Source organism: Odocoileus virginianus, chromosome X, assembly GCF_023699985.2.
Source record: "Odocoileus virginianus isolate 20LAN1187 ecotype Illinois chromosome X, Ovbor_1.2, whole genome shotgun sequence".
In the NCBI taxonomy this organism is placed as follows: Eukaryota; Metazoa; Chordata; class Mammalia; order Artiodactyla; family Cervidae; genus Odocoileus; species Odocoileus virginianus.
The window spans coordinates 32,571,499-32,643,587 of record NC_069708.1 but is presented as its reverse complement, the minus strand read 5'-3'; the positions used below and the strand labels follow the sequence as shown (position 1 = coordinate 32,643,587).

The 72,089-nt window shown below is 38.2% G+C and overlaps 1 protein-coding gene across 3 annotated transcripts; it reads right to left on the bottom strand.

Annotated features, from left to right (window-relative positions):
• Window positions 1–43,459: 43,459 nt before the first annotated feature.
• On the bottom strand, window positions 43,460–64,837 carry LOC110148011 (putative P2Y purinoceptor 10). Of its 3 annotated transcripts, XM_070461993.1 has the most exons (4): window positions 64,774–64,836; window positions 63,117–63,273; window positions 62,686–62,833; window positions 43,460–44,506 (listed from the first exon to the last, which is right to left on the bottom strand). In XM_070461993.1, the coding sequence occupies exon 4, from the start codon at window positions 44,491–44,493 to the stop codon at window positions 43,483–43,485; it is 1,011 nt and encodes a 336-aa protein (XP_070318094.1). In that variant the 5' UTR covers window positions 44,494–44,506; window positions 62,686–62,833; window positions 63,117–63,273; window positions 64,774–64,836; the 3' UTR covers window positions 43,460–43,482. The 3 variants fall into 3 exon arrangements, with proteins under 3 accessions (XP_070318094.1, XP_070318095.1, XP_020765501.1); XM_070461994.1 differs by lacking the exon at window positions 62,686–62,833 and having other exon boundaries at window positions 64,774–64,837; XM_020909842.2 differs by lacking the exon at window positions 64,774–64,836 and having other exon boundaries at window positions 63,117–63,294.
• Between the last annotated feature and the right edge of the window lie 7,252 nt (window positions 64,838–72,089).

Sequence of the window (72,089 nt, the reverse complement as noted above, 5' to 3'; positions counted from 1 at the left end):
TTATTAAAGAAATGCCGATCAAAACTACAATGAGATATCATCTCACATTAGTCACAATGGTCATCATCAAAAAAATTGACAAACAATAAATGCTGGAGGGGGTGTGGATAAAAGGAAGCCTCTTACACTGTTGGTGGGAATGTAAATTGGTATAGCCACTAATGGAGAACAGTATGGAGGTTCCTCAAAGAAACTAAAAACAGAATTACCATGTGGCCCAGCAATCTAACTCCTGAGCATGTACTTGAAGAAAACCATAATTCAAAAAGACATATATACCCCAATGTTCATTGCAACAATATTTACAATAGCTAGGACATGGAAGCAACCTAAATGTCCATTGACAGAGGATTGAATAAACAAGATGTGGTATCTATATACAATGCAATATTCAGGTACTAAAAAGAATGAAGTATCTATTTGCAGAGCCATAAATAGAGCTAGAGACTGCCATAGAGAGTGAAGTAAGAGAAAAACAGAAAAGAGAAAAATATTTTATATGGACACATATGTGGAATCTAGAAAAAATGGCATAGATGAACTTATTTGCAAAGCAGAAATAGAATCACAGATGTAGAGAACAAACTTATGGATACCAAGGGGGAGTGTTAAGCAGGAGTGGGATTAATTGGGAGATTGTGATTGACATATATACACTACTATGTATAAAATAGATAACTAATGAGAACCTACTGTATAGCACAGGGAACTACTCAATGCTCTGTGGTGACCTAAATGGGAAGGAAATCTAAAACAGAAGGGATATATGTATACATACAACTGACTCACTTTGCTGTGCAGCAGAAACTAATGCAACATTGTGAAGCAACTATACTCCAATAAAAAAATTTTAAATGCAGTGTCAATAAATAGACATCTAAATGGCCATTTAATGGTATATTGCTCTTCATTACACTGACTTCACCAATTTTATAGCTGATCCTGTTCCTGATGCCAATTGTCTCACTGTTCACACTGTGCATACATACTCTTCGTTGAACCCAGGGTAGGTAAGGTGCAAGATAAGAGGCTGGAAGGAGACATGAGGAGACAGAGGAACTACAGGTATGTTTGTTTTCTCCTGACTGAGGCAGCAGCCATAGCCGCAGCTATAGCATAACCTAACACAACATAACCTCTCTCCTGGCTGCTCGGTGGCCATAATATCATTCTCTCCTGGCTGATGCAGAAGCTGTAGCAATAGACATGCTATATTCTCTCCTGCTGTGGGTGACCCAACAGACACAGCCATGATGCAGCAATAATGCCACTGCTTTCTAGGTGGAGTTCATCTATACCTACTGCACAAAATAGCCTGTGACCAAAGGAGTACCTAGTGATATGCATACACAGTGGTATAAGTGATCTCAGCTGGTACATAATCATTATTTGCAAAACATAGGGGAAGAGAGCTTGAACACATCATCTTGACTAATTTGCTCTCTCTGCACAAATGGTTACTTAGAATCGCATCAGATATATGTGTTATAATTTATTTAGTAGCATTGAGGCAGATTACCATTTTTCCACTATTAGAAACAACACCTGGCAAACATTCCTGTATCCTCACCTTTGTACATTTGAGTAACTATTTCCTTTGAATAAAGTCTTGAAAGTGGAATTTCTAGGTTTTTAATATGTAATGCCAAATCATTCTTCACAAAGGTAAACTACATGAAACTACAAAGCTAATGTTATTTCCTATATCACAATAACAAATTTGTTAGCTTTAAAAATGTATCAAATTATTTTTAGCTAGAGGAAGAAATATGGTATACAGAATTCTGACTCATTCTTTAAGGCCTAACTCAAAGTAACTACCTCTACCTAAGCACAAATCAACCAGACAGAATTTGTGATTCCTACCTTGACACAGCTGTTTGCAAACTTGGCCATGCCTCAGAATCATCTGAAAAGCTGTACCACCCACAAAGTTTCTGTTTTAGTAGATCTGATGTAGGGCCCCAAAATATATATCTCTAATAAGTTCCCATGTGATCCATGGACCACACACTAAAAACCACTGCCCTAAAACACTGTGTGTTAACCAAAAAAAAAAAAATAATATATGGTATCCTCACCAATATTGTGAATCATCTAGTTAATGCTATAGACTGAATGTTTAAGTGTTTATGTAACTTCCAAATTTATCTGTTGAAACCTAATCCACAACGAGATGGTATTTGAAGATGGGGCCTTTGGGAGGTGATTAAGTCATTAGAGGATTAATGCCCTTGTAAAAGAGACCCAAAGAATTCCCTGGCCCCTTCTATAAGTGATAAGATAGCCATCTATGAGCCAGGAAGTAGGCTCTCACCAGACACCAAAACTGATGGCATCTTGATCTTAGAAGTCTTGGCCTCCAGAACTCTGAGAAATAAATGCATAAGCCACCCAATCTATGGAATTCTGTTTTAGCAGCCCAAACAGAGTAAGTCAATTAGTCATATAGTTTTTTCATCCTAGATGAGGAAACTCACAGACAAGTTTGTGACCTAGCTTTCATAACTGTGCAATGTAATCTGTTCTATTTATCTACCTTCTATTATTTCTCCTATCTTGACCACATAGAAGAAAATGATAGTAAAATAAAACAAAAAAGAATGAGAAAAATATTGCATTAGGTTTATTTTTTAGAAAACAATCAGGATTCCTATGTATACAAGTCTGCATTTCTCTTAATACTATAACAAAAAAGTTAAGTTTAAAAAAGCTTTTTATCCACCACAATGGATTTTTGAGAAAAATCTAACAAATTTGGGGCTTTTCAGGTGGCACTAATAGTAAAGATATTGCCTGTCAATGCAGGAGACATAAAAGACATGGGTTCAATCCATGAGTATGGATCCCTTCACAAACATCTTCTTTAAACTTCACTGAAAAAGAGATGACACCAGTAGTGGGCAGAGAGTCTTACTCTTGAAATCCCACTGCAAGCACCCATGGCTTGTTCACTGGCCTCTTGAGAATTTCCCCAGTTTCCCTTCATAGGCCTATAGTTAGACTATATTGTCTAGGGATTATGACTCTTAAAATTGCTTTATGAGTATCAAGCACCATTTATTTCATTTAAACTTTTTAGCCCTTCTTGAAATACTAGCTCTGCAAATAGCTTTTAGGTAAATGGTAGTCCTTCTAGACTGAAGACCACATCCTCTTTTTTCCAACTACAGGACCATGAATGCTTTCCACCTCTGTTTGTCTGTGCTTGCTAGACACAGCTTCTGGCTTTAGATAACAAAGGCTTGGATAGAGAATAATCTCAACACTATTTTGTTCCATTGATTTTGCCTGAATTTCATGTTTCTTTTTAGAAACTGAGCCAGCAGAGATGGTTGCAAAGCATTACCTTTCCAGAAAGATTAGCAATAAGAAATTACCTGCTTCTTCATGGCCCAACACATTTGCCAGTGATGGAGGATTTTACTCATAGAAAACTTTTAAAATAATTTGAATTTTCATATTCATAATTTCATTTAGTAAGGCACAGGCACAAAGTGGTAAAGTTACTTGCCTGAGGACAAAGAACACCATAGTTGACTTCGAAATGTAGCTAGAAATCACCTTCTCAATCTAATAATCTTTCTACTTGACCTGGCTGCCTCCATGATGAGAAAAGAAAGTTCTATGTGGACCTACCCAAAGACATATACACTTAATGGTAGGAAAAAGCACAGGACAGTTGAGTCATGGGTTCAGGGGAAAGACAGATGGGCATCCATAAGAAATTTTTTTGTCTTACTTCAATTATTTTATTTTATTTTTTTAATTTTTTTACATTTATTTTTATTAGTTGGAGGCTAATTACTTTACATCACTGCAGTGGTTTTGTCATACATTTATTTTTTAATTGAAGGATAACTACATAACAATATTGTGTTAGTTTCTGCCATACATCAGCATGAATTAGCCAAAAGTATACATGTGTCCCCTCCCTCTTGAACCTCTTTCCCAACTCCCACCCCATCCCTTCCCTGTAGATTGTCACAGAGGAAATGTTTTATTACACTAATTTAGCCTTTCCTATTCTCCTCCACCCATAACAGTCATTCTTTGAAGTATGCACAGGACTTGGGGCCTTTATCTTGGTTAGCTTACTTTGTATAATTCAAGTGCAAAATGTCTGGGCCTTAGAATGCAACTTTCTATCTAAATATAATAAATACTATTTAATTAATGTAACATTTTAACATGGTTTTAATATGTTAGACATTGTTTTAGGTAATGATGATAAAGTGATATAGAGACAGGCATAGTTTCTGCCCTCATGAATCTTTTAATCTCTCTGTACTATATCTACCCCATTCTCTCTGCCCCCCAAAATAATACTCACCAAGAAAAGTTATATTTAAGTTGTATATTCTTTTTTTCATTTATTTTTATAAGTTAGAGGCTAATTAGTTTACAATATTGTAGTGGTTTTTGCCATATATTGACATGAATCAGCCATGGATTTACATGTGTTCCCCAACCCGATCCTCCCTCCTGCCTCCCTCCCCATCCTATCCCTCTGGGTTTTCCCAGGGCACCAGCCCTGAGAACTTGTCTCATGCATCAACCTGGGCTGATGGTCTGTTTCACCCTTGATAGTATACTTGTTTCAATGCTATTCTCTCAGAACATCCCACCCGTGTCTTCTCCCACAGAGTCCCAAAGTCTGTTCTGAACATCTGTGTCTCTTTTTCTGTTTTCCCTATTGGGTTATCATTAATATCATTTTAAATTCCATATATATGAGTTAGTATAATGTATTGGTCTTTATCTTTCTGGCTTACTTCACTCTGTATAATGGGCTCCAGTTTCATCCATCTCATTAGAACTGATTCAAATGAATTCTTTTTAATGGCTGAGTAATATTCCATTGTGTATATGTACCATGGCTTCCTTATCCATTCGTCTGCTGATGGGCATCTAGGTTGCTTCCATGTCGTGGCAATTATAAAGAGTGCTGCAATGAATATTGGGGTGCACATGTCTCTTTCAGATCTGGTTTCCTCGGTGTGTGTGCCCAGGAGTGGGATTGCTGGGTCATATGGCAGTTCTATTTCCAGTTTTTTAAGGAATCTCCACACTGTTCTCCATAATGGCTCTACTAGTTTGCATTCACACCAAAAGTGTAAGAGAGTTCCCTTTTCTCCACACCCTCTCCAGCATTTCTTACTTGTAGACTTTTTAATAGCAGCCATCTTGACTGGCATGTAACGGTACCTCATTGTGGTTTGATTTGCATTTCTCTGGTAATGTTTGATGTTGAGCACCTTTTCATGTGTTTGTTAGCCATCTGTATGTCTTCCTTGGAGAAATGTCTGTTTAGTTCTTTGGCCCATTTTTTGATTGGGTCATTTATTTTTCTGGAATTGAGCTGCAGGAGTTGCTTGTATATTTTTGAGATTAATTCTTTGTCAGTTCCTTCATTTGCTACTATTTCTCTCATTCTTAAGGCTGTCATTTCACCTTGCTTATAGTTTCCTTTGTTGTGCAAAAGCTTTTAAGTTTAATTAAGTCCCATATGTTTATTTTTGCGTTTATCTCCAATACTCTGGGAGATGTGTCATAGAGGATCCTGCTGTGATTTATGTCGGAGAGTGTTTAGCCTATGTTTTCCTCTAGGAGTTTTATAGTTTCTGGTCTTACATTTAGATCTTTAATCCATTTTGACTTTATTTTTGTGTATCGTGTTAGAAAGTGTTCTAGTTTCATTCTTTTACAAGTGGTTGACCAGTTTTCCCAGCACCTCTTGTTAAAGAGATCATCTTTTCTCCATTGTATATTCTTGTTTCCTTTGTTGAAGATAAGGTGTCCATAGGTGCATGGATTTATCTCTGGGCTTTCTATTTTGTTCCATCAACCTATATTTTTGTCTTTGTTCAAATACCATACTGTCTTGATGACTGTGGCTTTGTAGTAGAGCCTGAAGTCAGACAGGTCGATTCCTCCACTTCCATTCTTCTTTCTCAAGGTTGCTTTGACTATTCGAGGTTTTGTTTATTTCCATACAAATTGTAAAATTATTTGTTCTAGTTCTGTGAAAAATACTGTTGGTAGCTCAATAGGGATTGCATTGAATCTATAGATTGCTTTGGGTAGTATTTTCACTCATTTTCACTATATTGATTCTTCCAATCCTTGAGCATGGTATACTTCTCCATCTATTTGTGTCCTCTTTGATTTCTTTCATCAATGTTTTATGGTTTTCTATATATAGGTCTTTTGTTTCTTTAGGTAGATATATTCCTAAGTATTTTATTCTTTTCATTTCAATGGTGAGTGGGATTGTTTCCTTAATTTCTCTTTTTGTTTTGTCATTGTTAGTGTATAGGAATGCAAGGGATTGTGTGTTAATTCTATATCCTGCAACTTTACTATATTCACTGATTAGTAATTTTTTGGTGGAGTTTTTAGGGTTTTCTATGTAGGGGATCATGTCATCTGCAAACAGTGAGAGTTTTATTTCTTTTCCAATCTGGATTCCTTTTATTTCTTTTTCTGCTCTGATTGCTGTAGCCAAAACTTCCAAAACTATGTTGAATAGTAGTGATGAGATTATTTTATTTTAAAAGAAGAATTGATACCAATTGTACACAAACTCTTCTGAAATTAGAAAACACTCCCCACTTCATTTGACATGCAGGCAAGTATCACAGTGACACTAAACCCCATTAAAGGTATCAAAAGAAAAATAAAAAGAAGACAAACCAATAATTCTATGAATACACATGCCAAAATCCTCATTGAAATACTAGCTAACTGAATTCAGCAATATATAAAAGGAACTATACACCATGACCAAGGTTCATTTAACATCTGAAAATCAATCAGTATAGCACATTATCAGAAGAAAAAGTAAAAGTCACATGAGCATCTCAATAGGGGCGAAAAAAATCTTTTGATAAAATCTAATGCTTATTCATGATGAAAAGTATTCAAAAACCTGCAATTAAAATTGGACTTCCTCAATCCTGGGTAGCTCAAATGGTGAAGAATCTGCCTGCATTGTAGGAGACTTGGGTTCGAATCCTGGTTTGGGAATATCCCCTGGAGAAGGGCATGGCTACCCAATCCCATATTCTCACATGGAGAATTCCATGGACAGAGGAGCCTGGCGGGCTACAGTCCATGGGGTCGCAAAGAGTCAGTCACAAGTGAGTGACTAACACTTTCACTTTCACCCAGAAAAAGTACATCTCTGAGAAATTCACAGCTGGTACTATATTTAATGATTAAAGACATGTTTTCCTACTAAGATTAGGAAGAAGAAAATATCCACTCTCACCACTTTTTAAAAATATACTACTGCAAACTATAGACAGTGAAATTAAGTAAATAAAGAAAGGAAGAAGTACAGCCATGTTTATTTGTAAATACTATAATCTTGGATATATAAAATCCTAAGTAATCCACTAAAAATATTTTTGAAGTAATGAAAAATTTTAGCAAGATTGCAGTTTATGGTTGAACATTTTAAAATCTATCATATTTCTATACACTAACAATAGTTGAAGAATTAAGTTTAAAAAATAAATACCATTTACAACAGTTCCAGAAAGAATAAAATACTTTGAATGAACTTAATAAAAGATTTGCAAAACCTGTACAAGGGAAAGACTAAACGTTGTTGAAAGAAATTAAAGAAAATGAAAATACCTGAAATATACACCATGACTGTAAATTGGAACACTTAATTGTTGCTAAAATGGTAGTTTTATCCATCTGTAGATTAAATACATTGTCTAGACAAATATCAACTGTCTTACTCGTAGAACTTGAACCAGAGATCAAATTGCCAACATCCACTGGGTCAACGAAAAAGCAAGAGATTTCCAGAAAAACATCTACTTCTGCTTTATTGACTATGCCAAAGCTTTTGACTGTGTGAATCACAAGAAACTGTGGAAAATTCTTAAAGAGATGGGAATACCAGACCACCTGAACAGCCTCTTGAGAAATCTGTATGCAGGTCAGGAAGCAACAGTTAGAACTGGACATGGAACAACAGACTGGTTCCAAATCGGGAAAGGAGTGCATCAAGGCTTATATTGTTACCCTGCTTATTTAACTTATATGCAGAATACATCATGAGACACATTGGGCTGGATGAAGCACAAGCTGGAATCAAGATTGCTGGGAGAAATATCAATAACCTCAGATATGCAGATGACACTACCCTTATGGCAGAAAGCAAAGAAATAAAGAGCTGCTTGATGAAAGTGAAAGAGGAGAGTGGAAAAGTTGGCTTAAAACTCAACATTCAGAAAACTAAGATCATGGCATCTGGTCCCATCACTTCATGGCAAATAGTTGGGGAAACAGGGGAAAGTGACAGACTTTATTTTTCTGGGCTCCAAAATCACTGCAGATGGTGACTGAAGCCATGAAATTAAGACACTTACTCTTTAGAAGAAAAGTTATGACCAACCTAGATAGCATATTAAAAAGCAGAGACATTACTTTGCCATCAAAGGTCCATCTAGTCAAAGCTATGATATTTCCAGGAGTCATGTATGGATGTGAGAGTTGGACCATAAAGAAAGCCGAGCACCAAAGAACTGATGCCTTTGAACTGTGATGTTAGAGAAGACTCCTGAGAGTCCCTTGGACTGCAGGGAGATCCAACCAGCCAATCTCAAGGGAAATCAGTCCTGAATATTCAGTAGGACTGATGCTAAAACTGAAACTCCAGTACTTTGGCCACTTGATGTGAAGAATTGACTCATTTGAAAAGACCCTGATGCTGGGAAAGGTTGAAGGCGGGAGAAGGGGACTACAGAGGATGAGATGGTTGGATGGCATCACCTACTCAGTGGACATGAGTCTGTGTAAACTCTGGGAGTTGGTGATGAACAGGGATGCCTGGTGTGCTGCAGTCCATGGGGTCTGAAAAAGTCAGACACGACTGAGTGACTGAAATGAACTGAACCGAACCGACAAGCTTATCCTAAATGTAAATGGAAATGCAAAGAATGCACAATATCAAGCCAAACTTGGAGTAGAATAAAATTGGAGGATTTCTACTTCCTGATTTCAAATTTTACTACATGGAATCCAAAGGAATATAGTTGGTTTTGTTCAGTCACTAAGTCATGTTTGACTCTTTGCAACCTCATGGAGTGTAGTACTACAGACTCCTCTGTCCTCCACTGTCTCCCGGAGTTTGCTGAATTTCCTGTCCATTGAGTGGTGATGCTATCTAGCTATCTAATCCTCTGCCACCCACCCCCTTCTCCTCCTGCCCTCAATCTTTCCCAGCATCAGGGTCTTTTCCAATGAGTGGGCCCTTCACATCAGGTGATCAAATTAAAAAAAAAAATCCAGAAATAAGCCCTTACATTTATGGTCAGTTGGCTTGCAACATATGTCTCAAGAAAGGATAAGGGAAATGAACAGTCTTTTCAGGCAGTGGTGCTAGGACAATCAAACATTGCCATGGAAAAGAATGAAATTGGTAGCTGTGATAGTCTTTTTTTATGTATTATCCTAGCTAGGTCAAGGGCCCAGTTATTCAATCACATATTAATTTAAGTGTTGCTGTGAAGTTATTCTGTAGACATGATAAAAATCCAGAATTTTAATTAAGAGATATAATTTTAAGTAATCTGGGTTTGCCCAATTTAATCAATTAAATAATCTTAATAGCAGAATTGAGGGCTCCTTGAAGAAATTCTGGCTGTGGACAGCAGCTTCAGCTTGTGTTCAAGGTTACCCTTTCTGACACCCTGATCTATTGCCTAGCCAGTCGCCCAAATTAGACAAATGATTTATTACAATGTATGTCTTCATTTGTATCTGGTTCTATTTCACTGTTAAACCTTGTCTGATAATAGAAGTGTTTCTAGAGGAACAATATCTTAAGAATATATTTCTGAATTACTTCTGGGTTTTATGAAACTTAAGTTCCCAGTCCACTTAGAATTAAATGTTTTAATAATTTTTTTCAGTAGTAAAGAGGCAGTGGCATAATGTGGCAATGGAGAAACACAAAATATTATCATTGGATCCTCCTAAACAAATTATTATATAAGTTGAGTTTCTGGGTGGCCATGTATTTATTCCCTTAGAATATTTTGGTTGAGCTAAGGAGTATAACAATTGACTGGTTAATTCTAACTGTGCTAGAAGAATTGAAAAAGAAAAAAGTTCCCTGCTCCCAGTTTGCAGCTCAAGTTTTATATTAATGACCCCATAGGCTTCATTATCTGACCAGAAAGAAATCTCCATCTTCTGTAGCCACAAAGCTGAGACTTCCATTTTCTGTAGCTGCAAAGCTGAGACTTTTAAGCCAAAGCAGAGTTCCAATCTGCAATTTGCTAAATTACAACACAAATTAAGCCCCCAGCATTACAGAGTATCTTCTATTAAAGTAAATCAATGACCAGAAAGGAATGGAAACATATGGACAGAACTGAGTGAAGCTGGTAATATCAAACCCCTAAATTCTACTGAATCTTCTTTAGAGTAAAAGCAGGCACCCTATCCTTCCCTGATGATGCTATTTCCCGTTTGGCTGAAGAATCTGTAATGGCTTCTTTTAGAGTAGTTGTCTTGCAAGGCACTGCTTATTCTCTTCAGTATCTACCAGTCAATCTTCTTTGCTTTCATATCTACAGCTAAACTCAAGTCTTAAAAGTCAAAGTGAAAATGTTAGTTGCTCAGTCGTGTCTGACTCTTTGCAATCCCATGGGCTGTAACCTGCCAGGCTCCCCCATCCATGAAATTCTCCAGGCAATAATATTGGAGTGGGTTGCCATTTCCTTCCACAGGAGATCTTCCCAACTCAGGGATCAAACCAGCATCTCCTGCATCACAGACAGATTCTTTGCCATCTTAGCCACCAATTCAAATTGAAAGTGTGACCCCTGAGAAGATACAATACACATCAAAATAATTTAATAGTGTTGCCAAGCGATGCAGACAGAAATCTGGGGAATATGTGTAAATGGATCTTAAGTGTGTAGAATAATCATTGAAGAAATATAAAGTTGCATCAGGCTGAATGTATTGATAGACGTCCACTAAGTAGAGATTCTAGATTAGATTTGTGAAATAAAAATATCTCCTACCATATTAATAAACAATTTCTGGCCTCCAAATGTTAATGAGAACTCACCAAACTGCAATTCATTTGATGCTGCCACCCTCTCATGGGTGAGTGCTGAGGAGTTGGGGGAATGCAAGAAGCAAGGTGAACAAGGCAACAGAATTGGCACCAGATAGCTGAGGCCATATGAAAGGAATGAATTCAGTGGCCCCAGATAAATGAGGATCATATTGAAAAGAATGAATTCAGTGAGCCCAGAGGCTTGCATCTTCCCATACATAGAATGTTAAATTCCTTAACTTGATACCTGATTTTTGATGTCAGACTGCACGCTCCCTTTGTTGCAAACTTGTATATAGCCTGACTTGCCCTCCTGCCTCCTTGAAGCAGTTTTTTCAGAGCTACTGAGATGCTGTCTCCCAGGTTCAAAGTCCTAAACATTCCCGCTAAATAAAATAACTCTCCACTTTCAGATTGTGACTATATTTTTTAGTCGACAGATTCAGAGTTTTAGCTTAAGAATTTAGAAATAACACTAAGAATTTGGTTGGTTGGTCAGTTATTTTGTTGGCTGGCATTAATCCAACAGTGAACTACTAAATTAAGGTGAAATGATAAACTGCCCTGGTATACTATAGAGGACAGAATCCAAAGACTTAATGAGATTAGAATGTCATCATGGATTTATCATATAAAATTTGTTCACCTAAAGGAGAGTACAGAGAACTAACCTTTCAACATACTTATGAGAAATACATATATAAAGGAAGCCCATGCATTCTTGAAGAGCTCTGTGGTTGCTCTTTGTGTCAGGGACCAAGAAGGTGGGCATGGAGAATAGAGGCTAAAAAGTAAACAGAATAGTTTGACTCACAGGAAAATGTGGTGTTGGAGAGCTGATTGTGGTGTCTCCAGAAAAGAAATAGTTGGACAGTCTATAAAATTCTTGCTTAATTTGTATAAGCCAAGAAATAAAAAAGTTCCAGGACTAGTGAACAGAAATCTAACTTATGCCACCAAAACAGAGTTTCAGGGCCCCACAATGAATTCCCAGACTTTAACCTATTTATAAGCCCAGAATTCTTTGAATGAAAGAGAAGCTTGGTCCCCTTGAGGGATAATCTTTCTGTTAGCTAGTTAGAATAGGGAAAAGGAGTCCAGAATGGCGGTGGCTAAAAGACCTGGAAGGGAAAAGCCCACGAAAATAGAAAAAAGGAAGGTCTGAGGACTGGAGTGAGAACTTCAGGTAAAACAAACAGCACTCCTGTCTGGCCCAATTTACGTAGGACAGGCCCAGGGAGAGAAAAACATATAAAAAGAGGGCCAAAGCTAACTCTCTCTCTCTCTCTCTCTCTCTCTCTCTCTCTCTGTCTGTCTGTCTCTCCCTCCCCCCAGCATGCTGGTGCGCTCTTCTCTTCGCGTCTTTGGATCTATATGCCCTCACGCCTTGAAGATGGATTTTCCTGTTATCTTCTAAATAAAACAGAGCTGTAACATTGAGCTGTAACACTGATTTGTCTAAGAGCTATAACACGGTCCGTTCGAGACCTGAGAGCTATAACACGGTCTGTCCAAGACCTGAGAGCTGTGACACGCTGAGGGGGCTTTAATGTCTGTCACTCCAAATCTTTGTTGTGACAAGACAAAAACTGAGGAGCATACACTTGCCTGACATTTCTAAACTGTCCAAAAGTTATCTTGCTAGTCTTTCTCCAAGCCTTCCTCAGAGGGACATATGGCCATTTTAAAAAGTGACTGTGAATTGGTGAAAATAAAATGCAGTCTTATCTTTCAGGAATTTTTAGACACTGATGCTGAAATTGTTAACAGCAAGCAGGTAGCTAAGTATGAGCAGATAAATAGGGGCAGGAAATCCCACATCTTATAAACATCAGAGATTCATAGGTAGACAAAAGAAAGCAGGAGCCTTCAGACTGAAATGAAACTGGGTAATAAGGGTCCAAATAGCTTCACTCACTTCATACTTTATCAATGGAGAAAGAAATGGCAACCCACTCCAGTATTCTTGCCTGGAGAAGCCGATGGACAGGGGATCCTGGCGGGCCGTGGTCCATGGGGTCGCAGAGAGTCGGACATGATGGAAGTGACTGAGCAAGAAAGCAAGCAGACAAAGAAAGCTGGGGAAAAGGAGGAATCTCCTGCAGTCAAATGTATGTCATCTTTTGCTCTTTGTGCTCTCATTATGATAAGATTAGCCTTAGCGATAATAAGTACTCATCTGAACCAAGGCCATGACATTTTGATCTAAGCTAAATAAGGACAAAGGTCCCACCTCCCCTCAGGAAAATGGGGCTGGGATGAAAGTCAGAGAACACTACCCCAAAACCACTAGACCATTCAGGTATGACGTAAATCAACTCCCTTACAATCATACAGTGGAAGTGACAGATAGATTCAACAGATTAGATCTGATAGGCAGAGTGTCTGAAGAACTGTGGCGAGAGGTTTGTGACATTGTTCAGGAGGCAGGGATCAAGACCATCCCCAAGGAAAAGAAATGCAAAAAGACAGAATGGTTGTCTGAGGAGGCCTTACAAATAGCTGTGAAAAGAAAAGAAGTGAAAAGCAAAGGAGAAAAGGCAAGATATACCCATTTCAATGCAGAGTTCCAAAGAATAGCAAGGAGAGATTAGAAAGTCTTCCTCAGTGATCAATGAAAAGATATAGAAGAAAACAATAGAAAAGAAAGTCTAGAGATCTCTTCAAAAACGTTAGAGATACCAAGGGAACATTTCATGCAAAGATGGGCACAATAAAGGACAGAAATGGTATAGACCTAACAGAAGCAGAAGATATTAAGAAGAGGTGACAAGAATACACAGAACTATACAAAAAAGATCTTCATGACCCAGATAACCACGATGATGTGATCACCAACCTAGAGACAGACATTCTGCAATGCAAAGTCAAATGGGCCTTAAGAAGCATCACTACAAACAAAGCTAGTGGAGGTGAAGGAATTCCAGTTGAGCTATTTCAAATCCTAAAGTGTAATGCTGTGAAAGTGCTGCACTCAATATGCCAGCAAATTTGAATACCTAAGCAGTGGCCACAGGAGAGAAAAAGGTCAGTTTTCATCCCAGTCCCAAAGAAAGGCAATCCCAAAGAATGCTAAAACTACCACACAATTGCACTCCTCACATGCTAGTAAAGTATTGCTCAAAACTATTCAAGCCAGGCTTCAACAGTACATGAACCATGAACTTCCAGATGTTCAAGCTGGTTTTAGAAAAGGCAGAGGAACCAGAGATCACGTTGTCAACATCTGCTGGACCATTGAAAAAGCAAGAGAGTTCCAGGAAAACATTTACTTCTGCTTTATTGACTATGCCAAAACCTCTGACTGTGTGGATCACAAAAAACTGTGGGAAATTCTTAAAGAGATGGGAATACCAGACCACCTGAACTGCCTCTTGAGAAATCTGTATGCCAGTCAGGAGGCAACAGTTGGAACTGGACATGGAACAACAGACTGGTTTCAAATCAGGAAAGGAGTACTTCAAGGCTGTATATTGTCACCCTGATTATTTAACTTATATGCAGAATACATCATGAGAAGTGCTGAGATGGATGAAGCACAAGCTGGAATAAAAATTGCCAGGAGAAATATAAATAACCTCAGATATGCAGATGACACCACCCTTATGGCAAAAAGCAAAGAACTAAAGAGCCTTTTGATGAAAGTGAAAGAGAAGAGTGAAAAGGTTGGCTTAAAACTCAACATTCAAATAACTAATATCATGGCATCTGGTCCCACCACTTCATGGCAAATAGATGGGTAAACAGTGGAAACAGTGATATATTTTGTTTTGGGGGGCTCCAAAATCACTGCAGATGGTGACTGCAGCCATGAAATTAAAAGATGCTCATTCCTTGGAAGAAAAGTTATGACCCACCTAGACAGCATATTAAAAAGCAGAGATATTGCTTTGCCGACAAAAGTCTGTCTAGTTAAAGCTATGGTTTTTCCAGTAGTCATGTATGGATGTGAGAGTTGGACTGTAAAGAAAGCTGAGCACCAAAGAATTGATGCTTTTGAACTGTGGTGTTAGAGAAGACTCTTGAGAGTCCCTTGGACTGCAAGGAGATCCAACCAGTCCATCCTAAAGGAAATCAGTCCTGAATATTCATTGGAAGGACTGACGCTGAAGCTGAAACTCCAATACTTTGGCCACCTGATGTGAAGAATTGACTCATTGGAAAAGACCCTGATGCTGGGAAAGATTGAAGGCAGGAGGAGAAGGGGATGGCAGAGGATAAGATGGTTGGATGACATCACCTACTCAATGGACATGAGTTTCAGTAAATGCTGGGAGTTGATGATGGACAGGGAGGCCTGGCATGCTACAGTCCATGGGTTTGCAAAGAGTTGGACAAAACTGAGCGACTGAACTGAACTGACCCCCAAACTCCTCCTTCCCAGTGAATATTCACCCCCTTCATTTGTGTTCCCCTCATAATTTGTTTGCTGAAGAAACACTGTGCAGCGTCTCCTCACCTACCTGCTCACTCTCCCTCTGAGAGTAGATACTTGCTTAGATAAAATTTCACTTTACTTTCTTAACCCCTCTGCTTCATCTCCAAGTTATTTTGTGATGAAGAAATAACCTCAAATTCACTGACAACAAAATGACACTAATTTGAGGATACTTTAAATGTCACTGTGGTGACAACAGTCAGAATATGGGACTATGGAAGTCAGGTGGTCAGTGGGAATTTAGCTCAAGTCTATCTCTCAGTAAGTTCAATAGACTCCTAAACCCATCCTATGTTTATTTCCCCTGATCTGGAATATGTAATTAAAGTAGACATACATAGCTATGGACAGAATCTCTACATTAGTTCCCTGTCCTTTTAGCATAAAAACTCAGGTGGAAGTCACTATAATTACCTCTACATACAAAAATATTTAATCAAAAAGAATATCGTTCCTGAAGAGACTGAAGAGATTAGTGCCACAACCAAGGATCTGAAAGATGTAAGAGTGGTTATTCCTACTACATCACCATTTAACATACAATCTTGGCCTGTGCAGAGAACAGATGGATCTTGAATAATGGCAGTGAATTATCATAAACTTAATCAAGTGGCAGCCCCATTGGCATCTGCTATTCCAAATGTGATTTTGTTGCTTGAACAAGTAGCACATTTCTTGGTACACATGCATCTGTCTTGAGCTGGAGTATGTTTTTTGTAGATACCAGCTAGTAAAAACCACTGGAAGCAGTTTCTTTCAGCTGGCAAAGCCAGAAAATACCTTTTGTCCTATCTCAAGGGTAAATCAACTCCAACTCAGTCATTATTTAGTCCACAGAGAACTTGATAACTTTTCCTTTGCACAAGATTAGGGATATCATGCTGGTTCATTACGCTGATGATACTATGCTTGTTGGACTTGATGAGTAGGAAGCAAAAATTGCTCTAGGCATGCCAGTTAGACATCTGTAAGTCAGAAAGTGGGAAACATATTTTACAAAAATTCTGAAGGCGTCTATTTTAATGAAATTTTTAGGGGTCTAATGGGGTTGGGCATTTTTGAGATATTGCCTCTAAAGTGAAGAATAAGTTGCTCTATCTCGTCCCTAACATCACACCAAAAAGAGAAATAACACCTAATTGACGCTGCTGAAATTTAGAGTAACATATTTTACATTTGAGGGTGCCACTCTAGCCCATTTACTGAATGATCCAAAATCTACTAGTTTTCAGTGGAGTCCCTAGGAAAGGAAGGCTCTGCAGTAGGCCCACAATTCCATGCAAGCTGCTTTGCCAATTAAACCATGTGATACAGCAGATCAGATGATATTTGAAATGTCAGTGGAAGACAGAGATGGTATGTGCAGACTTTGAGGAAACTCATGGATGAATAACAGTGTAAACCTTCAGAATGTGGAGTAAGGCTCTGTCATCCTCTGAGAATTAATATTGTTCCTTGCTAGTAGGTAGGTCTTAATAGAGACTGAATACTTAATCATGGGTCACTAAGTTACCATGCAAACTGATCTGCCAATTGCAGATTAGGTGGTATATTACCTTCCAAGACATAAATTTGGGCATGTGCAGCAGCATCACATTATCAAATGGAAATGGCATACAGGAAACAAAATTCAAACAGGTCTTGAAGGCACAAGTAAGTTGCATGAGGGAGTGATCCAAATGTCCGTGGCCCCCTAATCTTGTCACTGTATCCTCTATCATATTCCACATCTATGACCTCATGAAGAGTTCTCTACAACCAGTTGACTGAGAAAGATGAAACTCAGGCTGGGTTTACAGGTGGTTCTATGTGTGCAGGCATCATCCAGTGTAGACAACTGCAGCATTATGACCCTTTTCTGAGACATCCTTGAAGGATAATAGTGTATATAAACCCTCTCCATAGGCAGAACTCAAACAGTACACCTGGCTATCCATTTTTCCCAGAAGTGGAAGTGGCCAGAGATGTAAGTGTATATCTATTCATATACTGTGGCTGATGGTTTGAATGGATGGTCAGAGATTCAGGAGTAAATACAATTGAAAAATAGGTGGTGATGAAGTGTAGAGAAGTGATACCTGTACAGAACTCTCAGAATGTGTAAGAAAACATGAAGATTTTTGGGTCCCATATAAATGTTCACTGAAAGACTACCTCAGGGAGGATTTTGATAATCAAGTAGAGAGGATGACAATTTTGGGGCTACCAGTCAACATCTTTTACCAGCCAAACTTCACTGTACAATTAACTCACAAAAAGTGACTGTGATGTCAGAGATTCAGGTTATATATGGGCTCAGGAACATGTGTTTCAACACTACAAGACTAACCTGATTATAGCCAGTAGTGAGTGCCAAATCCTCCAGCAACAAAGACTAATACTAAGTACCTGATATGGCATGATTATTGGGGTGATGAACCAGCTACCTGAAGGCAGGCTTATTACTTTGAGCAACTTCCTTCATGAATGGGGAAATATTTTCTTCTTATGGAGCAGATACTTACCATTGAAATGGAACACCCCCATCCCTCCACATGCAAAACTTTTTTCAAAACCATCATCTGTGGATTTACAGCATACTTTATCCACTGTGATTATATTCCACATATCATTGCTTCTGGACAGGAAACATATTACAACAAATTTGAGTGGAGCAATAGGCCTACACTCACAGCATTCACTGTTTATACCATGATCCCCAACATACTAAAGCAGCTGCTTTCATGATGTTTTTGAGGTAGAATGACTTTTGAAGACTTGGTTACAACACCAGCTAGGTGGCAATACCTTGCAAGGTTGAGACTATGTTCTCATAGAAGCTCGTAGGTACTAAAGATCAGTGTCTTGGTTGTATTTCTATAAGCCAGAATCTATGGGCCCAGAAAACAAGAGGTGGAAATGGGTGTGACTCCTCTCACTATTACTTGCAGTAATACACTGACAAAATTTTTACCTGCCACCCTTCAACTTTAGGTTATGCTGTTCTAGAGGTTTTGCTTCCAAAGAGAAGAAGGCTTCCGGCAGAAGACACAACAATGATTTTACCTAACTGAAAGTTGATATTGTCATTAGGTCACTTTAAGTACCTTGTGTCTCTTAATCAATAAATAATGAAAATACTATATAACTGAAATGATTGATTGCAATTAGAAAAGAGATATTGGGTTGTTACTACAAAATGGAAGTAAAGAAGAGTATATGGGTGTAAGGAACAAGGTGTCTTTATTACAGGAGATTTCTTAGGAAAAAAAAAAAAAAATCTAAGTGTCACCATGTCCTGTGAGTAAAGACAATGGAAAACTAAAGCAACCAAATTCAGGTAGGACTGCTAAAGGCCAAAAACATTCAAGAAAAAATATTTGAATTCTACTCCTCTGTCCATGGAATTCTCCAGGCAAGAATACTGGAGTGGCTAGCTATTCCCTTCTCCAGAATAACTTCCAGACCCAAGGATCCAACTTGGACCTCCTGCATTGCAGGCAGATTCTTTTCCATCTGAGCCACCAGGGAATTGTGGTAAATGTTAAAACTCAACATTAAATAAGCTAAGATCATGATATCCGGTCCAATCACTTCATGGCAAATACAGGGGAAAAAGTGGAAGTAGTAACAGATTTTATTTTCTTGGGCTCTCAAATCACTGTGGATGGTGGCTACAGCCACAAAATTAAATACACTTGCTCCTTGGAAACAAAACTATGACAAACCTATATAGCATATTAAAAAGCGATATTTTGGCATATCACTTTGCCAACAATGTGTGTATAGTCAAATTTAAGGTTTTTCCAGTAGTCATGTACCAATGTGAGAGTTGGACCATAAAGAAGGCTGAGCACCTAAGAATTGATGCTTTTGAACTGTGGTGCTAGAGAGGACTCTCAAGAATCCCTTGGACTGCAAGGAAATCAAACCAGTCAATCCTAAAGGAAATCAACCCTGAATATTCATTGGAAGCACTGATGCTGAAGCTGAGGCTCCAATACCTTGGTCACCTGATGCAAAGAACTGACTCACTGGAAAAGATCCTGATTCTGGAAAAGATTGAAGGTTAAAGGAAAAGTGGGTGGCAGAGGATGGGGTGGTTAGATAGTATCATTAACTAGATGGATACGAATTTGAGCAAACTACAGGAGATAATGAAGGGTAGGGGGACTTGGTGTGCTTCAGTCCATGGGGACTCCAAGAGTCAGACATGACTTAGAGACTGAACAGCAACAATCAGGCAAAGAACCTTGAAAAGGTGAAGTGTTTTCTGGGGGAAAGGAAAATGCAGGGATGACAATTATGTAAACCAATTTTTGCAAATAAAGATATATATTTATTCTTTATTTACATATTTAAGTATATTTTATTATTTATGTATATCTTTGTAAGTCTTTATTAAAGATACACCTTTATTCTTTTATATATCTTTATATAAAATAGTGAAAGTGAGAGATGCTCAGTCATGTCTGACTCTGTGACCCCATGGACCGTAGCACGCCAGGCCTCCCTGTCCATCACCAACCCTTAGAGTTTACTCAAACTCATCCCCATTGAGTTGGTGATGCTACCCAATCATCTCATTCTTTGTTTTCCCCTTCTCCTCCTGCCCTCAATCTATCCCAGCATCGGGGTCTTTTCAAATGAGTCAGCTCTTCACATCAGGTGGCCAAAGTATTGGAGTTTCAGTTTCAACACCAGTCCTTCCAATGAACACTCAGGACTGATCTCCTTTAGGATGGACTGGTTGGATCTCCTTGCAGTCCAAGGGACTCTCAAGAGTCCTGTCCAACACCACAGTTCAAAAGCATCAATTCTTCAGCATTCAGTTTTCTTTATAGTGCCACTGTCATATCCATACACTCTCACATCCATACATGACTACTGGAAAAACCATAGCCTTGACTAGATGGACCTTTGCTGACAAATTAATGTCTCTGCTTTTTAATATGCTGTCTAGGTTGGTCATAGCTTTTCTTCCAAGGAGCAAGCATCTTTTAATTTCATGGCTGCAGTCACCTATACATTCCATGGAATTCTCCAGGCCAGAATACTGGAGTGGGTAACCATTCCCTTCTCCAGGGAATCTTCCCAACCCAGGGATCAAACCCAGGTCTCTCGAATTGCAGGTGGATTCTTTACAAGCTGAACCACAAGGGAAATCCAAGAGTCAGGCATGACTGAGCACTCGCACACACATTCCACCTGGGAGGAACTCCAGGGAATGTGCAGGATACTATTAGGAGCATCACATCCTCATCAGGGATCCCAACCTGTGTCCTTTGTTTAGTCGCTCAGTCTGCATTGCAGGTGGATTCTTTACTATCTGAACCCCTAGGGAAGCCCAAGAATGTTGGAGTGGATAGCCTGTCCCTTCTCCAGGGCACTTCCCAATCCAGGAATCAAACCTGGTTATCCTGCATTGCAGATGGATTCTTTACCAGCTGAGCTACTTCTCTATATATAGAGAGAGAGATAAAATAGATAATTATAGATACATGTCTTACTGGTTGCATTACTCTTGTTGAATACTGAAATGTACAGACCATTAATTCACACAATATAAAAAAAATAAGTCAAAATGGGTTACAGATATAAATGTCACAGCTAATGCTATAATACCCTTCGGAGAAGTAACCAGAGTAGGTTCTGTGAACTTGGGTTCATCAATTGTCTCTTAGATAAAACACCAAGTAAAGTGACATGAAAGTCACTCAATCATGTCTGACTCTGCAACACCACGGACTGTATCCTGCCAGGCTCCTCTCTCCATGGAATTCTCAAGGCAAGAATACTGGAGTGGATAGTTATTCCCTTCTCCAGGGGATCTTCCCGACCCAGGGATTGAACCCAGGACTCATGCATTGCAGGCAGATTCTTTACCATCTGAGCCACCAGGGAAACCCCAAGATACCAAAAGCACACTCAAAATTTAATAGGTTGTCTTTTCACAATGGTTATAGTTTCTTTCTCTGTGCAAAAGCTTTTTAAGATTAATTAGGTCCAATTTGTTTATTTTTGTTTTTATTTCCATTACTCCGGAAAATGGGTCATAGAGGATCTTGCTGTGATTTATGTCAGAGAGTATTCTGCCTATGTTTTCCTCTAGATTTTTATACTTTGTAGTATTATATTTAGGTCTTTAATCCATTTTTAATTTATTTTTGTGTGTGTGATTTTAGAAATTTTTCTAATTTTATTCTTTTACACATAGATGACCAGTTTTCTAAGCCTGACTTGTTGAAGAGACTGTTTTTTCTCCATTGTACATTTTTGCCTCCTTTGTCAAAGATAAGGAGTCCATAGGTGTATGGATTTAACTCTGGGCTTTTTATTTTGTTCCATTGACTTATATTTTTATCTCTAAGCAAGATGAAAATACAGCCCTCAAAATGGGATAAAATAATAGCAAATGAAACAACTGAAGAAAAATTAATCTCCAAAATATGCAAGCAGCTCATGCAGCTCAATGTGAGAAAAACAAACAACCCTATGAAAAAGTGGGCAGAAGGGCTAAGCAGACATTTCTCCAAACAAGAATACAGATGGCTAATAAGTAAATGAAAAGACACTGCTCAACATCACTCATTATTCAGTTCAGTCGCTCAGTCATGTCCAACTCTGTGCGACCCCATGGATGGCAGCATGCCAGGCTTCCCTGTCCATGACCAACTCCCAGAGCTTACTCAAACTCATATCCATGGAGTCAGTGATGCCATCCAACCATCTCACCCTCTGTCGACCCCTTCTCCTCCCGCCTTCAATCTTTCCCAGCATCAGGGACTTTTCCAGTGAGTCAGTTCTTCGCATCAGTTGGTCAAAGTATTGGAATTTCAGCTTCAATATCAGTCCTTCCAATGAATATTCAGGGTTGATTTCCTTTAGGATTGACTGGTTGTATCTCCTTGCAGTCCAAGGGACTCTCAAGAGTCTTCTCCAATTCAAAAACATCAATTCTTCGGCTCTCAGGTTTCTTTATGGTCCAACTCTCATATCCACGCATGACTACTGGAAAAACCATAGCTCCGACTAGACAGAACTTTGTTGGCAAAGTAATGTCTCTGCTTTTTAATATGCTGTCTAGGTTGATCATAGCTTTCCTTCCAAGGAGCAAGTATCTTAATTTCATAGCTGAAGTCACCATCTGCAGTGATTTTGGAGCCCGAAAAAAAGTCTGTCACTGTTTCCATTGTTTCCCCATCTATTTGCAATGAAGTGATAAGACTGGATGCCATATTCTTAGTTTTCTGAATGTTGAGTTTTAAGCCAGCATTTTCACTCTCCTCTTTCACTTTCATCAAGAGGCTCTTTAGCTCTTCTTCACTTTCTGCCATAAAGGTGGTGTCATCTGCATAACTGAGGTTATTGATATTTCTCCCGGCAATCTTGATTCCAGCTTGTGTTTCCTTCAGCCCAGCATTTTGCATGATGTATTCTGCATATAAGTTAAATATACAGGATGACAATATGCGGGCTTGATGTGTTCCTTTCCTGATTTGGAACCAGTCTGTTGTTCCATGTCCAGTTCTAACTGTTGCTTCCTGACTTGCATACAGGTTTCTCAAGAGGCAGGTCAGGTGGTCTGGTATGCCCATCTCTTTCAGACTTTTCCACAGTTTATTGTGATCCACACAGTCAAAGGCTTTGACATAGTCAATAAAGCAGAAGTAGATGTTTCTCTGGAACTCTCTTGCTTTTTCTATGATCCAATAAATGTTTGCAATTTCATTTCTGGTCCCTCTGCCTTTTCTAAATCCAGCTTGAACATCTGGAAGTTCATGTTTCATGTGCTGTTGAAGTCTTTAATGTGAATGAAGAGAAATTTAAATCAAAACCTTAATGAGGCATGATGTCACACTTGTCAGAATGGCCATCATCAAAAAAGTCTGCAAACAATAAATGATCGAGTGGGTGTAGAATAAAGAGAATCCTCTTATACTGTTGGTGGGAATGCCAGCTGATACAACCACTATGGAGAACAATATGGAGATTCATTTAGAAACTAGGAATACACCTATCATATGACACAGCAATCCCACTACTGGGCATATACCTTGAGTAGGAAACCAGAATTGAAAAAGACACACCCACCCCAATGTTCATTGAAGCACTATTTACAATAGCTAAGACATGGAAGCAACCTAGATATGCATTGGCTAATTAATGGATAAGGAATTTTGGTACCTATACACATTGGAATATTACTCAGCTATAAAAGGCAATGCATTTGAGTCAGTTCTAATGAGGTGAATGAACCTAGAGCCTATTATAGAGTGAAGTAAGTTAGAAACAGAAAGGCAAATATCATATATTAATGCATATATACAGAATATAGAAAGTTGGTACCCACTATCAATCCTACATGCAGGGCAGCAAAGGAGACTAGATGTAAAGAATAGACTTTTGGACTCAGTGGGAAAAGGATGGGGTGGGGTGATGTGAAAGAATAGCATTGAAACCTATGCATTACCATATCTAAAATAGATAACCAGTGTCAGTTTGATGCATAAAGCAGGGCAACCAAAGCCTGTACTCTGTTAACAAACTGGAAGGATAGGGTGGGGAGGGCGATGGCAAGGGGGGTTCAGGATGGAGATGACACATTTATACCTATAGCCACTTCATATTTATGTATGGCAAAAATCATCACAATATTGTAAAGCAATTATCCTCCAATTAAATAAATAAATTTTAAAAAATAATAAGAAATATATATATATATATATATAGAAATTTATCCAGAATAATTTTTTAAAACTTTGTACTTTGTTGTAGACTCTTCAGACATAAAAGACTGGCATGAAAATACTATGGAAAATTTTATGCACTTAAATGAAAAACTTCGAAGTCTTTCCAAGATTGCTGAGGAATAGGAGGATGTGAAGTTCATCTCTCCCTACAGACACATCAAAAATACATCTACAAATGAAACAGTTCTCAAAAAGCATCTACTAAACATGAGCAGAGGACCTCAGATACCTAAAAGGACAAGATAGATCCCCTCATAACTGGGTAGGACAAAAGAAAGAAGAGAAAAGGAAGAGGAGAAGTAGAATGGGACTGCAACCCTGTGAAGGAACTGAAGTTGAGGAGAGGTTCCCGCATCTGGAGAAGGCTGCTCACTGGTGGGAAGATCAGCTGAGAGAGAAGAGGAGCTTCAGGGACTTGAAAAAGAGCCTAGCAACTGGTTAGAGACAGGCAGGACAGAGTGAGACCTATGCCGATGGTCTCTGTCACAGCCCTGCATGCCCCAGCCTGAGATGGGTGTCTACCGGTGCACACAAGTGCTGTGTGCTGGAACATAAGGTTAGGAGAGCAGACTCAAGGAGGGGACTGCTGTTGGTTCTGAGTAGATAGCTTGAAAGGAAGGGGAGTGAGTAGCTCTACAACTGAGAATGTTCATGGGGGAAGCCCAGGCTGCCACAGAATCGAAGCACTATTGTTGAGTGGTGTACAAAAGGTAGGTAAACCATTGCAGCCTCTCTCCTCATCTACCACCACCTAGCTTCACAGACACTCAGGAGGGATCCAAACAGAGTTGGCTAATGCACCTCTGCCATCACCTCCTCTGCCTGCCTGAGCAACACACTCACTCTGATCACCACCTTGTGGGCATGTGAGTTCCAATTATACCAACACCACTCCGCCTGTGCAGCCCACTCCCCATGCTCAACACCTGAGGGTCTTACACATTTCAATCATTGCCCTAGAACCCTGCCACCTGGGTAGCACACTCGGCCTAATTTCCTGATGTCTGCCTGAAGAATTCATGCATTCCAAATGCTACCTCAGTATCCTACCACAGGGGCGGCCTGCTGGCCCTGATTTCTGCCTTGGCTCCTTCCTGCCTGAGGGGCTTGTGTGCCCCAGGAATCTCTGAAGCAGACTCTGGTTGGAGGAACACATAACAGAGGTGGGGCTGAAACTACAGCTGAGCCCCAGGGGCCTTATGAGTAAGAAAGAAGAGCTGAAAATTCTCCTTGTGACCATGTGAACCATGAAGTTACAATTAAATTCAATACTAGTGAAACATCTGAAAGAACAACAAGTTCTGCAGGTAGGATGCATCTGGCTTTAGCAGCCATGGGCTTCATGGGCACATACACACGGGGTTGGGTCAGGCCAGAGTCTTACCTGCCTCCATTGTCCCCATAGCAGATCAAGGTGTACAGCTACTGCAGTCCAGGGATCTGACTTCAGTGGATCTGTGCTGGTGGCCTGGTGAAAGTAACACTTGGGAGTAACCAGAGCCAACTGCAAGCTATTATAATTACAATTGCTTTTACAATTTTTTATTGTTTTTAACTTTGTAACAACTTAGTTAAGTGATTTTCAATCCTGACTATACATATGCCTTTTCTATTGTGATTTTCTATGGAGTCTTGCTTCTTTTTAATTTAGAGAAGATCCTTCAGCATTTCTTTTAGGGTAAGCTTCAAAGTATCAAAGTGAAGTTGCCCAGTTGTGTCTGACTCTTTGCGACCCCATGGACTGTAGCCTACCAGGCTCCTCCCTCCATGGGATTCTTCAGGCAAGGATACTGAAGTGGGTTGCTATTTCCTCCTCCAGGGGATCTTCCCAATTCAAGGATCGAACCCGGGTCTCCTGCACTGCAGGCAGATGCTTTAACCTCTGAGCCACCAGGGAAGCCCACTAAGGCAGGGTTAGTATTGCTTATTTTTTGTTTGTCTGGGGAATTCTTAATTTCTTCTATTCTTATATTCTTGCTGGGTAGAGTATCCTAGGTTGCAGATTTTATCCTTTTAGCACCCCGAATATATCATGCTACTCCTTCTGGCCTGCAAAGTTTCTGCAGAGAAATCAGCTGATAACATTATGGGGGTTCCCTTGTTACTGACTCTTCGTTTTTCTCTTAACTGCCCTTAGAATTCTTTCTTTTAAAAGTTTACCATTTTAATTTTTATATATCTTGTGTGAGTCTGTTTGGGTTCATCTTGTTTGGGACCATCTATGTTTCTAGTACCTGGATATCTGTTTCCTTCTTTAGATCTGGGAAGTTTTCATCCAAAATTTTTTTCAAGTATATTTTCAATTCCCCTCTCTTTATCGTCCTCCTACCTCCCTATTTTGTATAGGTTAGAACATTTTATTTTATTTGTATGTTACTTTATTTTGCTTTTTTCATTGTCTTTGTGTCTGCTGTTCTGATTCTGTTTTCCATTATTCTAACTCCCGGATCACTTATTCATTCTCCCATGTCATTTAGTCTGCTATTTATTACTTTCAGATTGGTTTTTATTTTGATAACTGAATTGTCTATTTTTGATTGATTCATCTTTATAGTTTCTAGTTCTTTGTTGCAATAATCTTTCTTAATTCAGTTAGAATTTTAATACCACCTTTTTGAGCTCAGTGTCTGATAGAATGGTAATCTCTATTTCGTTATTTATTCTTTCAGGGCAATGTTCTTGCTCTTTTAATTGGAAGTCATTCTTCTACCTTTTTGTTTTACCTAATCTATCTGTCTCTATGAATTGAGGAGAAATAGTTATTGATTGTGGTCTTGAAGGTATGTTTTTATATGAGAACTTTTCTGTGTAGACTCTGTGTGTCCAATGTCTTTAGTGTGGGAGCTTATTTTGATATGGATGCCAGCCACGTCTTTATTCAGAGTGTGCTGGCCACTATCGCCTTGAAAGGGGCTTTGGTTAGTGTTGGAAGATCTAAAATTTATGCAGTACAGGAGCCAGGACTTCCTCCCTCCTCCAAGGCTGTTATCACCTTTTCAGGGGTGGGGTCTACTCTTTTGTCCTTAGGTCATAAACCCCCAGGAGCAGGCTTGATCAGGCATCATTCCTCTTTACTGAGTGTCTTATCTCAGAGGAGGGGAATGCTGAAGCAAGTGAGGCCAGTGCACTTATAGAAGTCTGATGCACCATCTTTATAAGCTATCATGGCTCCACTCAGATACAGCTCAAGTTTACATTTCTTCCCCTGCTGTTGTGGTTCCAAATCTAGTGCAAGGTTCTGGTGTGGAATGGGCAAGACTGGGGCAATTATTACATGGGGGCTGGGGAATGTGGCTGCAGGAGTTAAAATGCCCTTAGAGACCTGGGTTACTTCTGTGGCAGTCTTCTCCTAGGACCTGTCTGCTCCAGATGAGGTGCCAAGTTCTGGTGTGGAGTGGATGAGGCCAGATAACTTGCTTAGCTAGGAAACAGACTGCAATATGATGGCTGCAGTGGATCCCGAGGTGCTACCTGTGTAACTGCAAATAATGGACACTGCTCCTTTACCTGGACCACAGCCAAGGCCTTTTTTATCCCTAGATCCCAAGACCTTTCTGCTTCAGATCCAGCACCAAGTTCTAGTGTGGAGTGGGTGGGGCTGGAGGACTTAATAGGCTGTGAGATCACCATGGCACACTGGTCACCATGATTCTGGAGGTACCACCACAGGAAGTACTGACAATGGTCTCTGAGGTCTCACATGGGCCACACACCAGGCCCCCAGGCCATCTCTGCATTGCTAGTCTTCCTAGGGCCCAGATGGCACTGATCTGGCACCAAGCTGTGCTCTGGAATGAGTGGGCCAGGGTGTTCACTTGACTTGGATTGGACAGTGTGGCATCTGGTAGTGCAGACTCTCTCCACTCTGTTTGTTGGTAAGTCAGCACCCATGCAGTCTTCATGAGTGAAGTTTAGGCTTCTCCAACCCTTTCAACTGCCCCAGAAGCCAAGGAAAATTGTCTCTTCTCTGTAGTACCCCAGGACAAGGCACCAAGTGTGTTTTTCTTCCTTTCTTTCGTTTTTTGCTGCCCTGATTGGGTGAGTTCCTGTGCCCTTTGTTTGAATTTACTGATCTTTTATTCTTCTTTATCTACTCTTCAGTCAAATGTCTGTAGCATTTTACTTTTCAGTAAAATGTTTGCATTTTTTTTCAACTCTGCAGCTTTTGCTTAGTACTTTCTTGTACTTTCTATCTCTTTGTTGAAGTTTTTACTGTGATCATCAATTTTTCTCCTGATTTTAGTAAGCATCTTCATGATCATCACTTTTAACACTTTAATATATAAATTCCTATTTTTATTTAATTAAGGTTTCTTTTTTCCCCTGAGTTATCTTATTCTTTCACTTGGAACATATTTCATTATTCCTTCACTTTCCCTGACTTTCCTTGTTGATTTCTATATATAGGATCAAACAGCCAACTCTCTCAATCTTGAATTATTCAAATTGTGTAGTATATAAAACTTATCATTCAACCCTATGCTCCATGGCAAATAGATGGGGAAATGTGGAAATAGTGACACATTTCATTTTCTTGGACTCTGAAACCACTGCAGATGGTGACCGCAGTCGTGAAATTAAAAGATGCTTGATCCTTGGAAGAAAAGCTATGACAAACTTAGACAATGTATTAAAAATCAGAGACATACCTTTGTCAACAAAGGTTTGTACAGTCAAGGCTATGCTGTTTCCAGTGGTCATGTACAGATGTGAGAGTTGGACCATAAACAAGGTTGAGTGCCAAAGATATGATGTTTTTAAACTGTGGTGTTGGAGAAGACTCCTGAGAGTCCCTTGGACAGCAAGGAGATCAAACCAATCAATACTAAAGGAAATAAACCTGAATATTTATTCATTGGAAGCACTGATTCTGAAGCTGAAATTCCTAAACTTTGGCCAACTGATGTGAAGAGTCAACTATTTTGGAAAGACCTTTATGCTGGGACAAAATGAGGGCAAGGGGAAAAAAGGGCAACAGAAGATGTGATGATTGAATGGGATCATGAGTTTGAGCAAACTCTTGGAATCAGTGAAAGACAGGGAAGCCTGGCATGCCTTAGTCCATGGATTCACAAAGAGTCAGAATCAACTTAGCAGTCGAACAACAAGTTGAAGGTGTGCCAAGACCTTTGGGACAGTCAGTATCCCTAAGTTGAGGATATCAGCCAGTAGAAAATTTATGCTGATTGGAAGCCAGACCCTCATGTGCAGCTTTAAAAGAGTTCAAATACATATTTTCTTTGGAAATGCAAACATAAACCTCATTGGTCACCAAAGCCAGGTGATCTGGAGGTATCACTTGGGAGGGAGTCACAAGAATTAGTCTGCAGATAATTGTATAAACTCAATTTTAGAAGAAAACCTGTGAGTTGTAGTGAGGTTGTAGTGAAATAGGAAGAGGACACAAACATGGCCCCTGACCTACATGCTCTGACAGGTCTTCAGTCAGTCAGTCAGTTCAGTTGCTTAGTCGCGTCAAACTCTTTGTGACCCCATGGACCGTAGCACACCAGGGATCCCAGTCCATCACCAACTCCCGGACACTGGTCAAACTCATGTCCATTGAGTAAGTGATTCCATCCAACTATCTCATCCACTGTTATCCCCTTCTCCTCCTGTCTTCAATCTTTCCCACCATCAGGGTCTTTTCCAATTAGTCAGTTCCTCCCATCAGGTGGCCAAAGTATTGGAGCTCCAGCATCCTTCCTTCCAATGAATATTCAGGACTGATTTCCCTTGGGATTGACTGGTTTAATCTCCTGGCAGTCAAATGAACTCTCAAGAGTCTTCTCCAACACCACAATTCAAAAGCATCAATTTTTTGGTGTTCAACTTCCTTTATGGGTCAACTCTCACATCCATACCTGACCACTGGAAAAACCATACCCTTGACTAGACAAACCTTTGTTGGCAAAGTATTGTCTCTGCTTTTTTATATGCTATCTAGGTGGGTCATAGCTTTTCTTCCAAGGAGCAAATGTCTCTTAATTTCATGGCTGCAGCCACCATCTACAGTGATTTTGGAGCACAAGAAAATGAAGTCTGTCACTGCTTCCATTGTTTCCTCATCTATTTTCAGTGAAGTGATGGGACCGGATGCCATGATCCTAGTTGTTTTAATGTTAAGTTTAAGCCAGGTTTTTCACTCTCCTCTTTCACTCTCATCAAGAGGCTCTTTACATGTATGACAAAAACCACTACAATACTGTAAAGTAATTAGCCTCCAACTAATAAAAATAAATGGAAAAATAGCGGAAAACAAAGAAGAGGCTCTTTAGTTCCTCTTCACTTTCTGACAAAAGGGTGGTGTCATCTGCATATCTAAGGTTATTGATTCCAGGCAATCTTGATTCCAACTTGTGCTTCTTCCAGCCCAGAATTTTGCATGATGTATTCTCCATACAGGTTAAATAAGCAGGGTGACAATATACAGCCTTGACATACTCCTTTCCCAATTTTGACCAGTCTATTGTTCCATGTCTAGTTCTAACTGTTGCTTCTTGACCTGCATACAGATTTCTCAGGAGGCAGGTAAGGTGGTCTAGTATCCCCAACAATTTAAGAGTTTTCCAAAGTTTGTTGTGATCCACACAGTCAAAGGCTTTGACATAGTCAATAAAGCAGAAGTAGATGTTTTGCTGGAACTCTTTTGCTTTTTCAATGATCCACTGAATGTCAGAAATTTGATCTCTGGTTCCCATGCTTTTTCTAAATCCAGCTTGAACATCTGGAAGTTCACAGTTCATGTAGTGTAGAAGCCCGGCTTGGAGAATTTTGAGCATTATTTTGCTAGTATGTGAGAGGAGTGCAATTGTGCCATAGTTTGAAAATTCTTTGACATTGCCTTTTTTGGCGATTGGAATGTAAACTGACCCCATCCAGTCCTGTGGCCACCTCTGAGTTATCCAAATTTGTTGGCATATTGAGTGCAGCACTTTAACAACATCTTCTTTTAGGACTTGAAATAACTCAGCTGGAATTCCATCACTTCCACTAGCTTTTTTTCTAGTGATGTTTCTTAACACCCACTTGACTTCGGACTCCAGGATGTCTGGCTCTTGATGAGTGATCACACCATTGTGGATATCTGGGTCACGAAGGTCTTTTTTGTATAGTTCTTCTGTGTATTCTTGCCACCTCTTCTTAGTATCTTCTGCTTTTGTTAGGTCCATACCATCTGTCCGTTATTGTGCCCATCTTTGCATGAAACGTTCCCTTTGTATCTCTAATTCTCTTTAAGAGATCACTAGTCTTCCCCATTCTATTGTTTGCCTCTATTTCTTTGCACTGATCCCTGAGGAAGGCTTTCTTATCTCTCCTTGCTATTCTTTGGAACTCTGCATTCAAATGGGAATATCTTCTCTTTTCTCCTTTGCCTTTAGCTTCTCTTCTTTTCTCAGCTATTTGTAAGGCCTCCTCAGACAACTATTTTTGCGTTGTTGCATTTATTTTTCTTGGGGATGGTCTTGATCACTGCCTCATATACAATGTCACGAAACTCTGTCCATTGTTCTTCAGGCACTCTGTCTATCAGATCTAATCCCTTGAATCTATTTGTCACTTTCAAAGTATAATCATAAGGTATTTGATTTATGCCATATCTGAATGGTCAAGTGGTTTTTGCTTCTTTCTTCAATGTAAGTCTGAATTTGGCAATATGGAGTTCATGATCTGAGCCACAGTCAGCACCCCATCTTGTTTTTCCTGACTGTATAGAGCTTCTCCATCCTTGGCTGAAAAGAATATAATCAATCTGATTTTGGTATTTACTATCTGGTGATGTCTATGTGTACAGTCCTCTCTTGTGTTGTTGGAAGAGGTTTTTTCCTATGACCAGTGTGTTCTCTTGGAAAACTTGCCCTGCTTCTTTTTGTACTCCAAGGCCAAACTTGCCTGTTACTTCAGGTATCTCTTGACTTCCTACTTTGTCATTCTAGTCCCTGATAATGAAAAAGACAACTGTTTTTAGTGTTAATTTCAGAATTTCTTGTATACTGTCATGGAACCATTCAGCTTCAGCTTCTTCAGCATTAGTGATTGGGCCATAGACATGAATTACTCTGATATTGAATGGTTTTCCTTGGCAATGAACAAACATCATTCTGACATTTTTGAGATCACACCCAAGTACAGCATTTTGGACTCTTGTTGAATATGAGGGCTCCTCTGTTTCTTCTAAGGGATTCTTGCCTACAGTAGTAGGTAGAATAGTCATCTGAATTAATTTTGCCCATTTTGGTCAATTTTAGTTCACTGGAGAAGATTCTTGAGAGTTCCTTGGACTGCAAGGAGATCCAACCACTCCATCCTAAAGGAAATCAGTCCTGAATATTCATTGGAAGGACTGATGTTGAAGCTGAAACTCCAATACTTTGGCCTCCTGATGCCAAGAGCTGACTCATTTGAAAATACCTTGATGCTGGGAAAGATTTAAGGTGGGAGGAGAAGGGGACAACAGAGGATGAGATGGTTGGATGGCATCACTGACTCAATGGACATGAGTGTGAGTAAACTCTAGGAGTTGGTGATGGATAAGGCAGCCTGGTGTGTTGCAGTCCATGGGGTTGCAAAGAGTGGGACACGACTGAGCGACTGAACTGAACTGATCTGAACTGATTCCTAAATTGTTGATGTTCACTCTTGCTATCTCCTGTTTGACCACTTCCAATTTACATTGATTCATGAACCTAACATGCCAGGTTTGTATGCAAAATTGTTCTTTACAACATTAGACTTTACTTCCATAATCAGTCACATCCACAACTGGGCACTGTTTTCACTTTGGCTCTCTCTTCATTCTGTCTGTAGTTATCTCTTCACCCTTCTCCACTAGCACATTAGGCACCTACTGACCTGGGAGGTTCATCTTTCAGTGTCATAACTATTTGCTTTTTCATACTGCTCATGGGGTTCTCAAGGCAAGAATACAGTAGTGGTCTTCAGTTACCCCTAAATGTGTACCGACCCTGAATCCTACTCCTAAAATAGAATCTATAAGGCAAGCAAGTAGGCCTTTTTATATTGTTTTTTTTTTATCATTTATTTTATATTGAAGAATAATTGCTTTACAAATTTTGTTGTTTCCTGTCAAACCTCAACATGAATCAGCCATAGGTATACATATGTCCCCTCCTTTTTAAGCCTCTCTCCCCACCCCACACATCTAGGTTGATACAGAGCCCCTGTGTTAGTTTTCTGTACCATACAGCAAATTCCTGTTGACTATTTTACGTATGGTAATGTAAGTTTCCATGTTACTCTTTCCATATATCTCACCTTCTCCTCTCCTCTCACCATGTTCATAAGTCTATTCTCTATGTCTGTTTCTCCATTGCTGCCCTGTAAATAAATTCTTCAGTATATTTTTCTAGATTCCATATATATGCATTAGAATACAATATGTATCTTTCTCCTCTGACTTACTTCACTCTGTATAATAGGTTCTAGTTTCACCCACCTCATTAGAACTGACTCAAATGCTTTCATTTGTATGGATGAGAAATATTCCTTTGTGTATATGTACCACAATTTCTTTATCCATTCATCTGTCAATGGATGTCTAGGTTGATTCCATGTTCTAGCTGTTATAAATAGTGCTGCAATGAACATTGAAATACATGTGTCTTTTTCAATTTTGGTTTCCTTATGGTATATACCTAGGAGCATGATTGCTGGTGGTTTTATTTCAAGTTTTTTTTTTTTTTTTTTTAAGGAATGTCCATACCATCTTTCATAGTGGCTGTATCAATTTACATTCCCACCAACACTGCAAGAGCATTCCCTTTTCTCCACACCCTCTCTAGCATTTACTGTTTGTAGACTTTTTGATGATGACCATTTTGACCGGTGTGAGGTGATACTGCATTGTAGTTTTGATTTTCATTTCTCCAGTAAGGAGTGGTGTTGAGCACCTTTTCATGTGTTTGTTAGCCACAGGCTTCTTTGGAAAAGTGTCTGTTTAGTCCTTGTTCCCACTTTTTGATTGGATTGTTTGTTTTTCTGGCATTGAGCTGTATGAACGGATTGCAAATTTTGAAAATTACTCCTTTGTCAGTTGTTTCATTGGCTATTATTTTCTCCAATTCTGAGGATTGTCTTTTCACCTTGCTTACAGTTTCTTTTGCTGTGCAAAAGCCTTTAAGTTTTATCAGGTCCCAGTTGTTTATTTTTGTTTTTATTTATGTTACTCTAGGAGGTGGGTCATAGAGAATCTTGCTTTGATTTATGTCAGAAAGTGTTCTGCCTATGTCTTCCTCTAAGAATTTCCTAGTTTCTGGTCTTACATTTAGGTCTCGAATCCATTTTGAGTTTATCTTTGTATATGATTTTAGGAAGATTTCATTCTTTTACACATAGCTGTCTGGTTTTCCCAGCATGATTTATTGAAGAGGCTGTCTTTGCCCCCATTGTATATTCTTGCCTCCTTTGTCAAAAACAAGGTGCATGGGTTTATTTCTGGGCTTTCTATCTTGTTCCATTGGTCTATATTTCTGATTTTGTGCCAGTACCATACTGTCATGATGACTGTAGCTTTGTAGTATAATATGAAATCAGGAAAGTGGATTCCACCAGCTCCATTCTTCTTTATCAAGACTGTTTTGGCTATTCAGTTTCTTTTGTGTTTCCATATAAGTGGTGAGTATTTTTGTTCTAGTTCTGTGAAAAACACCATTGGTAATTTGACAGGGATCACATTGAATCTGTAGACTGCATTTGGTAGTATAGTCATTTTCACAATATTGATTCTTCCTACCCAGAAACATGGAATATCTCTCCATCTGTTTATATCATCTGTGATTTCTGTCATTAGTGTCTTATAATTTTCTGTGTACAGTTCTTTTGTCTCCTTAGGTAGGTTTATTCCTAGATATTTAATTATTTTTGTAGCAATGGTGAATGGGATTGATTCCTTAATTCTTCTTTCTGATTTGTCATTGTTAGTATATAGAAATGCAAGTGATTTCTGTGTATTGATTTTGTACCCTGCAACTTTGCTAAACTCACTGATTAGCTCTAGTAATTTTCTGATACTATCTTTAGGGTTTCCTATGTACAGTATCATGTCATCTGCAAACACTGAGAGCTTTATTTCTTCTTTTCTAATCTGGATTCCTTTTATTTATTTTTCTTTTCTAATTGCTGTAGCTAGGACATTCAAAACTATGTTGAATAATAGTGGTGAAAGTGGACACTCTTGTCTTGTTCCTGATCTTCGGGGTAGTTTCCCCCTAACATTTTATAAGGAATCACAGCCTTAAAAATTCTAGAACAAATCATTGTTTTCAATTTATCTTTTTTCTCTCCACTGCAATAGGGATTCATATGTCAGAAAAGCCCAAAGATTCCACTTTAATGGTGGAAAAATGAAATTTAATTTGTCCACTAATCCACAGATCTGTTGCTTGTAGTACAACATTTTGTCAGAGATCTGAAAGGAAAGAATGTGAAGTGTGGCTATTTTTTCCACAAAGATAGCAGGAGGTGTAGTTTCAAGTGGGTTTCTTTCAAAATCACCTCCTTAGGGTGAGGCTGTCTATGTGATAATTCTAATAATGCTATCATTAACTCCAAGCATATCAGGCAACCCTCTTTGGTTTGTGCCCCCCTTTTTTTCCACTTTTTTTTTTTTGAAGTTGCAAAAAAATTTTTTTCATTTATTTTTATTAGTTAGAAGCTAATTACTTTACAATATTGTAGTGGTTTTTGCCATACATTAACATGAATCAGCCATGGATTTATACATGTTCCACATCCCGATCCCCCCTCCCGCCTCCCTCCCCATCCCATCTTTCTGGGTCTTCCCAGTGCACCAGCCCTGAGCACTTGTCTCATGCATCCAACCTGGGCTGGTGGTCTGTTTCACCCTTGATAGTATACTTGTTTCAATGCTATTCTCTCAGAACATCCCACCCTCACCTTCTCCCACAGAGTCTCAAAGTCTGTTCTGTACATCTATGTCTCTTTTTCTGTTTTGCATATTGGGTTATCGTTACCATCTTTTTAAATTCCATATATATGCATTAGTATACTGTAATGGTCTTTATCTTTCTGGCTTACTTCACTCTGTATAATGGGCTCCAGTTTTAAATGTTTATTAATTAAGCACAAGAAAAAACTGTTCAATTGCCTTATAATTACAGAATTTTCTTCTTTCCTAAAAAACATGTTTTTTCTCTTTTAATGACTGTCTTTTCAGCTGTCCTTATTTCCTCTTCCATAGACATTCTACACAAAAGAATGTCTGAAGACTACCACGTCGCTTCTTCCCCTGCACACCAAGTGTCCATACTTTTTAAATTGCTGGAATAAAAAAAAAAATGAGAATGATGGATTGAGGTTCATAAATGCCAGCATGAGAATCTGAGGATTGCTTGTATTTAAATCCTACATAGTAATGCTGAAATAATATTCATAATCCATAAAAAATGAAGATAAGAGGATTGCGAGGAGGACATATAGTTTTCACCATTCATTGATGATGTAATAATATTTTATGTTTCCAATGCAACTCTGTGAGTTCTACTCACAGAGAAGTTTCTTATAAACACAAATTTGTTCAGAGTAATGTATAGCAACGCTTTAGTTCAGTTCAGTTCAGTCACTCTGTTGTGCCCAACTCTTTGCCACCCCATGAATCAAAGCATGTCAGGCTTGCCTGTCCATCACCAACTCCCGCAGTCTACTCAAATTCATGTCCATCGATCCGATGAAGCCATCCAGCTATCTCATCTTCTGTCATTCTCTTCTCCTCCTGCCGCCAACCCTTCCCAGCATCAGGGTCTTTTCCAATGAGTCAACTCTTTGCATGAGGTGGCCAAAGTATTGGAGTTTCAGCTTCAACATCAGTCCTTCCAATGAACACCCAGGACTGATCTCCTTCAGGATGGACTGGTTGGATCACCTTGCAGTCCAAGGACTCTTAAGAATCTTTTCTAACACCACAGTTCAAAAGCATCAATTCTTTGGAGCTTAGCTTTCTTCACAGTCCAACTCTCACATCCGTACATGACCACTGGGAAAACCATAGCCTTTACTAGACGGACCTTTGTTGACAAAGTAATGTCTCTTTTTTTTAATATGCTATCTAGGTTGGTCATAACTTTCCTTCCAAGGAGTAAGCATCTTTTAATTTCATGGCTGCAATCACCATCTGCAGTGATTTTGGAGCCCCAAAAAATAAAGTCAACCACTGTTTCCACTGTTTCCCCATCTATTTCCTGTGAAGTGATGAGACCAGATGCCATGATCTTCGTTTTCTGAATGTTGAGCTTTAAGCCAGCGTTTTCACTTTCTTCTTTTACTTTCATCAAGAAGCTTTTTAGTTCCTCTTCACTTACTGCCATAAGGGTGGTGTTATCTGCATATCTGAGGTTATTGATATTTCTCCTGGCAATCTTGATTCCAGGTTGTGCTTCCTCCAGCCCACCATTTCTCATGATGTACACTGCTTATGAGTTAAATAAGCAGGGTGACAATATAGAGCCTTGATGTACTCCTTTTCCTATTTGGAACCAGTCTGTTGTCCCAAATCCAGTTCTAACTGTTGCTTCCTGACTTGCATACAGGTTTCTCAAGAGGCAGGTCAAGTAGTCTGGTGTGCCCATCTCTTTCAGACTTTTCCACAGTTTATTGTGATCCACACAGTCAAAGGCTTTGGCATAGTCAATAAAGCAAAAATAGATGTTTTTTTTTTTTCTGGAAATCTCTTGCTTTTTCAATGATCCAGCAGATGTTGACAATTTGATCTCTGGTTCCTCTGCCTTTTCTAAAACCAGCTTGAACATCTGGAAGTTCATGGTTCACCTATTTCTGAAGCCTGGCTTGGAGAATTTTGAGCATTACTTTACTAGCGTGTGAGATGAGTGCAGTTGTGCAGTCGTTTGAGCATTCTTTGGGATTGCCTTTCTTTGGGATTAGAATGAAAACTGACCTTTTCCAGTTCTGTGGCCACTGCTGAGTTTTCCAATTTTGCTGGCATATTGAGTGCAGCACTTTCACAGCATCATCTTTTCAGGATTTGAAATAGGTCAACTGGAATTCCATCACTTCCACTAGCTTTGTTCGACATGATGCTTCCTAAGGTCCACTTGACTTTGCATTCCAGGATGTCTGGCTCTAGGTGCGTGATCACACCATCGTGGTTATCTGGGTCCTGAAGATCTTTCTTGCACCATTCTTCTGTGTATTCTTGCCACCTCTTCTTAATATCCTCTGCATCTATTAGATTCATACCATTTCTGTCCTTTATCGAACCCATCTTTGCGTGAAATGTTCCCTTGGTATCTCTAATTTTCTTGAAGAGATCTCTAGTATTTCCCATTCTTTTGTTTTTCTCTATTTCTTTGCACTGATCCCTGAGGAAGGCTTTCTTATCTCTCCTTGCTATTCTTTGGGACTCTGTATTCAAATGAGAATATCTTTCCTTTTCTCCTTTGCTTTTCACTTCTCTTGTTTTCGCAGTTATTTGTAAGACCTCCTCAGACAACCACTTTGCTTTTCTGCATTTATTTTCCATGCAGATGGTCTTGATCCCTGTCTCCTGTACAATGTCACGAACCTCCGTCCATAGTTCATGAGGCCCTCAATCTGTCAGATATAGTCCCTTAAATCTATATCTCATTTCCACTGTATAGTCATAAAGGATTTGATTTAGGTCATACCTGAATGGTCTAGTGGTTTTCCCTACTTTCTTCAATTTAAGTCTGAATTTGGCAATAAGGAGTTCATGATCTGAGCCACAGTTAGATCCCGGTCTTGCTTTTGCTGACTATAGAGCTTCTCCATCTTTAGCTGGAAAGAATATAATTAATCTAATATCGATGTTGACCATCTGGTGATGTCCATGTGTAGAGTCTTCTCTTGTGTTGTTTGAAGAGGGTGTTTTCTATGCCCAGTCTGTTCTCTTGGCAAAACTCTATTAGCCTTTGCCCTGCTTCATTCTGTACCCCAAGGCCAAATTTGCCTGTTACTCCAGGTGTTTCTTGACTTCCTACTTTTGCATTCCAGTATTCTTTCCTTGAGAACCCCATGAACAGTATGAAAAAGCAAAATGATAGGATACTGAAAGAGGAACTCACCAGGTCAGTAGGTGCCCCATATGCTACTAGAGATCAGTGGAGAAATAACTCCAGAAAGAGTGAAGGGATAGCGCCAAAGCAAAAGCAATACCCAGCTGTGGATGTGGCTGGTGATAGAAGCAAAGTCCATTGTTATAAAGAGCAATATTGCATAGGAACCTGGAATGTTAGGTCCATGAATCAAGGTATGTTGGAAGTGGTCTAAAAGAAGATGGCAAGAGTGAATGTCGACATTCTAGGAATCAGCAAACTAAAATGTACTGGAATGACTGAGTTTAACTCAGATGACCATTATATCTACTACTGTTGGCAGGAATCCCTTAGAAGAAATGGAGTAGCTACCATGGTCAACAGAAGAGTCCAAATGCAGTACTTAGATTCAGTCTCAAAAATGACAGAATGATCTCTGTTCATTTCCAAGACAAACCATTCAATATCACAGTAATCCAAGTCTATGCCCCAACCAGTAACACTAAAGAAGCTGAAGTAGAATGGTTCTATGAAGACCTAAAGGCCTTTCAGAACTAACACCCAAAAAAGATGTCCTTTTCATTACAGGGGACTGGAATGCAAAAGTAGGAAGTCAACAAACACCTGGAGTAACAGGCAAATTTGGCCTTGGAGTATGGAATGGAGCAGGGCAACGGCTAATAGAGTTTTGCCAAGAGAACGCACTGGTCATAGCAATGTTTAGGAACGGGCAAACTAAAAAAATAAAATAAAATTAAATTAAATTAAAAATAATAATAATTTTACAGAATGCTCATCTTCTTTCTTTCATCTATGCATGGAGCTTATATTACCCACATTCAGTTCAGTTCAGTCCCTCAGTCATGTCCAACTCTTTGTGATCCCATGAACCATGGCATGCCAGGCCACCCTGTCCATCACCAACTCCCAGAGTCCACCCAAACCCATGTCCATCGAGTCAGTGATGCCATCCAACCATCTCATTCTCTGTCGTCCCCTTCTCCACCTGCCTTCAATCTTTCCCAGCATCAGGGTCTTTTCAAATGAGTCAGCTCTTTGCATCAGGGGGCCAGAGTACTGGAGTTTCAGCTTCCACATCAGTCCTTCCAATGAACACCCAGGACTGATCTCCTTTAGAATGGACTGGTTGGATCTCCAGTTCAGGGGACTCTCAAGAGTCTTCTCCAACATCACAGTTCAAAAGCATCATTTCTTTGATGCTCAGCTTTCTTTATAGTCCAACTCTCACATCCATATATGACCACTGGAAAAACCATAGCTTTTACTAGACGGGCTTTTGCTAAATAATTAGCTATTTGGGTGTCTTATGTCTAGTTTGGGACAGTATTAGATCAAGCTATTTATTATTTAATATCTTGCAACCTGAAGCCTGACACATCATCCCCACAATCTACAGACTTTTCAAATAATCTTCAGCAAATTGTGTAGAAAAGGTCTTGGTTTTGTGTAGCTTAGCCCCAGTCTGCGTTTTTTCCATCCAAATCAAGTTTAGTATTCAGTTCAGTCACTCAGTCATGTATGACTCTTTGTGACCCCATGGACACCAGGCTTCCCTGTCCATCACCAATACCCAGAGCTTGCTCAAACTCAAGTCCATTGAATAAGTGATGCCATGCAATCATCTCATCCTCTGTCACCCCATTCTCCTCCTGCTTTCAATCTTTCCCAGAATCAGAGTCTTTTCCAATGAGTCAGTTCTTCACATCAGGTGGCCAAAGTATTGGAGTTTCAGCTTCAGCATCAGTCCATCCAATTAATATTTAGGACTGATTTCCCTTAGGATTAACTGATTTGATTTCCTTGCAGTCCAAGGGAATCTCAAGAGTCTTTTCCAATGCCACAGTTCAAAAGTATCAGTTCTTCAGTGCTCAAAATTTTTTTATGATTCAACTCTCACATCCATACATGACTATGGAAAAACCATAGCTTTGACTAGATAGACTTTTGTTGGCAAAGTAATGTCTCTGCTTTTGAATATGCTGTCTAGGTTGGTCACAGCTTTTCTTCCAAGGAGCAAGCATCTTTTAATTTCATGGCTTCAGTCACCACCTGCACTGATTTTGGAGCCCCCCAAAATAAAGTCTCTCACTGTTGCCTTCTTTCCCCCCTCTATTTGCCATGAAGTGATGGGAAGAGATGCCGTGACCTTAGGTTTTTGAAAGTTGAGTTTTAAACCAACTTTTTCACTCTCCTCTTTCATTTTCATCAAGAGGTTCTTTAGTTCTTCTTCACTTTCTGCCATAAGGTTGGTGTCATCTGCATATTTTAGGTTACTGATATTTCTCCCAGCAATCTTGATTCCAGCTTGTGCTTCTCCAGCCTGGAATTTCGCACCATGTACTCTGCTTATAAGTTAAATAGGCAGGGTGACAATATACAGCCCTGAAGTACTCCTTTCATAATTTGGAACCAGTCTGTTCTTCCATGTCGTGTTCTAACTGTTGCTTCTTGACCTGCATACAGATTTCTCAGGAGGCAGGTAAGGTGTTCTGGTATTCCCATCTCTAAGAATTTTCCATACTGTTGTGATCCACACAGTCAAAGGTTTTGGCATAGTCAATAAAGCAGTAGTAGATAGTTTAGCATTAGCCTAACAAATAATAACACAAACAGAGGCAATATCCTAAGCATATGTGCTGTACTCAGTTTGATAGGGATTGCATTGAATCTATAGATTGCTTTGGGTAGTATAACCATTTTGACAATATTGATTCTTCCAATCCATGAACACGGTATATTTCTCCATCTGTTTGTGTCCTCTTTGATTTCTTTCATCAGTGTTTTATAGTTTTCTATGTATAGGTCTTTTGTTTCTTTAGGTAGATATTCTCCTAAGTATCTTATTCTTTTTGTTGCAATGGTGAATGGTATCGTTTCCTTAATTTCTCTTTCTGTTTTCTCATTGTTAGTGTATAGGAATGCAAGAGATTTCTGTGTGTTAATTTTATATCCTGCAACTTTACTGTATTCGTTGATTAGCTCTAGTAATTTTCTGGTACAGTCTTTAGGGTTTTCTTTTCTTTTTTTTTTTTTTTTTTAGTATTTAACAATCCTTATTTATTTTTTTTCTTTCTTTTTTTTTTCTTTTCCATTTATTTTTATTAGTTGGAGGCTAATTACTTTACAGCATTGCAGTGGTTTTTGTCGTAGAGGATCATGTCATCTGCAAACAGAGAGAGTTTCACTTCTTCTTTTCCTATCTGGATTCCTTTCACTTCTTTTTCTGCCCTGATTGTTGTGGCCAACACTTCCAAAACTATGTTGAATAGTAGTGGTGAGAGTGGGCACCCTTGTCTTGTTCCTGATTTCAGGGGAAATGCTTTCAATTTTTCACTATTGAGGGTGATGCTTGCTGTGGGTTTGTCATATATAGCTTTTATTATGTTGAGGTATGTTCCTTCTATTCCTGCTTTCTGGAGAGTATGTGGTGTATTCAGGACAAATTTTTCCTTAGCACTGTTTATCCCCAGTGAAGTCGCTTCATCTCTCTGAGGTTTCATTTATTCATTTGGATTGGAACCTTCCACAAGTTTATTAGAAAAGCCAGATGAGATGCTGTAGGTGAAAATACCCGAGAGAATGGCAACCCAGAATACAATAGGCATCCAATATATTTTCAATGAATGAACACATTTCCATGCCTTTTCTTCAGTAAGGATTTGTATCCTCAAATTTATTCACATGTTGCTTCAATGCTCACAAACTCTTACCTGTGTACTTATCCCTTATAAAGACTTGAGAATTTTTTGCTTTCATTTACAGGTAATATTCTTCATTTTAAAGAAATTTGCTTTTGCATTGTGTGAAGGATTCATGCATTTATTGTATCATTAACAGCATCACATTTACTAAAGAAAGGTTTAAGATAAAATAAGCAATTTTCATTTGTTTAAAACATCTGTAAAATCTTGATCTAAATCTCTCAAGTAAGAAAGTGACTTGAATTTCAAAGGGGAAACAGGCAAATCACATTTTCCCTTCCTCTCCCACATTTCACACTCTGCCTCTATTGTCACACCCCTGTGAGCCCAGATATTTCTGTTGTTCCCAAAGTTCAGTTAAAGAAACTGTCTGTCTAGTCATTTTTGGTCTTTGGAAAGAGCAATGAAACATAGTTAAACAAAGCCATAATTGAGAGTTGTTTTATTTTTAACCAATCATTGATGAACCACTCTCCCTGCTCATTAGGCGGGAACGAGTCACAGAGCTGCCATGGCGAGATAGTTGGTCACGAAACTCTGAGGCCATGAAGTAATAGAGAATTGGATCCAAAAGGCAGCAGAGACTTGCAAGGCATAGACAAAAAGGATGGAAATACAGTGTGCTTTGGACAATGGGACAACTGCTAATGATAGTTTCCTTTACCATGGTATAAAAAATAAAGTTAATATGATAAGGAGTGAAGCAGATGAAGAAGACTGCAGCACACATGTAAACCATCCTCAGTGCTTTCTGCTTTTCATTGATACCTTGGAAAGCCATAGGTGGTTGTCTCAAGGATATAGTCATCTTCCAGGTACACCATGCAATGATGACTACTGGAATCACAAATCCTGCCAGTTCAGCAGCTGTAATCATCCCAACCAAAGCCACTGCATTCATTTTCTTGTAACCAAGATCAGCAAAGCAGGACTCAGTGTTGTTGGCTAAGTCTGTGCTTCTCATGATGGGAAATGGCAAACAGGCAGTACCCACGATGACCCATATGGCAGCACTGATGCCTACATCGTACCTACGCTTCCAGTCTCTGGCCCTGAAGGGCTTGAGGAGAAAGAAGCACCTCTGAAGGCTGATGCATGTCAGGAAACAAATGCTGGCATACATGTTGAGATACTTCAGGTAGAAGCATAGCAGACAAGGGATCCTCTGGAAAGGCCAATGGTGGCTGATGTAATAGTAAATCCGGAGGGGTAAGGACAACACGTGGGCAAGGTCAGCCACAGAGAGGTTTATCATGAAAATAATGGCTTTATTTTTCTTGCTGATAAAGCGGCACAGAACCCACAAGGCTGCACTGTTGGCCAGCAGACCAGGGATGAATATGAGGATGTAGGTGGTTGCATAGAGAGAGTAATGAAATGTCACATTGGGGAAACTGCAGTGATTCTCAGCATTGCTGGTATTGTTTCCCATCTTGAATACTTCAGCAAGATAAGTCATGAAGTTATAATCCCTGCCCAAAACAGAAAAAAACAGCATCATGGTTAACCACTTTAGCTGACATTCAGATTTTCTTAAATTGAACTTTAGTGGTTTTACAATGTTTAGGCATACAGCAAAGTGATTAGCTACATATTTTTTTCAGATTCTTTTCTATTAGAAGTTATTACAAGATATTGAATATAGTTCCCTGTGCTACACAGTATGTCCTTGTTGTGTATCTATTTTATATATAGAAATGTATATCTCTTCATTTCAAATTTCTAATTTATCCCTCCCTCTTTTTCCTTTATAGTAACTGTTTATTTTCTATGTCTGTGAGTTTATTTTGGTTTTGTAAATAAGTTCATTTGTATCATTGCTTTAGATTCTAATGTAAGTGATATCATATGACATTTGTTTGTATCTGTCTGACCTACTTCACTCAGTATGATAATCTCTAGGTCCATCCATGTTGCTACAAATGACATTATTTCATTTTCTTTAGCTTAGTAATATTCCATTCATATATATATATATATATATATATATGCAATATCTTCATAATCCATTCAATTGTAGATGGAACGTTAGGTTGCTTCCATGTCTTGACTTTTGTACATAGTGCTGCTATGAATATTGGGATACATGTAGCTTTTTGAATTAGAGTTTTTGCCCTTTCTGGCTATATGCCCAGAAGTGGGGTTGATGGATCATATGATAACTATTTCTGTTATATTTTTCTTTTAAAGAAGGCTCAATATTGTTCTCCATAGTCACTACCAGTTTATATTCCCATCTATGGTGTGGAAAGGTTCCTTTTTCTCCACAGTCTCTCCATTATTTATTATTTGTAGACTTTCCTATGATGGTCATTTGATTGGTGTGAGGTGATACTTCATGGAGACAGAGAAGACCCAGAAGAGCCAAAACAATATTGAGATAGAACACAGTTGGAGGAATCATACTCCCTGACCTTAGACTGTGCTACGAAGTTACAGTAATCAAAATATTATGGTACTGGCGCAGAAACAAACATATAGATCAATGGAACAGTATGAAAAGCCCAGAAATAAACTCAAACACTTAAAGTCAATTAATCTAATGACAAATGAGGCAAGAATATACAATGGAGAAAAAATAGTCACTTTAATAAGTAGTGCTGGGAAAACTGGACAGTTACATGTAAAAGAAATGAAATTAGAACATTCTCTTACACCATATACAAAAACAAACTCAAAATGGATTAAAGATCTAAATGAAAAGACCAGATGCTATAAAACCGTGTATATATATTTGCAATTCATCTATTAGAGTAAGGAAACAAAAGAAAAAATAAACAAATGGGACCTAATTAAACTTTAAAGCTTTTGTACAGCAAGAGAAAACATAAACAGAACACAAAGACAACCTATGGGAGAGAAATTCTTTGCAAATTATGTGACTGACAAGGCCTTACTTTCCAAAATATATAAAAAGTTTGTACAGCTCAACAAAAAACAAAACAACCCAAGCAAAAAGTGGACAGAAGACCTAAGCAGACATACAAAGAACACATACAGATGGCCAACAGGCATATGAAAAAAGGCTCACCATGACCAAGTGGGCTTTATCCCAGGAATGCAAGGATTCTTTAATATCCGCAAATCAATCGATGTAATACACCACATTAACAAATTGAAAGTTAAAAACCATATGATTATCTCAATAGATGCAGAAAAAGCCTTTGACAAAATTCAATATTAATTTATGATTAAAACTCTCCAGAAAGCAGGAATAGAAGGAACATACCTCAACATAATAAAAGCTATATATGACAAACCCACAGCAAGCATCACCCTCAACAGTGAAAAATTGAAAGCCTTTCCCCTGAAATCAGGAACAAGACAAGGGTGCCCACTCTCACCACTACTATTCAACATAGTTTTGGAAGTGTTGGCCACAGCAATCAGGGCAGAAAAAGAAGTGAAAGGAATACAGATAGGAAAAGAAGTGAAACTCTCTCTGTTTGCAGATGACATGATCCTCTACGACAAAAACCACTGCAATGCTGTAATTAGCCTCCAACATGTGTATTATCTAGGGTGAAACGGATAACCAGCTCAGGTTGGGTACATGAGACAAGTGCTCGGGCCTGGTGCACTGGGAAGACCCAGAGGGATCGGGTGGAGAGGGAGGTGGGAGGGGGGACTGGGATGGGGAATACATGTAAATCCATGGCTAATTCATATCAATGTATAACAAAAACTACTGTAATGATGTAAAGTAATTAGCCTCCAACTAATAAAAATTAAAAAAAAAATAATAAATGGAAAAGAAAGAAAAATAAATAAATAAGGATTGTTAAATACTAAAAAAAAAAAAAAGAAAAGAAAACCCTAATGACTGTACCAGAAAATTACTAGAGCTAATCAACGAATACAGTAAGGTTGCAGGATATAAAATTAACACACAGAAATCTCTTGCATTCCTATACACTAACAATGAGAAAACAGAAAGAGAAATTAAGGAAACGATACCATTCACCATGGCAACAAAAAGAATAAAATACTTAGGAGAATATCTACCTAAAGAAACAAAAGACCTATACATAGAAAACTATAAAACACTGATGAAAGAAATCAAAGAGGACACAAACAGATGGAGAAATATACCGTGTTCATGGATTGGAAGAATCAATATTGTCAAAATGGCTATACTACCCAAAGCAACCTATAGATTCAATGCAATCCCTATCAAACTACCAACGGTATTTTTCACAGAACTAGAACAAATAATTTCACAATTTGTATGGAAATACAAAAAACCTCGAATAGCCAAAGTAACCTTGAGAAAGAAGAATGGAACTGGAGGAATCAACCTGCCTGACTTCCGACTATACTACAAAGCCACAATCATCAAGACAGTATGGTACTGGCACAAAGACAGAAATATAGATCAATGGAACAGAATAGAAAGCCCAGAGATAAATCCACAAACCTATGGTCACCCTATCTTCGACAAAGGAGGCAAGGATATACAATGGAAAAAAGACAACCTCTTTAGCAAGTGGTGCTGGGAAAACTGGTCAACCACCTGTAAAAGAATGAAACTAGAACATTTTCTAACACCATACACAAAAATAAACTCAAAATGGATTAAAGATCTAAATGTAAGACCAGAAACTATAAAACTCCTAGAGGAGAACATAGGCAAAACACTCTCTGACATAAATCACAGCAGGATCCTCTATGACCCACATCCCAGAATTTTAGAAGTAAAAACAAAAATAAACAAATGGAACCTAATGAAACTTAAAAGCTTTTGCACAATAAAGGAAACTATAAGCAAGGTGAAAAGACAGCCCTCAAACTGGGAGAAAATAATAGCAAACGAAGCAACAGACAAAGGATTAATCTCAAAAATATACAAGCAACTCCTCCAGCTCAACTCCAGAAAAATAAATGACCCAATCAAAAAATGGGCCAAAGAACTAAACAGACATTTCTCCAAGGAAGACATACAGATGGCAAAAAAAAAAAAAAAAACACATGAAAAGATGCTCAACATCACTCATCATCAGAGAAATGCAAATCAAAACCACAATGAGGTACCATTACACGCCAGTCAGGATGGCTGCTATCCAAAAGTCTACAAGCAATAAATGCTGGAGAGGGTGTGGAGAAAAGGGAACCCTCTTACACTGTTGGTGGGAATGCAAATTAGTACAGCCACTATGGAAAACAGTGTGGAGATTTCTTTAAAAGCTGTAAATAGAAGTGCCATATGACCCAGCAATACCACTTCTAGGCATACACACCGAGGAAACCAGATCTGAAAGAGACACGTGCACCCCAATGTTCATCGCAGTACTGTTTATAATAGCCAGGACATGGAAGCAATCTAGATGCCCATCAGCAGACGAATGGATGAGGAAGCTGTGGCACATATACACCATGGAATATTACTCAGCCATTAAAAAGAATTCATTTGAATCAGTTCTAATGAGATGGATGAAACTGTAGCCCATTATACAGAGTGAAGTAAGCCAGAAAGATAAAGACCATTACAGTATACTAACGCATATATATGGAATTTAGAAAGATGGTAATGATAACCCTTTATGCAAAACAGAAAAAGAGGCTCAGATGTATAGAACAGACTTGTGGACTCTGTGGGAGAAGGCGAGGGTGGGATGTTTCAAGAGAACAGCATTGAAACATGTATATCTAGGGTGAAACAAATCACCAGCCCAGGTTGGATGCATGAGACAAGTGCTTGGGCCTGGTGCACTGGGAAAACCCAGAGGGATGGAGTGGAGAGGAAGGTGGGAGGGGGGACCGGGATGGGGAATATATGTAAATCCATGGCTAATTCATTTCAATGTATGACAAAAACCACTGCAATGTTGTAAAGTAATTAGCCTCCAACTAATAAAAATAAATGGGGGAAAAAAAAGGAAAAAGGCTCAACATCAATAATCATTAAAGAAATGCAAATTAAAAATGAGTTATAACTAAATTTGTTTTTATACCTACAGAGTCATAGGATATTAAAATTAGAAGGGGCCTGCTTATAGGTGCTAAAGGAAGGTATACTATTGTTCCAAGGTCTTCAGTGAACCAGAGAACCACAGAAGTGTCCTCAAACTGCCTTGCCAGATTGTCTAAGCTGTGTCTTGCACACAAGGAAGTCCTGAAATACTCAGTCTTTTGTTCTAATAGCAGAAAAAAAGAATATGATATTTTAGTCTGTTTCTTTTGTGTCAATATTTCTTTTGCTTCTGGTTGGTATGAACACTGTTCACTCATTCCCAATTGCAGTGGCAGAAATTCAATCTTGTTGTTCTGATCTGGTTGCCTCTCTTTTGTCCACCACCTTTCCCACTGCGTTCTGACTTCCTAACTTGGCACCACAGCACTGGGAAAATAGATTTGCCTCTTTTAGCCTGCAGTACCAAATGGCAATCCACTCCGGTACTATTGCCTGGAAAATCCCATGGACAGGGGAGCCTGGTAGGCTACAGTCCGTGGGGTCGCAAAGAGTCAGACACGACTGAGCGACTTCACTTTCACTTTCACCAGTATCTTAGCTGATTTGTGTGGCTTGGGAAAATTACTTCCTTATTATTTTATCACAATAGCTGGTAGGTTTCATGCATTCTCTGTCTCTCTCTCTTGCAGCTTTGGTTTCATTCCAAATTTACAAGAAACTTTTCAGTAATTTAAAAAAAAAACTAAGATCATGGCATCCAGTCCCATCACTTCATAGCAAATAGATGGGGAAAACACAGAAATAGTGACAGATTTTATTTTTTTGGACTCCAAAATCACTGCAGATGGTGACTGAAGCCAAAAAATTAGAAGACTCTTGCTCCATAGAAGAAAGGCTATGATCAAACTAGACACCATATTAAAAAGCATAAACATCACTTTGCTGACAAAGGTCTGTATAGTGAAAACTATGATTTTTCCAGTAGTCATGTACAGATGTGAGAGTTTGACCATAAAGAATGCTGAGAGCTGAAGAATTGATGCTTCTGAATTGTGCTGCTGGAGAAGACTCTTGAGAGTCCCTAGGACAGCAACGATATCAAACTAGTCAATCCTAAAGGAAATCAATCCTGAATATTCATTAGAAGGACTGATGCTATAGCTGAAGCCCCAATACTTTGGTCATCTGATGCAAAGAACAAACTCATTGGAAAAGACCTTGTTGCTGGGAAAGATTGAAGGCAGGAGGAGAAGGGAACAGCAGAGGATAGGATGGTTAGATAACATCACAGACTCAGTGGACTTGAATATCTCCAGGAGATAGTGAAGGAGAGGGAAGTCTGTTGTGCTGCAGTCCATAGAGTCGCAAAGAGGTGGACATGGCTTAATGACTAAACAAGAAATGAATTTAGAAGCTGAACCAGGATAGTTCCCCTTTTGTAGTAGGGAAGGGGAGAAACCTATTCTCTATCTAAGGGGAATTCTGTACAACATCATCAACCCATCTGTACAACCCAATCTGTACAACCCATGTTGTACATGGGTGCAACATCATCCCATGGCAAATTATCCAAAATCATGGTGAATACTGATTAGAGTATTAGCAAAATAAGTCACTAAAACCTTTTGAAACAATTTAAGGTTTAATTTTCTTATTAAAGTAGTCTTTATAATGGGAAAAGTTTTTTTTTTGTTTTGTTTTTTGTTTTTTTTTTTAACTTAATCTTATTAATGTAGAATAAGCAAGGCCCAGAGGGGAGTTTATTAAGGTCACAAATATACCAAATGAAAGATCTAAGACTTCAAATAGGAGGACAAGTGGTTAATCTTTATACACACCCTCCTGTTCATCATTTGTTTTCCTCCTAAAGACAAATTTTACAAACATACCTTCTATCCATAGTGCAGGAATGTTTATTGCCTTTAAAGCTAGAAGTGGAGAAAACAAAGTGCTGATGTTGTTCCTCAAGTGGAGTTTTGTTGTTGGTATGTTTTTATTTTGTTTCAAGTATGTTTACAAAAACACAGTGACTTCTTTGAGATTCTCCTCATAAATAGCAGAATAACTTCCTATATCATTCTAAGCCTTACTCCAGGAAATAGAGAAATGATAAAAGAAAAGAACCCCAAGAGATTAATTCACAAGTAAAAGAGTAAACATTATCAGCTACCGATACTGTAAATAATACTTTCATCTTCCCTCCTCTTATACTCCCTAGTCTACCTGTGATAGATCCTAAAGATCTATACTAAAGATCTATCTAAGGATAGATCCTAAAGTCATCTTTCTTATGTATGTATGACTTAGAACAAAAGTAGAAGGATACTCACAGGTAAAAAGAAAATAAATAATTACTATGATCTGATCAATGATATATGCCAGAATCTGCAATGGAATTTTTCATATACATTATGTAATTTAATTCTCACAACCATCCTAAGATGAAGTTCCATTATTACTCTTATAGTGCAGATGAGCAAACTGAGGTTCAGAGAGATTCAGTAAATTGTCTTGGGTAGCAAATTTAAAAATGGGATTTTTTTTATCAAGCCTGATTTGCTCCAATGTGTGTATTATTTCCATTATAACTATTTGCCTCTCCCTGCTCAGGAGGGACTTTTTAATAACATGATAGCACAATGATTTGTGCTATCCAGAGAGCACATTATGGCAGAATCTTTCTCATCTCGTAATAGGACCTCAGGATCTTGTAACCTTAGGATTGCTCTAGTTATGCCATCAAGATATAACTAAATATCTGTCACCACACATGTCACAAACCCTTCCTTACCACCCACTTTGACTTCAGTATTGATCTTATTTCTACTATAATCTATTACTTATGCATAGGCTGTGAAAGAACAAGGCAGGCTACATAACGTGCATTACAGTACTAAGAACTAAAAACAAACACCCACCCATTCACACCTCCACTTCTGCACTTTACAAACATGGATATTTGTTTCTGCTTCATTGGTACAGTAATTTTCACTTATTAAAGAGGCAGATTGTTTTTATATCTCTGTGCTAAATAATGGAGTCCTATTAGTCCAAAACAGCAAGCTAGAGGTCATGATTACAACTTATTTGTTTCTGTGGCTTCTTATGCCTCTGCAATTCAGTTTATTTCAAGTTTAGAGATTTGTATGGCCTGCTTTGCAAAATGATTTTTCTTCTCCAGAATGAAGGGGAGGTAGAAAGGGTTTTTCCCCTAATATGTTTGGTGACAATTAAATGTAAAATCCCCATGGTGATAGAAGACTGGGGGAATTTGTGTTGGGTAGGGTGAAAATATAAACTCTCTCAGATAGGGAACTTTTAGCTTCCTGTTAGCAATCTGTGACGCTTCTGAAATTTTAGAAAGGAGAACAGCTTCACTTAAGAAGCCACTAACAAAAATAGGTTGAATGGAAGGGCTAAAGTCAAAACATGTTTCTTCTCTCAGTGTCTGCTTCTGTTTCTATCTCTTTTGTGTCTCTCCCTTTGGCTTTATTGTTGACTATTTCTGGTTTGTTTATGCTCTCTGTGTTACCAATCTCTCTCCCCTTAAATCTAGATGTCTTTGGTTCCTGTCTCAGGAAAGATACAAAATTGGTGACTTACTCTTGAGTCTAAGCTCTCCTTCTCAGTCTGTTCCATGACCAGCCTCCTATACATTACAGGCAGAAACTGGGAATTCATCCAACTCCTATCACTAAATTTCACCCATATCTAACCAGAAAACAGGTGATTATCCCCCCCCCTTAAAATCTCTCCAATCTACCTCCAATCCATCTTCATTTCCACTATTGCCTTTCTAATCCTCATAGCAGCCCAATGATTATTGCCATATTACAAATGAGGAAACTGAGATAGAGAGGTTAAAAAAATTGTGCCAAAGTCACAATACTCGCATAGTGTAGAGGTGGTATATTAGAATTGGAACCCATGCTTGTCTCCATATTCCCTTACCTTTGCCATGGCAGATGATACTGATGATCCTAGCTGCATGCAGGGCAGTAAAAGAGACAGACATAAAGAACAGACTTTTGGAAAAAAAAAAAAAAAGAACAGACTTTTGGACTCAGTAGGAGGAGCAGGTGGAATGATTTGAGAGAATAGCATTGAAACATATGCATAATCATATGTAAAATAGATGACCAGTGTGAGTTTGATGCATGAAGCAAGGCACCCAAAGCCAGCGTTCTGGGACAACATAGAGGGGTAGGGTGGGGATGGAGGTGGGAGGGGGATTCAGGATGGGGGAGACACGTGTATCAGTTCAGTTTGGTTCAATCACTCAATCATGTCCAGCTCTTTGTGACTCCATGGACTGCAGCACACCAGGCTTCCTTGTCCATCACCAACTCCAAGAGCTTGCCCAAACTCATGTCCATTGAATTGGTGATGCCATCCCACCATCTCATCCTCTGTCATCCCCTTTTCCTCCTGCCTTCAATCTTTCCCAGAATCAAAGTCTTTTACAATGAGTCAGTTCTTCACATCAGGTGACCAAAGTATTGGAGTTTCAGCTTCAGCATCAGTCTTTCCAATGAATATTCGGGACTGATTTCCTTTAGGATTGACTGGTTTGATCTCCTTGCAGTCCAAGGGACTTTCAACACATAAGACACGTAGGACACACGTATACCTATGGCCAATTCATGTTGATATATGGTAAAACCATCAAAATATTGTAAAGCAGTTATCCCCCAAGTAAAATAAATTAATTAAAAAATAACATTACAATCACTGAACTTCACTTCAATTTGCACCATGTTAGCTTGCACCACACACTCACAGAGACCTTAAAATTTTCTCCATTTCTCATCGCCCAATCTGGCACCCTCCCTCATTTTGCTTCCTTCTCTATGCAGATGAGATTCAATGATCAAATTAACTATTTTTACCCAAGAATCCTCAACCTTCTTTGCTCAACAATCTTCTGCTGTACCTGCTTGAAAAAGTTATTGTTAATCCCCTAGTTGTGTCCGCCTCTTTGCAACCCCATGGACTGTAGCCTGCCAGGCTCCTTCGTCCATGCAGTTCTCCAGGCAAGAATAGTGAAGGGAATTGCCATTTCCTTCTCCAGGGGAATCTTCCTAACCCTGGGACCAAACCCAGGTCTCCCTCATTGCAAGCTGATTCTTTACTGTCTGAGCCACCAGGGAAGCCTGGCATCATCTTAATCCCGAATGAAGTCCATAAACCATTTTCTTTTTTATTATCCAAACTGATGAATGATCTTATTAAAAATACCAGGATCTATTTGAAGAGCTAAAACTAGAAATCATGTTTCAGCACTTTAAGTAGAAGATTTTTTTTTTTTGCTCCAGCCTCTTTTTCCACACCTCTGATTAGTTTATTCTCCTAAGAAATTAATCAAGATGCACAAAAAGAGAGTGCTGTCTATTTAACACTTTCATAACTCTACTAAAGTTTCTTCTACTCTTCTCCTCTCCCATTCCCACATTTCTCAGCAGAGGGTCTTACCTCTTAAATCACCAGAAAATTGAGGCTATTGGGTGAGAAGTAACTCAAACATTGTCCCCTCCCAACACACACAATCTTATCTACAACTGCATCCTTCCCAACACAGCTGTCTTTCCTGTTGTACAAGTTGAATTTTCATGCTCTTAATCCCTTTTAGCTTTCTCAGAATTTCTTTCATTAATTGTTCCCTTTCACTCCCAGATCATCATGTTGTTCTTCACTCTCAGCTAGATATTTGTCATTAAACTTCTTCAATTCCCACAATAATATTTCTCTTGTCAATGCATCTTATTCTAGCTTTGTGTCATTTTCCTTCTCTTCTTAAATAAACATCTCATAGTATTTTTTTACACTGATTGCTTTCTTTTCCTCACTTTATATCCATCCTTTAATGTACTGCAATGTGGCATGGTTATCTTTATAATATCACTGAAACTGCTTTAGTAAAGGTGACAAGTATCATGTTGTTAAACCAAGCAGGGCTTTTCTGCTGTGTTAGACAGTCTGATCACTTCCATGTTTTTTTTCTTCATTTATTTTTATTACTTCCATGTTTTTGAAATGCTCTCTCCTGTTGGCTTCTAAGCCACAACTCTGTTTTGAGTCTCCTCTTAACTATCGGTCCATTCATACTGAGTTCTCTTTATGATTTCTTTCATCTCTGCACAACCTTTAAATGTTTGTTTTCCCTAGGCCTGCATATTCTCTCCTTATTCAGTGTCTTCATGCTAAGTAACATCGCCCACTTTCACAACTTCAATTACCACCCATATCCGGATAGCTCTTACGTCTCTGTGTCCAGGGCTGGCCTCTTCTCAGATATTAAATCTGTATGTCCAATTTTCAGCTGAGATTTCCCATTTCAGTGTTTTCTAGGTATCTCTAAATAAAAATTCCCAAAACTAAATTCATCATACTCCCTGACCTTTTACTTATCCACCACCATCTGTCCAATTACAAGAGCCAGGATACTTAAAATTATTCTAGACTGCTCTCTCATTCAATCAACCAAGTTTTCTCTCTCCCCACTCATTCTTTCTCCTCTCTCTCTGAATTATTAAACCATTATTTAATTGATCTACCTGCTTCTAGGACTGCTCTCTTAAAATGTATTCTATACTCTGCTGGCAAAATGATATATCAAAATGGCAAAGCTGGATTATCATGCTGTCACAGGAATTGCTTTAACAATGTACTTACTGCACCATATTGAGTGTTTTCATTTATATCTCTTTATTTCTAAGTAAACTATTAGCATTTTGAAGGCAAAGGCTATGAATTTCTTTAAATTTCCAGAACCTAGTAGAATTATCAACGCATAACCAGTTAATAAATATTTTAAGTGGGTAAATATTCTGCCTTATGACAACACATTTGTTGTTCATTTGTTTATGAATTGCTCTACACTGGGCTGTGAGCTTTGTGAAGTCAGAGGTTATGCCCTAAATTTTGTTTTCTCTTTCTCTGTAAACCCAAGGCAAGACTAAAACATACAGCACTATTTTAAAAATTGATGTTAACTGGCCCATGTAGGGATTAATCTTCAAAAGTTAATCTCATTGATGTTGCATAACCACACAGATAATGCAACCCAGGAAAAATTATAAGCTGTGAAAATACCATATCTTCAGAATATACTTGAGCTCCTAGCTGTATTACTGTGAACCACCCAGATAGATATGAGGATCAAATTCTCAGTGCCTCCAATACCATTCTTAAAAAAGTAACTGCCTCTTGGTTTCACCAGTGTCAGTGCTCTATCCAGAGTATATTCTGCTGGCCAGGAGCTTCACAGAGGGATGCCTCTTTCCTTTAAAAAGAGCTCTGGTAACAAGAGCCAAACTCTAAAGGGAACAATCAGCATAAACTTCTAATCTAATAATCAAGACAGGAGAATTAGCTACCTTCACTGAACTAACAAGATTCACTTCCAAAGTGTGACTGTAAGAATATTTCTGATAATGAAGATTGCTATAAAGTTATAATTGAAACTTCATCAAACTCCTGTCCCCCTGGATTCCATCTCAGAAGTCAATATTTTACTCCTCTCTTGAGATCCTATCTCAACTCTCATCTTATCCTTGCATGGGACAATCTATTCAGAACTTTTCCTTTGTACTTTTGCTGTACTTATAGGCTACACTATAAAAATGTAGTCTCTATGAGGGATGATTGTATCTTACACTTTCATATCTCTGATTTTGCTTAGTAGAAGGTTAAGCATGCAGTAGGAACTCAACTCATACACATTGGTTTATAAAGGTAAGAGTATGGAGAATAAGTACATATTAGCAGAGTCTTAGTCAGTTTTACTTCTAATGTCTCTCCCATAAGCTACTCTCCCAAGCAATAGTCATAGTTTTTCTCCCTTTGTTACTGAAGAAAATATGGTCAAGGCAAGGATAATAAGGTTGGAATCTAACAAATCTGGATACCTAAAATTTCCAAAGCCTGTAATCTCAACCTTTTATTTTAAAACCAGTATCAATTTCATAAGGTTAAGTGAGAATTCTGTCATTAAACACTTGACTTTATGGAAATAACTAAATTTTGTTTTATAACACAAAGTTAGGTCAGGCCTCTAAATATGAATCTGTGAGTCTGAATCCAAGAACATCATAGGTACTAATAATGTATATGTAAATGCAGCTTCACTTCCCATCCAACTAGCTCAATGCTGTGCTTTTGCAAAGGCACAGTCAAAGTGAACTTATATTATGATGGCATCAGAATTTGTTTCAGACTCTTAAGTTTCAGTGAAATACTAAGTACGAGAAGTTTCCATTTGCATCCTGCCACTAGCTAAGCGCTATTACTATTAATATATTACCTTTGACCTTTGAGAGAACCCTGAATTAATTGTTATTATACCCATTTTGGGGCTTCCCTGCTGGCTCAGATATTAAAAAATCTGCCTGCAGTGCAGGAGACCTGGGCTTGAACACTGGGTCTGGAAGATTTCCTGGAGAAGGGAATGGCAACGCACTCCAGTATTCTTGCCTGGAGAATTCCATAGACAGAGTAACCTGGATGGGCTACAGTACATGGGATTGCAAAGAGTCAGACACGACTGAGCAACTAGCACTTTCATACCCCTTATGGATCAGAAAATGAAGACTCAAAAGTATTGCTTCTTCCTCAAAGTCACAGTTATTACAATTTCAGTCATAATGAGGCTCCTCATGAGCAGAGAAAGCTAAAAATGTTCCTTTGTAAGCAATTTGTTGCACACAAATATGTTAAAGTCACATTTATATGGATAAAACAATTCTTCAGAGATGAAGATGCTAATAATTTCAATTGTATTTCTAGCACTTTTATGATTATGTTTTTGTTGTTCAGTCACCAAGTTGTATTTGACTCTGTGATCCCATGGACTGCACCATGCCAGGCTTCCCTGTCCCTCACCATCTCTGAGAGTTTGCTCAAGTTCATGTCCATTGAATCAGTGATTCCATCCAACCATCGCATCCTCTGTTGTCCTCTTCTACTTCTGCCTTCAATCTTTCCCAGCCAGAATCATGGTTCTTTCTAATTAGTCAGCTTTTCACATCAAGAGGCCCAAGTATTGGAGCTTCAGCTTCAGCATCAGTCTTTCCAAAGAGTATTCAGGGTTGATTTCTTTTAAGATCCATTGGTTTGGTCTCCTTGCTTTCCAAATGACTCTCAAGAGACTTCTCCAGCACCAAAATTTGAAAGCATCAATTCTTCAGCGCTCTGCCTTCTTTTATTGTCCAGCTCTCACATCTGAACATGACTACTGGAAAGACCATAGCCTTGACTATATGGACCTTTGTCAGCAGAGTAATGTCTCTGCTTTTCAAAACACTGTCTACGTTTGTCATAGCTTTCCTGCTAAGAAGCAGTCGTCTTCTAATTTCATAGCTGCAGTCATCATCCACAATGATTTTAGAGCTCAAGAAGAGATTTTCACTGTTTCCACCTTTTCCCCTTCTATTTCCCATGAAGTGATGTATGACTGCACATATATGGCAAATGATTGCCACCAGGTGTCTGGGTAGGGTACTATCAAAACCAGGGATCTTTAACAAGTTTTGCTTATGAACCCAAACCACAATAGATCTATGGATAAAGTACTGGAATGATGGATTTATAAGAGTACTGTATGCTCAGTTGCTCAGTCATCTCCAACTCTTTTCGACCCCACGGACTGTAGCTTTCCATGTTCCTCTGTTCATGCGATCCTCCAGGCAATAATACTGGAGTGGGTTGCCATTTTCTTCTCTAGATCTTTCTGATCCAGGGATTGAACCATGTGTCCTGAGTCTCCTGCATTGGCAGGCAGAGTCTTTACCACTGAGCCACCTGGGAAGCCCTAATAGTAGTGAGCCAAATGTAACAAGACATGTGAGATGAGGAAGACTCAGAAGCTGTAAAATATATTATAAAGAACACTGGATTTGGAGCTATAACACTTGGATTTTAGCAATTATTCAAATACTGTCTCTTTATTTTGTTTTGCTAATCCCCTTCCTTTATGCGAGTTTCATTTCACTCATTATTAAGATAATAAGAACTGTATGATCTTAACTACCTTCTGCTCTAACTTGCCATGACTTTATGGGCCTGGACTCTCTAAACCCCTGCCTCTAACATACCATCAGCACTGCCACGTCCATCGTTAATGCAACTGTTACCATCTCAACCTACTTGCACTTTACAAAGCATTATTACAACTGTAATTGCTATTAATTATTATTTAAAGTTCATATATACATATTATATATATATATATATATATATATAAAACAAATTAGGTCATTCCCATTCTACAGATCAGGAAAATGAGACTCAAAGAGGTCATCACATTTATCACATTTACCTGAATGCTATACAAGGGGCAGAGTGAAGAGTGTAGAACCTAGGCTTATGGCATCAAGGTAACTACTCAGTTCTACAAAGCTTTAGCTTCTCAGCCCTCTCCCTCTCTTCACCTCTCGTTGTTAGGTCAGTAATACCATTAAGTGAACAAATTTGTCAAATATTAAAAATCAAATATGTGTCTCCTATTTTCTTTGATAATAGGACTAGCATGTGGGCTTGTTATCTTGGGAGGAAAAGAGGAAATTAGAGAAGGTTGCTGACAGGGGATCTCCCCACTTTCCAGGGGAGAATATTCACAGGTCATTTGGGAATGTAACTTCCTTTTTTTTTTTTTTTTTTTTAGCATTTTTCTTCTTATTTGAATCACAAAAGTCTCACATAAACTACCCAAGCCAGTCAGATACCCATACCCACAGTGTCCTTCATTCAATCACTCATAACCACAGCCAAAGAAGAGCAACTGGAATTTGGAGCTCTACCATTTCCACAAAATCAACTATAAATAACCTGGCTTGATTTTTGAAATAGAGAAGTTTGGTTATGTTCTGCAAGTCTAGACACTTCCCCTATAAATTAGAAGTGAAAATTATTTTTATCCTTAAAATGAATTAAAATAAAATTTGAATTGAACTTTCATGCATGTATCTTTATTGGATTTTTAATCACATAAGAAGGAGGCCTAATTATTCATCATTTTTGCACTTGGGGGAGTATTTTGGAGATGGAAAGAATCATGTTCTTTGGACAGACCTGGGGTCATGTCTTAACTTACTTATTAGCTCTCCAGCCTAAAATGACTCACTTCATATTTAGTGGCTTCAGTTTCCTCATTTATATTTGGATCATAATGCCTGTAACATATATCATTGTAAAGATTAAATAGGAAGTGTATATGATTAAGGAGATCAAACCAGTCAATCCTAAAGGAAATCAACCCTGAATATTCATTGGAAGGACTGATGCTGAAGCTGATCCTTTGACTACCTGATACAAAGAGCCGGCTCATTGGAAAAGACCCTGGTGCTGGGAAAGATTGAGGGCAAGAGGAGAAGGGACGACAGAACATAAGATGATTAGATGGCATCATCGATTGAATGGACATGAGTTTAAGCAAACTCCAAGAGACAGTGAAAGGCAGGGAAGCCTAGTGTGCTGCAGTCCATTCCACAAAGAATCAGACAGAACTGAGTGAACAACAATGACAAAAACTTAGAAAACATATCTATAATCCTGTCTGGTACACAGTATACATTAAATAAATGTTAGTTCATTTCTACTTTACTTGTACTGAGAGTAACCTCCATGAGCTTTTGGTTGGATCGTGTACTTTTCTGAGTTTAGAAAATCTCCCCAAAAGCATAGGTGTGAGAAATATTGAGTAGGATTAATGCAATAATTCTTAAAGTAGAAGAGTGGAAAACATGTACTACTTGAAAAAAAAATCCTTATTACAGTAAATACATTTGGAAATCAAAATTATTTTCCATATAATACAAACTGAAAGTACAGATCTACAAAAATCTTTTGACTGTTTGTCCCACAGTACTTGGAGAATGTCATTGTGATGGGATAAGTTTTTTTAGGAGTCCAGGATCAGGATCTAGTTCCTAACTAGGCAAGTCCAAGATAACTTTGCAGTGAGATTTTTATGTTTTTCAAATGGAACTTTGCATTTAAAAGATTCAGAAATACTGATTAAGTGACACCGTCAGTGTGGAAATCAGATTTAAGAATTCTTTCCCTTGTATGTTTGCATTTTACTATTAAAAAAAGGAAATTATTTACAAAACACTTGCTTGTGGTCTAAAAGTTGAAGCTCTCATGATGACATTACTCTGAAAGAAGTATAGTGGCCCTTAGCATAGATTACTGAGTTCCCTTTGAAAGCTAGACTGTATTTCCAGAAGGTTCTAACTGTAGTTAGATTTCCCTACTGTCTCATTATTCACCACTTCATGATATATTCTTCTCAGGCACCAGGAGCCTAGAGTCAAACCACTGTACTAGGAAGAAAGTTAAAGACAATATATTTCAAGCCCCCACCTTATTATAGATGAGACTACTGAGACTCAGAAAAATAAAGTAACTTGCCCAAAGCCAAAAGTGAATCTTCCACAGAACTTGAGCTAAAATCAAGCTTTCTTTCTGCACTTTGGTCCATATACTCCATCACTCTGTCTGTGATACATGTGAATCAATACTAGATGAAAATTCAAATGCAAAATATCCTGACCGGAAATATAAGTAGACATTTTTAGAAGAGTTTTTAAATAAAGCATAGACTTCCTGCCAGTCATTACCCTGATTGTAGGAACATTTAGAAAAGGCGGATTCACTAAGACAGCTCTGTCCTCTTTACTTGGGCCATAGACTGTCCTGCTTTTTAGGACATAGATTGACTTACCTCAAACACAACGAGCTGTGAAAAGTCACCCAAAACCATCCAGAAATATGTTCACTTATTTGAAGTCTTGTGTTCCACAACTGCCAGGATTTGCACAGTTTGTACAATTTAAATTCAACAATTTGTCCAGTTGATCCCCCCAAAAATAAACGCTTTTGACTAAAGAAGGAACTCTGTTAAACAGGAACTGTTGCAAACATAATTGCACCAAATGCATGACTTTATTCTCATTCAGGCCATTTTCTACTTCAATATATCAGCATATCACATATTTTTTAACAGTGAAATAATTTTACTGTGTTGCAATTGCTAAGGGATAACCTCTTCAAATAATAGAAAGGGCAATGACTCCCACATCCATTTGAAAAACAAAAATAAAAAATATTCCCTCTTGCAGGATTCTTAGGACTGAGACCACTCCATCCACAATGCACCACAAAGCTTGTTATCATTATATCTAAAATGATCCTGGTACCAACTGTTGTGACACAGTTCACCTTGAAGAATTTCTCAACTGGAAGTTTTCTTTTGATTCAGTCATCTTCGCTCAGAACAAGAAGGGTTTCTAGCACTTAACATAATAAGAATGATAATTGCTGAAAAGATAGGCACCACTTCTGGAGCTCTGCTATCTAAAAAGTCTGAAGTTGTGTCAAAATGCAGCTTTCAAAGGATCAAGAAATGCCTTTGAACAGATTGAAATAATTTTAACAAAGTTTGTCATCTGGGATATTTTCTTCTTTCCTAATCTACAATCCAACATAGTTATAAATATATTTACAGTATTCTCTGGGAGATACAGGTTTCTGTAGGAAAAAGAGTCCATGATTTAGAAGACATATGTTCTAGTTCCAGCTCTGCCACTAACCAGCTGGGTGATCTCAAATGTCTTCACTTCAAGGCCTCTCAGTTTTCCCACCTATATTGTGAGGGATTTGGATCCCTAGGAGTTCCTTCATCTCCAAAATCTATTATCTGACTTTCTTTCTTTCCCTCTTACCTGTGACAGTTAAACTTACCAAAGCAAGGAGCTTATACATAAAAATGTTCCTTCATTAAGCAACTACAGAGCGGAAATCCAAATCCTCTTTTTCTGGATGAATAGGTCAAGCTGTCCCATTAATATCACTGAATGCACTCTTTTCTTATGACTTTGTGCTGTCTTCCCTGGATGATAAGGAAACGAAGAGCCCTCAGCAAAGAGTGAGCTGCATCACAGACTCCTTGATCCTAGAATAATGGTGGGGACTAATGGCATTAACCCTAACTTTGTATTCTAATCAGAACCAAGGGAATCACCATTGCTCCTGCTGTAATAAGTCTGAAAGAGGCCAGGGTCCATTTTAAAATTGGACACTGGCCTCATGTCTGCCCTTGTCTTGGATCTTCATGCCCCCCAACCTTCCCACCTGGAATTTTACCAGTTCCCATATATTAAGCTGTAACTTACCTTGGAGCCTTGCTGGGCTTGTTTCTTTGCAGGGCGTTTGGGGTGAAAAAGCCTAACTCTTGGTGGCTCAGAGTCTACTGATAACTGGCAAATTTGTTGTTGAAAGAGGAAGTTGAGTACATTTGGTGTCTCACCACAGAAACCTGAAGGTAAGTCCCTTGAACAGAAGATATTACTCGTTTTATCTGGTTTTTATTTCATTGTTGCAAAGAAATTCAAAAAGCTGAGAGCCAAAAAATGTTTAAAATCAAATAATGACTACCTATCAGCTTTCCTCACTGTTTCTTACCCTATCTCCTTCGAGCACAACCCACATGCCTATCCATCTCACTATATTCCAGCAAGCACTATGTTAAGATTGGATTTTGAGGAAAAATCTGAATACGGTTTACCTAAGAACAAGAAAACAGCAACTTTTTCAAACCCGAGAGGTAAAGAGTGAGAAAACCTCAAGAATATGTGTCAGAACTAATAGCAGTAGGACTACATTTGCTTAAGCTATTCCTTCCAATTGGAGTACCCTTCCCTCAGCCTTTCATCTCAAGGCTTTTATAATTTAATGTGCAGTTTATTTTTGTACATTTCTTAGTGTATTGCAAACTACTTAGGGGCAAAAATCATATCTGACTTGTTCTTGTATTTCTAACTAGTCTAGCACAAGGCACTTTCATGAATGATTGTTGAATGAAAAAGTGAAGGAATAAATGAAAAAAAAAATTCAAATAATGAATAAATAAATGAACCATATATCCTGCAGTCTCCCTCCTATGTACCAAGGTTTCAGTTTCTGTAATGTCTATGGGGCCTTTAGAATTATGCAAGTAAAAAAGATCATACACTTGGGGACTATAGAGTAGTTCCGAAAAACAAGTCTTGCAAAGCAACACAAACCTCTGTGGGCATGTGAGGAAATTACATTTAGAACCCAGAGCATAGAACTTCAAAGAGACTTCTGGGTAATAATAATAACAATGAGAAAAAAAATACTGTGGGTTAGATCAAACACTAGCATTCGGATTTATGGACAGGACTGATTAAAGGAGGAAGTGGATGGCAAAGTTTTTGTAAAAGGCAACCTGGATCTCCCTGTAAAACTAGAATCACTCAAGAACAAGATGGAGCCATACCCTACACTCATAGATAACCAATATAAATTTCAAGGGCCTAGAGAGACGGAAAAGAGACACTTTTATCACTAGAAACTGAGAACTTGAACTGATTGATGAAAAGGCCATGGTGTGTAAGAACTGGTAAAGGAAGAGGTACCTATCCTGGCTGAGGTATATCGAATGAAACATGCCTGACTTCACAATCCCCTTCCTAACTCTTATTTTATATGTTTATACAGCTTCAATCTGTTGTTAATTTAGTTTGCTGACTTGGCATAACTACTGAAAGGAGAATGTACAGATAGGCCAAGACATGTTTCGTTCCATTTGGTAGTTCTAATCTTCAGTATAAATTATTAATATTAAGCTGTCTTTCTGTTACAAATTCATCCTTTCTGAGCTTGGGAAACATGATCCAGTTCTCTTAAGCTATGATCTTTCCCTGGCCAAAGAAAATTTCAGACCCATTGATCTCTAAAGCCAAACCTTAGGACAAAAGGATAAAAAGAACCCTTTCCTGACAATTAGCTATAGTCACTACCACCTACCTTCATTTCCCAGACAACATCTTAACATTGCTAAGAAAATGGCTTGCCAGCTTGCTTCATTGCTCTCTTGCATGCAAGTATCTTCTCCTTTCATTTGTTCTAAAAAGGGAAGCAAAAGTAGCTCAGAAGTCAGTGACCCAGTTTTGGCAAAGGATATTTCAACTCAACTAAAATTTTGAGTGTTAGTTAAAAGGAGCAAAACTATACACAAACAAAAAAAAATTATAATTTAACAATTATCTCCAATTAACTTTTAGAAGAATATCTTTTAGATATTGAGTATGACTGATAATCTAAGACTTATTATCATCTCAAACCAAGTAGTAAAAATATCCAGTCATGAGTCTAAAAATTAGTACAGCTGCCCCATTTTGCCCATAGTTCTTAATTCTTCCCTTCTCTCATATGTACACTTTCAAAGTTTAACTGAGGCATAATACCTTTCCTAGATCTGGGAAAGTATATGAGTTGGTGCTTCAGAGGCTCTTAGATCTTCTCTAACCACAGCAGTGTATTAGGTGTGATAGCTATTGTTGAGGATATCATTTGTTAAAATACACTGTTCTTTCTAAAAGGGATATTGGGAAGAGCTAGATTTTTCCTAATTGGTTTTATTAAACTCCTAACAGATAGTGATAACTGTGACATGTGTCTTTTTTATAGAGTCTTCTGAAAACCATGGAACTAATTTAGAGTCTGCTGATTGCCAAGTTTGAAGATATTTTTATGGTGTACTTTTCTTTCATGGCTTTAATTTTATGACCTTTTCTATTTTTTCTTTGTTATTTCCACCTACTATTCATTTATATATCTTACTATAGCATGCATCCTTTTAAACCAACTTCAATTCTTTCTGGAACAATAGTATAACAAAAGTGAAAAAAATAGGAAAGAGTGAGTTGTGATTTCAATTCCTTTTTCGTTAGAACTAGTGAATATTAATTGCTTTAGATAAACTGTCTTTAAGAGTTTCCTATATCTGATTTTGTAAACACAGATTATTCCTGCACTTTTCAAAAATAATCATTCAATAGACACTTATGGAGCTACAACAATGATTGATTGGGGATACTTAGTGGGAAGAGAGGGATTCAAAAGCATAAAATATGTTTTCTAGCTTCCAAGAATACATAGTTTAAGTAACAAATTAATCACTCATAAACAAATTAGAAAACATAAACAGTATGATTTACCATCAAATTAGGTGGAAGTTAAGATGAGTTCAGTACAGGCTAAATCTGGGAAGATTGGCTGGTCTTTGCTCAATAGACAAATTTGGTTTCAGTAGTATTCCCAATGGATGAAACATGTCCCACTGGAGACATGCAAGTTTATTTTCGGTGGTACAAGGAATGCCTTTTTAAACATTTTCAAGTTACACAGTTTGTTTTTAAGACTCTAAAGTATAATAAAAATGTACTTCACACTTATGATTTCATGCATAAAACTACTTAAGATGAAGCTAAAGTAGGTAGCTAAATTTTAAAAAGTTTGATTAAGCAACACACACACAAATAAAAGTATAGAGGGTAAGTCAGTCAGTTCAGTTGCTCAGTCATGTCTGACTCTTTGCGACCCCATGGACTGCAGCACGCCAGGCTTCCTTGTCCTTCTCCATAGAAGATAAGTAGACATAACAAAAATAATAGAGAGAGATATTTACATATCTGAAATTTAACAAATATCAGCTTAAAGAGAGAAGGGAAGTCAAAGGACTCCAGGAGAGAGAAGAAATGCTGCCAAGGATGTGAAAGAAGTGTAAGCATACTATTTGTGTGATAGTGAGGACAAAATTTTTACTAATGCAAAGGCATGCTAAGGAACAGAAGGAAAGAAACTTGGAGGGTGAAACCATACAAAGAAGAACTTAAGAGCATAGAAGCCATAGGATAAAAGAAATCAGTGAATGCTTTTAAACAGAGTTGAGAGAGGGAGATTAAAAACTCTTATTTAGTGTTTGTACTTTCTGTGTACTGGTCACCATTCTAAGCAATTTGCATGCATCATCTTACTTAATTCTCAGAATACTCCTAAGGAGTAGGGACTAATATTATGTCCTGTCTTAGCCATAAATAAATTGAAGCACAGAGAAGTTAACTTCCTTAATGTCATACAACAAATAAGTTGGAGAGGTAAGATTCAGATCCGAGTATGTTTGACTCCAAAGCCCAACCTCTTTACCACCACTCCCTGAAGGATTGCTGAGACAAAGTTGCACAGAATGCATTGGGGAAAAGATGAAACAGGAGGTGGAGAGCCCTAATGGAGGAAATACCGATAATTTAAATTTAAGGTATTAATAATAAGAGCATTGATTAAGGCAGTGACAGTAAGAATGAAGATAAAGAGTAATTTCAAAAGACCTTGTTTTCTTAAAAGAACACAAAACTGTAATCAGTAAAAATGAAAGAGGAAATGAATCTTCACAAGTAGGAATAAATAAGTCTCCGAACGGGTTTAGTTTTTGCATATTTTTCACGAAAACTTTTTTTGATTCATACACTAAAATATTTCTCTCCAATGGGAAGAACTTACTTTGCAACTGGAAGTGGAATTAATTTCCCTGAACCCCAGAGGCTTGCTTTGAAGACATATATAAGCATAAGACAACTTTTTGAGACCCTCTCTGAGGAACCTACAATCCTGAAAAGGGAAATGGTTAGTCTCACAGGATGCGAATTTCTGAAGAAATATATTTCAGAAAATTTCCATAAAAAGAAGGTTCCTTCAGCTAACTGGCTTGTTGTATATACACGTTGTGAATTAACATAAATTAGCTTTTCTGAAATTCTTGATTATCTATTTTGTTTTTATATAGTCGAAGTTATGAACAATGGGCAAAAAGCCAAGGGATGAGAAAAGGTATTTCTTCTCTAGGTTTCTTATTTTGGGCTCCTTGCTATGAGGCTTACTAACTTTATATATTTCACTAGAAAAGGGGTAGAATAAGTGAAGGCTATATTTGTGCCTTACCTTCCTTTTCTGGCCTTTTTGTTCAGCTTTCTCTCCAAGGATACGGTGCCTTTCTAGACTCTCTGGGATCCTGCTGTCACAAAATAATTTGATGTGATTAGGTCTTTAACAGCAAAACAGGATGTTTTTTTAGTATTTGGACACTGCAAACACACGGGAGTGGATTCCAAGCGTCTGAAATTTCAGGCATTGATAAGTGGCAAGGTTCTTCAAATCAGCAATTAAATTAAATTCCCCAAATAATCAATTCTCAAGCTTTTTCTCTCAGACCCCTTTACACTCTTAAAAGTCATTTAGAATCCCCAAAAAGTTTTTGCTTATATGGGTTGTATCTATTGTAAGTAATAAACAAAAGCCTAAATTCGAGTTGGGAGTCCAGAAGGTGGAGCTCTCAAACTCTACAACTATGATTGACCCCAGAAAGATTCCTCTTCTTTCCTAGCAAGTATTCAGTGAATGAAAAGCCACAGACTCTTTGTTTATTATCACCCTCCCAGCTTCCTTTTCCTCTCTATAAAACACTCTCCTTCCCTTTCTGTGTAGGGACTTACATTTGGCTCATCATGTTTATAGACCCCAAATTGCAATTCTCTGTTGATCTTGATAAACCCATGTTTGCTGGAAAAATATATGGCAGTCTATTTGTTCCAACACTATCAATATTTCCCATACTAGACATTAAAAATTGATAGCATAGAAAACAAGCTTATGGTTATCAAAGGGGAGATGGTGTGGGGAGGAGCAAATCATGAGTATAGGACTGTGTGCATGTTAAGTCGCTTCAGTCATGTCCAACTCTTTGCAACCCTATGGACTGTAGCCCACCAGGCTGCTCTGTCCATGGGATTCTCCAGGCAAGAATACTGAAGTGGGTTGCCATGCCTTTCTCCAGGAGATCTTCCTGACCCAGGGATTGAACCTGTGTCTCTTGTGTCTCCTGCACTGGCAGGCAGGTTCTTTGCCACTAGCACCACCTGGGAATCCTCTGGGGTATGGGACCAACAGATACAAACTACTATATGTAAAATAGATGAGCAACAGGATTTTCTGCATAGCACAGAGAAATATATTCAATATCTTGCAATAACCTATAATGGAATATAATCTAAATATAATTGCTTTGTGTAAATTTGAAAACAACACAATATTGTAATTCAACTATACTTTAATAAAAATTTTAGTTTATTAATCCACTTAAAATAATGAAAATTGTATGTCAACAGAAATAACACATATTTTGTGAGATAGAACTGATTTGCAAAAATGAATAGTGAGAAGAGTGACAATGTTTTACATTTTTGCAAACCTCCTTAACAGAAGATATCTGGACTCTAATATCTTTATTTTTTCATTCAATCTGTTGTGATATATTGTTTTGGTTGGAATTTAGGAGAAAACATATGATCTCATATGGATGAGATGAAAAAGGGTGAGCATTTTAATAATATTTTTATTTAATTGTACATATTTTTGGTAAGAGGGCTTTCTCAGTGGTTCAGCAGTAATGAACCTGCTTGCCAATGCAGGAGCCTGGTGGGCTAAGGTCCATATGGTTGTAAAGATTAAGACATGACTGAAACAAGTTAACACAAGCACTATTCTTTGTAACAACATCAAAAATAAACTAGTAGTAATCTTTGGGCTCCAAAATCACCGCAGATGGTGATTGCAGCCATGAAATTAAAAGACGCTTACTCCTTGGAAGGAAAGTTATGACCAGCCTAAATAGCATATTAAAAAGCAGAGACGTTACTTTGCCAACAAAGGTCCGTCTGGTCAAGGCTACGGTTTTTCCAGTGGCCATGCCTGGATGTGAGAGTTGGACTGTGAAGAAAGCTGAGTGCTGAAAAATTGATGCTTTTGAAGTGTGGTGTTGGAGAAAACTCTTGAGAGTCCCTTGGACTGCAAGGAGATCCAACTAGTCCATCCTGAAGGAGATCAGTCCTGGGTGTTCATTGGAAGGACTGATGCTGAACCTGAAACTCCAGTACTTTGGCCACTTCATGAGAAGAGTTGACTCATTGGAAAAGACCCTGATGCTGGGAGGGGTTGGGGGCAGGAGGAGAAGGGGATGCCAGAGGATGAGATGGCTGGATGTCATCACCGACTTGATGGGTATGAGTTTGAGTAGACTCCGGGAGTTTGTGATGGACAGGGAGGCATGGCGTGCTGCGATTCATGGGGTTGCAAAGAGTCGGACACGACTGAGCGACTGAACTGAACAGACTGAATCTTTTACAAGATAATTGAAATGTGAATTCTGAAAGCCCATCAAGGAACTTTCCCTATTCTATTTTAATAAAATTAATTGATATAACTTGTATTTTGAATGGATCATTTACCTGTGCATTATTTGTAACAACTTGCATTGGAACATATTGGTTCATTGAGTTATGCTACTGTTGATACAATTTACTATACAGAATCAAAAATTCTTCACATTTGTTACCATCACCACTGGTTTCATCATAAAGTCTATAAGTAATAGGAAACCATCAAGGATAGCATGATGGGTGCAAGTTGTCCAAATTCCTAATTTACTTGAAAATTAAGTTTTAACATTGGCAACAAACATTTGTCAGTTGTTTTTCCTTGAAATGACAGGTTTATTTTGATCATTTCTAAGAAATGTCTGCCACATACTCAAATTTGAATAACCATAATCTTCTTTCCATCCTTGTTTCAAGTAAAAAGGATGTTCTGTGCAAGAGTGTCTAGTTCAGCACAAACCTTAAATAATTTGCAAGTGTTTTTCTTTGAGACAACAATTACACTTCGATGTGTGGCAGAAATGCATTGTATATACTCCCTATTTTTTTTACACAAAACATTAAAATACTTTTATCCATCCAGTAATCCCACCCCTGAGCATATACCCAGAGAAAACCATAACTCAAGACACATACACCCCAGTGTTCACTGCAACACTGTTTACAGTAGCCAGGACATGGAAGCAACCTAAATACCCAGAAACAGAGGAATGGATAAAGAAGATGTGGTATATATATACAATAGAATATTACTTGACCATATAAAGGAATGTTATTGTGTCATTTACAGAGTCATAGATGGATCTAGAGACTGTCATACAAAGTAAAGCAAGTCAGAAAGAGAAAGACGAATATTGCATATTAACTCATATATGTGGAATTGAGAAAAAAAGGTAAAGATGATCTTATTTGCAAAGCAGAAATAGAAACACAGACATAGAGAACAAATGTATGGATACCAAGGGGTAAGGGGAAGTGCAATGAACTGGGAGACTGGAAGTGACACATATACACTACTATGTATAAAATAGATGACTAATGAGAACCTATAGTTTAGCACAGGGAACTCAACTTGGTGCTCTGTGGAGACCTAACTGGGAGAGAAATTTTTTACAAAATGGGGATATGTGTACACCTATGGCTGATTCACTTTGCTGTATAGCGGAAGCTGACACAGCAGTGTAAAGCAAATATACTCTAATAAAATATTAAAACATTCGTACTCATTGGTCAAGATTTAATAAAATTAGTTTTACTGCTGCATTAAGGACATTCTTAAGAGAAACTCCTTTCTTTACACATAAATGTATGGCAATGAAGAATACTTGTATACTTTTATACAACTGCCTTGATTTATATTAAGGCATCAGAAGTTTTACCCTCCATAGCTTTTGTACCATCAGTGCAAATATAAATACAATGGAAAAGTAAAAACTGTTTTAGTATTGTTATAAAAATAGTTTTGATCTTGAGGGCCCACTAAAAATCTTAATACCCTCAAGGATCCACAAAGCACACCTTATGAATCCATGTTTCAAATCATGTTTCATAAGTAACCATGTAGGGCACTGTTTAAAAATTTAGTCAAAATATCATGATTAAATAACTATAGATATAGTTAAACAATATTTCATGCTGGGAATAATGGTATATTATATTACATTATTCTAACATTAATGTGAAAGTGATATGTTCCCTGTAGATCCTTTTTGGCTGCCTTCAAATGTACCTTTGGTATACTCTTTGCTTTCTCCTCTGTCTTTATTTTCCTTTATTCATTTGAATTCAAGATCTTATTCTAGGATATGTTTGGGTGGATTCAGTGATAAATAAGACAAGTCCTTGCTCTTAAGTAATTTGAATCCTAATTTAGAAGGTTAGAGATGCATACATGTGGTGCTAGAATACAATGCAGACTGTGATCAGATTTACTCAACTTCCCTCTTTTAGAGGCAACCACCATATTTAGGTACTTATCTATGCTTTCACAGACACTCTAAGCACATGCAAGCACACACATATGTTTGCTCTCTAGTTTTTATACTAGAAAGTAGTATACTACATACATTCATC

Bases quoted from the DNA above. Each gene is read 5' to 3' on its own strand.
- LOC110148011 (XM_070461994.1), bottom strand. From the start codon at position 44,493: ATGACTTATCTTGCTGAAGTATTCAAGATGGGAAACAATACCAGCAAT.